Source organism: Pseudorca crassidens, chromosome 3, assembly GCF_039906515.1.
Source record: "Pseudorca crassidens isolate mPseCra1 chromosome 3, mPseCra1.hap1, whole genome shotgun sequence".
In the NCBI taxonomy this organism is placed as follows: Eukaryota; Metazoa; Chordata; class Mammalia; order Artiodactyla; family Delphinidae; genus Pseudorca; species Pseudorca crassidens.
The window spans coordinates 164,152,770-164,221,550 of record NC_090298.1 but is presented as its reverse complement, the minus strand read 5'-3'; the positions used below and the strand labels follow the sequence as shown (position 1 = coordinate 164,221,550).

The 68,781-nt window shown below is 51.9% G+C and overlaps 4 protein-coding genes and 1 long non-coding RNA gene across 6 annotated transcripts in view; 3 read left to right on the top strand and 2 right to left on the bottom strand.

Annotated features, from left to right (window-relative positions):
- CLEC17A (C-type lectin domain containing 17A) overlaps positions 1-10,048 on the bottom strand; it is a 13,192-nt gene extending 3,144 nt beyond the window's left edge. Inside the window, exons 1-10 of the mRNA XM_067730182.1 lie at positions 9,850-10,048; positions 7,845-7,877; positions 7,712-7,762; positions 7,587-7,628; positions 7,371-7,412; positions 6,601-6,741; positions 6,453-6,515; positions 4,320-4,415; positions 3,958-4,109; positions 562-671 (exon numbers count right to left, since the gene is read on the bottom strand). Coding sequence (XP_067586283.1) covers positions 562-671; positions 3,958-4,109; positions 4,320-4,415; positions 6,453-6,515; positions 6,601-6,741; positions 7,371-7,412; positions 7,587-7,628; positions 7,712-7,762; positions 7,845-7,877; positions 9,850-10,048 — 929 coding nt within the window. The remainder of the gene's footprint in view (positions 1-561; positions 672-3,957; positions 4,110-4,319; positions 4,416-6,452; positions 6,516-6,600; positions 6,742-7,370; positions 7,413-7,586; positions 7,629-7,711; positions 7,763-7,844; positions 7,878-9,849) is intronic.
- A 12,011-nt stretch (positions 10,049-22,059) lies between these two features.
- On the top strand, positions 22,060-26,313 carry NDUFB7 (NADH:ubiquinone oxidoreductase subunit B7). Its single transcript, XM_067733605.1, has 3 exons — positions 22,060-22,247; positions 25,663-25,831; positions 26,126-26,313. The coding sequence occupies exons 1-3, from the start codon at positions 22,136-22,138 to the stop codon at positions 26,247-26,249; spliced, it is 405 nt and encodes a 134-aa protein (XP_067589706.1). The 5' UTR covers positions 22,060-22,135; the 3' UTR covers positions 26,250-26,313.
- Positions 26,314-26,381: 68 nt separating this feature from the next.
- On the bottom strand, positions 26,382-54,674 carry TECR (trans-2,3-enoyl-CoA reductase). The gene is made up of 13 exons (XM_067733604.1): positions 54,536-54,674; positions 29,365-29,415; positions 28,692-28,743; positions 28,309-28,353; positions 28,110-28,213; positions 27,918-28,033; positions 27,726-27,831; positions 27,535-27,607; positions 27,401-27,444; positions 27,267-27,324; positions 27,096-27,184; positions 26,723-26,768; positions 26,382-26,634 (listed from the first exon to the last, which is right to left on the bottom strand). Exons 1-13 carry the CDS (start codon positions 54,548-54,550, stop codon positions 26,507-26,509), a joined length of 927 nt encoding a protein of 308 aa, XP_067589705.1. The 5' UTR covers positions 54,551-54,674; the 3' UTR covers positions 26,382-26,506.
- LOC137222416 (uncharacterized) lies at positions 31,600-57,713 on the top strand. The gene is made up of 5 exons (XR_010942442.1): positions 31,600-31,976; positions 39,231-39,361; positions 53,613-53,750; positions 54,013-55,046; positions 55,818-57,713. It is a non-coding gene; the product is annotated as an uncharacterized lncRNA (long non-coding RNA).
- A 3,417-nt stretch (positions 57,714-61,130) lies between these two features.
- DNAJB1 (DnaJ heat shock protein family (Hsp40) member B1) lies at positions 61,131-64,903 on the top strand. Of its 2 annotated transcripts, none has more exons than XM_067733602.1 (3): positions 61,131-61,439; positions 62,618-63,198; positions 63,501-64,903. In XM_067733602.1, exons 1-3 carry the CDS (start codon positions 61,229-61,231, stop codon positions 63,729-63,731), a joined length of 1,023 nt encoding a protein of 340 aa, XP_067589703.1. In that variant the 5' UTR covers positions 61,131-61,228; the 3' UTR covers positions 63,732-64,903. The 2 variants fall into 2 exon arrangements, with proteins under 2 accessions (XP_067589703.1, XP_067589704.1); XM_067733603.1 differs by lacking the exon at positions 61,131-61,439 and adding an exon at positions 61,466-61,917.
- The last annotated feature ends 3,878 nt before the right edge of the window (positions 64,904-68,781 follow it).

The window sequence follows — 68,781 nt, the reverse complement described above, 5'->3', positions numbered from 1 at the left end:
GACAATTTGTTAATATTTATTTAAAATACAAATACATACACTCCTTGAGAAAGTAAAGCATAATGGCTAAGAGCATAGAGTTTTAAGCCAGGTTGGGTGGCACTGCCACCTGCTAGCTGTCTGACCTTGGGAAGGTTGCTTAACCTCTCTGTGCCTCATTTTCTATACCTTCAAAATGGAGATAATGGTACTCACTTTACAGAATTATTAAGAAGATTAAATAAATGAGCTAATATAAAGAGTGCCCAAAAAATGAGATCCTGTTCATCCTTTTAGCAAATCAAAATCTTCCTCTCCCTCTTGCCCTATAGCCATGCCTCCTTTTCCTTTTTCTCCCCCCAACCATTGGTCTGGGGACTTGATATGTTTGAGCAGTTGTGCTAAAGGTTGAGATGTTTCAATGGAGGAAAAATTAAAGTACAGGCACCAGAAGTCCTATCAGAAAAAAAAGCACCCTTGTGCCTCCCAGTCCAGCTCAGCCTGGAATTCTAAAGAATCTGCTGGTTTGGACTTCACAAGGACTTACAAGGAAGAGAGATCCCAAGAGCCCTGGATACTTGCCTGAAAGTGATGGGTGACCCATCCAGCCACCTCCAGTCCCCTTCACGGTTTTTGTCGTTCAGCCCTAACCAGTATACCCGAGGAGAGCCATGAGCCTTGGCCACAAAGTTCTGCAAGTACAAACTTCATTCAGCCATCAGTTCTTCTACACACCCTCTGCTCTGTCCCACACACTTTTAGGGCTTGTGAGTGCCACCCCAATACCCTTCCCAGTCCCCATGGCCTGCAGAACAAGATCAACGCATTCCTCCCACTTGAGCATGTTCAGTGGTAAGAGTCATGCCACCTTCTTGCAAAACCTATGAACCACTCTGTGCCTCAGTTTCCACCTCTGTAAAATGGGATAATAGTAGCTACCTCCTCATAGAGTTATTGAGAGGGTTGACTGAATTAGTATGCATAAAGAGCTTGAAAGAGTGTCTGACATGCAGTAAGTACTATGACATCTTAACATTTAACATTATACAATTTAAGGAACATTTTAATAATAATAAGTGATATCTTGATTTCCCTGGTACTTTCACGCCACCCTGCAGTCCTCATCTGCATCCAGGCAGAAGAACTTGGGTGGCGGGGGAAGGAAAGGAATGGGGATTCCTGGCTTTTATATTTCCAAAGCCCAGGCCTTTGGGAGAAAAGAAAGGACTTGGGCAAGATACAAAAGATTAGGAAGAAAATGAAAATATCATGATTTAAAGCAACTCCTCTCCAGGCAAACTGATCTATGGTAAGGGAAACCAGATAAGTAGTTCCCTAGGGTGGGGGTGGCGTGACTGGGAAAGGGGCATGAAAGAACTCCCTGGGTGGTAGAAACATTGTAAATCTTGACTGGGTTGACAGTTACACAGGTGTATACATATGCCAAAACTCAGTGAATGTACACTTAAGATCTGTGCATTTTACTGTATGCAAATCATATCTCATTCACTCAACCTTATTCAAGACCAAGATTCCCTAAAAGGTAGAGAGGAAAGATTGCAATATGAAGGAAATTATGGAGATGTAGACATGGTGGGTGCCAGAAAGAGGGCTCTGCATTTCATTCCCTGGTAGAGTCCGAGGTGATGGCCAAAACCTCAGATGGGTATGAAAACTCTAAAAAGTAGAGTGTACCTCGACCCTGTTGCCTGGGTAAAGCCCCAGAGAAGTATCAGGAAACCAGAAAGAGAAAAGAGCTGCTTGGTCCATCAAATTAGAATAGTGCCTAGCACATAGTAGGTGCTCAAAAATTGTTCGTTGAATTAATAAGTTAATAAGTGATCTACACACTTTGCACAGATATCTCATTTGAACTTCATTATGACCTACTGAAGCAAGGATTGTTAACCCCATTTTATAGATGAGAAAATTGAGGCAGAGAGAAGTTAAGTAATTTGTCCAGGATCATTCATCCAGTGGATGCCCCAGTGGATACCAGCTTGGAGTAAAGACCTTGAGGACCAGACATGTACTACCCTCTGCCTTGACCCCATATAAGCTGTTCCTACTTAGAAGAAAGATAGAAGATCTCAACTGACAGATAAAATTTCCACCCTCCTGGTATAATGGGAGCTCAAAAGAGGCAGGAAATGAGTTATTTAAAAAAAACAAAGTTATATTTGTTATGCACCTGAGTTTAGGGAGTATGACTTATACCTCCCCATCATCTTATTACATCTAATTAAATTACATCATCTAATTTAATCTCAAAAAAACCCCCTCTGTACTACCTACTCATACAAATGATGCTATGAAACAGAAAGATTTTTTTAAAATAGAGGGAAAAAAATAGGATGGTAGGCCTAAATCTAACCAAATCAATAATTACATTAAATGTAAATGGTCTTAAAACACCAATTAAAAGCCAGAGATTGTCAGATTGAATTTAAAATATATATGTAAGACCCCACTATATGCTATCTACAAGAAAACTACTTTTTTTTTTTTTTTTTTTTTTTTGCAGTACACGGGCCTCTCACTGCTGTGGCCTCTCCCATTGCAGAACACAGGCTCCAGATGCACAGGCCCAGTGGCCATGGCTCACGGGCCCAGCCACTCCGTGGCATGTGGGATCCTCCCGGACCAGGGCATGAACCTGCGTCCCCTGCATCAGCAGGCGGATCCCCAACCACTGCACCACCAGGGAAGCCAGAAATCTACTTTTAAAATAATGACATAGACAGGTTAAAAATAAAAGGATGGGAAAAGATAAACCATGCAAACACTAATCAAATAGTGCTATGAAGCTTATGGCCAAGAACATGGACTTTGAAACCAGCTTCCTGGGCTCAGATCCTAGCTCTGACACTTACTAGTTGTAATAAGCAAGTTGCTTAAGTGAAATATGCCTCAGTTTCCTCATCTGTGAAGTACTGATATGTAATGATATATACTGTGTACAAATGGTCTTACCACCTAGCTTTGGTAGTGTTAAGTCATTAAAGTTATTTACACATATTCCAATTCTCCTTCTACATAAACATTGATGAAACCATCTTTCCCTGCATCTTAAAGCATAGCAGTGCCCATGGGACTTTCTTTGTGAGTGCACATAGGTAGAAGTTTTAAAAGTCAGTGTATGACTTGCCTCATACACTTCCATCATTGAGCTATAGGGACTGTCTGTTACTTCAGCATAACATAACGTCTCCTGACTCACACACTAATTTATAGAGCTGTTGTTAGAATTATGTGAATGCATGTAAGATGTTTAGAATACAGCCTAGAGAATAGAAAGTGCTACCTAAGAGATAGCCATTATATTATATCTCCATGTTAGAGGGAAAACTGAGACTCAGAGAGGATAAGTAAACACAATCAGGATTTGAACTCAAGCAAAGCATACCCCCTTAACCTTCATATTAAAAGTTTTAGTGGGGACTTCCATGGTGGCGCAGTGGTTAAGAATCTGCCTGCCAATGCAGGGGACACAGGTTAGATCCCTGGTCCGGGAAGATCCCACATGCCATGGAGCAGCTAAGCCCGTGCACCACAACTACTAAGCCTGCGCTCTAGAGCCCATGAGCCACAACTACTGAAGCCCACATATTCTAGGGTCCGTGTGCTGCAACTACTGAGCCTGTGTGCTGCAACTACTGAAGCCCGCATGCCTAGAGCCCATGCTCTGCAAGGGAAGCCACTGCAATGAGAAGCCTGCACACCACAACGAAGAGTAGCCCCTGCTTGCCGCAACTACAGAAACCCCATGTGCAGCAATGAGGACCCAACATAGCCAAAAATATTTTTTAATTAAAAATAAATTTAAAAAATAAAACATATTATTAAAAAAGAAAAAGTTTTAGTGACTCAAAAGCAATTCCAATTTCTCTACATCCAGGCCTGGGAAGGATATTTAAATCCTAGAAGAGAGGCAGGCTGGCCCTGCTGGTTCTCAAGGGCTTGGTAGGGACAGCTCACCTGCTCAGCAAAGTTACTGATGATGACCAAGTGAGAGTAATTCTCCTGGCAGAACTTCCTGGCTTCATCCCATGACTTGGTGCTTGGAGAGAAGTAGTAACACTTACCCTGAAAAGGGAGCCAGCCCTCAGGGCAGGTGACCCTGGTACAGTCTGGGGACAGGATAGGATTCTGTCAGAGTGGGCCCAGAACCAGAGTAATGTACATAGTATGCCATGTACAGTTGTGCAGGCTATGCACTGCTCCACTCCAGGTGGGCACCACTCACATAGATTACACTGAGAATCACTTCCATGGATTTATGCAGTGTAGCAGCTCTGCCATGTCCCCCATCTCAGGGAAGTTCCCCAAGTCCCACTCACCTAATAAGCCCCGAAGTTCCAGCAGGGACTGGTTGGTGTCAGCTCTTACTCGTTCAATGTCCTTCTTCAGGCCGGCTAGCCCCGCCATGCCAGTCACTGTCAGCAGGGATGGGCTGTAGGGTTAGAGACCCAAACCCCCACCTACCCACCTACCCATCACTGACTGCAGACACACCAGAGAACAGCAAGAGCTGTGTTCCCCCACTGCACCCATGTTCTACTGGGTGGTGGTAAAACTCAAAAACACATGCTCAGTGCCCAAGAAGAGCCCTAATGTGACTCCAAGGAGAGATTAATCCCTGAGGCATGGGGAAGAGTAAAGATGGTGGGCTTCTTGCTGGAGGTGGGTTTTAAAGGAAAATGGTGATTCCGTATCTCTAAGGGGATGGGGAGGCTCAGTAGGCAGGAGACACCTTGGAAGCAAAGGTCCAGAGACAAGCATGTTGGGAAAGACTGGTGCAGTAGAGGTCAAGCAGAACCTCACAGGAGCTTGAGCTCAAAGTGGGAAGAGGTCTGGTGTCTGGGTCCTTAAATGCAAAGCTAAAGGTTTTGTGTTGGACTCCGGGCAGTGAGAAGCCATTGATGGGTTTTGACTGGAAGAGTGGCTTGGTCTGAAGTGTGGGGTGAAGGATTGTGGAATGGAGCAATTTTCAGACTTCAGGAATCATACTGAAAGCCTCTTCTACAACTAATGTATGTGTTCCCACTACTTTCACACAGATTTGCCCTCTCCCAATACTCCCCAGGGCCACCACTAGATGGCCCTTCAGTTGGACAAGACAGAAATCTTAGATAGAGAGATGATAGACAGACAGATAGATAACATATATGTTATCCTTGACACTCTTCCCTCTCACTCACCACCATTCCCACTCACTCATCCCCAGTCTGGTCAATTTTACCTCCTAAATCTTTCCACTCCACCTACTACTCTTCATCCCCACAACCACAACTCTTATCCAAGCATCCATCATCTCTCAATTACCCAATTTCACCATTCTCCTCCCTTGTACTTATGTCGCCTCCTACCACAGGGCCTTTGCACATGCCTAAGACCCTGAACTCCTTACCAAGTTAACTCCTCTCCCTTCACACAGCTATAGTACCATTTCCCTAGCGAAACTCTATATGACACTCTCAAAGATAAGGTCAAGACCCCTTGTTAGATTTTTTCATAGAATTGCCTTCCTCTTCCTTTGGACTATTCATCAAAACTTGGAATTTTACCCTCATTTGGATGATAATTTGGTAAATGGCTGTCTATGCTTGTACTGTCCAACAGAAACAAGATGTGAACCACATAGGTAATTTTAAATTTTCTAGTGTTTTAAAAGTCAAAAGAAAGTAAAATTAATTTGAATGCCATTTTTGTTTATCTCAATATATCCAAAATATTAGCATTTCAGTGTATAATCAATATTAAAGATTATCATTATTATTGATATATTTGACATTATTTTGTAGCAAATCTTTGACATATGTATCTTTTGGTTGGGTTTTTTGGTTTGTTTTGTGGTTTTGGTTTTTTTGTTTTGGCCGTGCCACGTGGCTTGTAGGATCTTAGTTCCCCAAGCAGGATCAAACCCGGGCCCAAGGCAGTGAAAGCGCTGAGTCCTAACCACTGGACCTCCAGGGAATTCCCATGAAATCTGTATGTATTTTTTTTTAAGATTTTTTTCGATGTGGACCATTTTCAAAGTATTGAATTTGTTACACTATTGCTTCTGTTTTACATTTTTGTTTTTTTGGCTGCGAGGCATGTGGAATCTTAGTTTCCCGACCAGGGATGGAACCCGCACTCCCTGCACTAGAAGGCGAAGTCTTAACCACGGGACTGCCAGGGAAGCCCCCCGTATGTATTTTAGGCTTACAGTATATCTCAATCCAAAATGACCACATTTCAAGTGCTCAACAACCACAGTGACTCATGGTCGCCATATTGGACAGTGGAGGTCTAGACACACACACACACACACACTCCACAGGGACAGGGACTATGTCTGATGTGTTCACCATCTTACCCACCCACCCCCCACCCTGCTACCTAGCACAGTGCCTAGCAAAGATGGCATTGGGGTTGGTCATGTTCGTGCTCAATACGCATGGTTTGAAGGGATGATTGAAAGCACTCACCATTTGCTCGCCATGCCATCTGCTGAAAGGTTAACATCCTCAGCTCTTCCACCACCTCCCGGTCTATGAGAAGGAGTCCAGCTTGAGCCCAAGTCCTCCCATACCCCTTCCCCAATTTCTCTGCATGCCCCATCCTCACCTTACTCACATTTAATCAGGGTAACAGCCAGACCAGTGCAGCCCATGAGCAGTGACACCACCACCAGCAGACACACGTACACCATCAGTCTCTCCTCCTGGTAACACCTAAGACCTCCGGCCTTCTGACTGATCCAGGGCACTGGAGTGGCTGGGGGGAAGAGATGGGGACAGAGAGACTGATGCTGGTGCTTCAGATAGTGAGGAATGGACCCTTGAGCTTTCCTCCAAGAGCAGGGGGGGCAAATGACTATGGTCATGACTATATCACCAGGTGGGGTCAGCAAGAGAATATCAGGGAGAGAAAATGCTAAAGAAGCCCAGAGCATTTGTGGAATATACAATACGCCACACATTCTGTCACACCCTTATTATTTTACTGGCTCCTCCCCCTTATGACGTAGATATAAATAGTATTCCCATTTTGCAAATAAGTGAACTGAGGGCTTGGAGAGGTCATGCATAACTTGGACCCAGCTCTTCTCTTAACATTTAGGATGCACTCCAGCAGCCCCTGCCCAAGCTGCTCCCCGGTGGCCCAAGCTGTGGACCCTTGCATGTGGGGCAGAGAACATTTCCCATAACTTATAGGCAAGCGGGAGGTAGGGCTTGAAGAGTACCTGGTGGATATCCTGGGTCCCTGGGGGTCTGGTTTAGACTCAGAAAGGAGGAGCTTCTGAAAGGAAATGTTTCTCTACGAGGGTCTCACTCCAGAGCTATAGGTCTCAAATACACTGGCCACCATGAGAGGGGAGATAGAGGTAAACCTAAAGGACTTACTGGCTATAGGCAGCTGGGATGGAGGATGTACAAGATCAGTGCCTGGGAGAAAGGCAAGAGAGGTTTATTCAGAAGTCACTGAAACACTTCGTCTTCCAAGATCAACAACCTCCCCCCAAGCCCTCTGATTTGTTCTTTGGTCAGAATTGGGGGACTGGAGGGAGGACTTCCAAGTGTCCGCTCTCAGGCTTCGTAATGGGTATTCCCACTGCTCACCCAGTTGAGGAGTTGTGCAGGTGACAGGGGTGAGGTTCAGGCCTGGAAGGGGTCAGAAAGACAACAGTCATGCAGAGCAGGGCTTCAGCCAAGTGAACAGGAAGGTCCCAGCCCTAGATGCTCACCTGTGTTCTTCAGGAGCTTGCAGGGAAGTGGGGGGTTCTCTGTTTTCTTTCCTGAGGAGGAAGGAATGGTTGCTCAGGCCCAGATCAGGATAAAGCCAGCACTGGGTCTCCTGTACCCCCAGCCCCAGCTCACCTGCCCTTGGAGGCCTTGGTGGAGCCGTCCAACCTGGCGAAGAGAAGCTCAGCATTACAGCCGGTCCAAGGATGGGAATGAGGTGGAAAGGCAGTGATGGAAACAGGATTGACATGTACGCACTGTTATATTTCAAATAGATGACTGGGACTTCCCTGGTGGTGCAGTGGTTAAGAATCCACCTTCCAATGCAGGGGGCGCTGGTTTGATCCCTGGTTGGGGAACTAAGATCCCACATGCCGTGGGGCAACTAAGCCTGCGTACTGCAACTACTGAGCCCGCACCCTCTGGAGCCCATGCGCCACAAATAGAGAGGCCACGCACTGCAACTACTGAACCCACGTTCTCTAGAGCCTGCATGCCACAACTAGAGAGAGGCCTGTACGCTGCAATGAAGAGCCCGCACACCACAAGGAAGATCCCGCAGGCCACAACTAAGACCCAGTGCAGTCAAATAAATAAATAAATATTTTCAAATAAATAAATAAAAATAAAATAGATGACCAGCAAGGACCTATTGTAAAATTAATTAATTTATTATTTTTTTTTAAAAAAGAGGGACTTCCCAAGCGGTCCAGTGGTTAGGACTCTGCACTTCCACTGCTGGGGGCACAGGTTCAATCCCTGGTCAGGGAACTAAGATCCCGCATGCCGCATAGTGTGGCCAAAAAAAAGAAAAAAGAAACAGGATTGAGATTGCAATGGAGGGTTAGGGATGGGGTTGTGCATGAGAATGGAATTGGGCTTAGGGATAGGGACAGGATTAAGAAACAGTGACCAACCATCCTGAATGACCCAGGACTTTCCTAATTTTAAAACAGGAAGTCCCACATTCCAAGAAATCTTTCATCTCTGCACAAACTGGGACAGTTGATCCCCCTAAGTTAAAGACACAAGTGAGTTTGGGTATGGGAATAGAGTCAAGGTTAAGGTTGGGATGAGGGTTTGGATTGAGATGATGGGGTTGAAGAAGGGTCAGGGATAGTGATGGACATGGGAGTAGGTTTGTGATTCAGAGTGTAGTTGGGGTGAAGAATGGGGCTGTAGCTGCATTGGGGAATGGGGGAAAAGTTGAGGTTGGGTTGTAGTTGTGTTGGGGCTTGGTGATAGTTTTGATTTGGACAGGAGATGGGTTGGAGATGGGGCTGCATTTGGAGATGGGGGTGGGACCTAAATTTGGGGAAGGGGTGGCCTTGAAGACAGCGATGGGGTGGGTCTTCGGGTTGGGCTTGGGGACCATGCTGGGACCAAGATGGATTTGGAGACGGACAGGCAAAAAGCAGAGCCCAGAGGCTTCCCCTGGTGGGAGTTTACTCAGGGAAACCTCAAAGCCTCCACTGTTTTTTTTTCGTTTGGCCCTGCCACGCAGCTTGCGAGATCTCAGTTCCCCAACCAGGGGTGAAACCCAAGCCATGGCAGTAAAAGCACCCAGTCCCAACCACTGGACCCAAAGCCTCCACTTTTATATACACTTATTGGACTCTTGTTGAGTCCCTGGCCAGGCATGGCCCACCCAAGTCTAAAGGCAAATTTGGGCCCTGGGTGTGAATGCGAAGAGGTTGGAGAGACAACAGTCCACTCACAGCTTCTGAAATACTGGCTTTCATGTCTCGGGGCCTTTGCATCCACCTGTTCTTTTCTGGGCTTCTCTTCTTAACAAACTCCTGTTCATCCCTCAAGTCTCACTCCAATGTCCCCTCATCTGACCCCGAATCCTCCCACTAGTGCAGGCAGACCCCTCAATTACCCTCAGGATTTCCCCAATTTCATAATCCCTCCCCTCTCAGACCTGCTCACCCAAGACTATGCCCAAAACTGCCTCCCCCATCAGACTGAGAGACCCTCAGGTGGACGCATGGATACTCCCACCATCATGGTGCCCAGTATGGGCAGGCTGACCATGTATGTCTGCAGTGCCCAGCTAGTTCCCCCTGGGGAGTCTGTTCCCCAACCTCATCCCTCAAATCACACATCTCTTCACCTGGCCTCTGAGAGGTCCTCTTACCTGGCTTGGGAGGAAGGTCCTTGTACGGTGGTGCCGTGTTCTCATAATCATCATCATCATCCTCTTCTCTGGGCCCTTCCAGAGGAAAGGCAAGTGAGAGCCCAGCCCATTCCCTCCTCTGTCCCTCACACCCTGGTCTCTGGCCCCAAGGTGGGAATACTGTAACCTGGGTCCTGACCACCCCTGGTCCCCAGCCCATGCCTGGCCAGGGCCATACCTGGCAGGTCCCTGCACCCAGAGTTAGTATACAGGGTGCACATGACTGCAGCTAACACAGGAGCCTGAGAAGAAGCAGGCAGAGCTCGACAGCTTCTTCTCCTTGTGTCCTCAACTCAGGTGACTAGGTTTTTTCTCAGTTCCTTTTTTCTTTAAAAGTCAAGAACATGCAAATCTATCTTGAGGGGAACACCACAGACCGCACACACACACACACACACACACACACACTTATTCTTCTCCCCAGTTTGGATTCATGCATAGAAATAACAATGACAACAGCCCCTGCATTTGAGTTCCTACACAGCACCAAGCCCTGGGTGAAAAATAGATAAGCTCCTTCCTTCATGAAACTTCAATCGAGACAGGAGAGACAATAAACCTATAAAGAAATATAGAAATAAGCAATATGGTTTGGTTTTTAATTTTATTTCCAATAGTAACTAAGTATTACCTTAAAATAAAATAAAACAGGGTAAAGGGATAGGATGGGGGCTAATGTAGAGAGGTGGTCAGGGGAGGCCTCCCAGAGGGGTTGACATTTACAACAAGACGTTAAAGTAATCGGTGCTAAGTACTCCCACATTCCCACAGTGAAGTTTTAGGCTCACTGTGGCTACATAACAAATTACCCCAAAACTTCATGACTTAAAAAAACAGTAGGGGGCTTCCCTGGTGGCTCAGTGGTTGAAAGTCCGCCTGCCGATGCAGGGGACACAGGTTCGTGCCCCGGTCCGGGAAGATCCCACATGCTGTGGAGCGGCTGGGCCTGTGAGCCATGGCCACTGAGCCTGCGCGTCCAGAGCCTGTGCTCCACAACGGGAGAGGCCACAATAGTGAGAGGCCCGCGTAGCGCAAAAAAAAAAAAAAAAAAAAAAAAACAGTAGGCATGTATTATCTCACAGTCTCTGAGGCTCAGGGATTCAAGAGCAGCTGTGTGGTTCTGGCTCGGGATCTCTCATAAGGTTTCAGTCAAGATGTTGCCCAGGGTTGCGGTCATCAGAAAGCTGGGCTGGGGCTAGAGGATCTCCTCCACGACGGTACACTCCCATGGCTGTTGGCAGGAGGCCTCAGTTCCTCGCCATGTGAGCCTCTCCCAAGGGCTGATTGAGTATCCTCACAACATGGCATAGGCCAAAATGGAAGCCACAAAGCCTTGTATGATCTAGCCTCACAAATCACAAACTATGATCTCCACTATATCTATCACATGGACCAGCTTTGAGTCACTGTGGGGGGAAACCACACGAGGACATAAATACCAACAGGTAGGCATCATTTGGAGGCCATCTTGAAGGCTGCCTACCACAGTCATATACACAGAACTTGCAAAGGAGTGTTTTTCATCCTGAACTTGACATCGACTGGGGGTATTTAAAAAGTGAAAGTTAAAGAGAGAGAGAGGGAGGTCTGTCTACCCTATGGGGAAACCAAGGGATGAGGTTTTGATTCACACCCAAAACAGCATGAAGTGAAATGACGGACATAGGGGAAAGGGCTGCAATAGGAGTGGCTGCGTCTTTTGGTACATCAAGGATGTGGGAGTTTCCTGTGAGCCTCGTGAAAGAGGGAATAACCAAACTGAGGCCCAAGAAAGCAGCCTGCCTATGTTTCTCAAAACGACCACCATCAGCCTTTGGGGCCAACAGCTCTAGAATCATCCATGACGCCTCCCTTCTCTCTCATTCCACGGCTGTGGCACATTACGTTTTCAAAAGATGGCTGCAACAATACCTCATGTCCTACACGTTCTGATGCAAGGTGACCATGCCACTCCATCAAGAAGTAGAGTCTAATTATCCTCCCTTTAAATCTGGGCTTGCCTTAGTGACTCTCTTATAACCAACAAAATGTGGCACAAGGGACAGCTGCCACGCAGCTTCCACCTGGCTCTGTCAGAACATGTGCTCCCAGCTGACATTTTGTGAGGAAGCCCAAGCCACATGGAGGTGCTTGGCTCAACAATCCCAGTTGAGGCCAGATTTCGAGTCATCCCAGCCCAGGTGCCAGACATATACGTGAAGGCACCTCCCAATGATTCCAGCCCCCAGGAGAGTTAGAGTCACCTCCAGCCCTTTGGGTCTTCCCATCCAAGGCCCCAGACGTCATAGAGCAGAAACAAGCTGTCCCTACCATGCTCTGTCCCACAGAATCCATGAGCAGATGAAGTGGTTATTTTATGCCACCACATTTGGGGTGGTTTCTTGACACCCTAGATAACTGGAAATGTGACCAATCTGTTAGTAATTCTGGTTGGCTCCACCTTCACAGTATATCCAGCATCTGAGTCCTTTTCACCTCCTGGTCTTAGCCATCATCCTCTTTCACCTGGATTGCAGTAATAGCCTCCACCTAGGTCTACCCACTTCTGCCCTTGCCCCCTTTATGGGGGCAAACTCATAGAAGCAGGGAGATGGTTGCCCATGGCTGGAGGGAGGGAAAAAATGGGTAGATGTTGGTCAATGGGTACAAAGTTTCAGTTGTGCAAGATGAATATGTTCTAGAAAACTACAATGTGACTATAGTTGACAACATTGTATTGTGTACTGGAAACCTGCTAAGAGGGTAGATCTTGGGTGTTCTTAACACAAAAAAAGAATAAATAAAAGGAAAATGTTAACTCTGAAGTGATGGATATGTTGACTGGCTTGGTTGTGGTGAATATTTCACAATATACATGTATATTGGGTTATCAGGTTGTACACCTTAAATACATACAATTTTGACTGTCAAGAATATCTCAGGACTTCCCTGGTGGTGCAGTGGTTAAGAATCCTCCTGCCAAGGCAGGGGACACAGGTTCGAGCCCTGGTCCGGGAAGATCCCACATGCCGCAGAGCAAATAAGCCCGTGTGCCACAACTATTGAGCCTGTGCTCTAGAGCCCACAAGCCACAACTACCGAGCCCGCGTGCCACAACTACTGAAGCCCACGCACCTAGAGCCCGTGATCCGCAACAAGAGAAGCCACTGCAATGAGAAGCCCACGCACCGCAATGAAGAGTAGCCCCCCACTCGCCGCAACTAGAGAGAAAAGCCCGTGCGCAGCAACAAAGACCCAACGCGGCAAATTAATTAATTAATTTAATTTGAAAAAAACAATACCTCAGTAAAGCTGGAAGAAAAACAACCATAACTGTTTTTATTTAAACTTTTGATAATTTCTTTACCACAATTTTCTTTCACTTTTTTTTTAAACATTGCATTAATATATAATTTTTCTTGGGAAAAAAATAGAGTCTGAAATCAAGGTGTGGGCAGGGCCATGCTCCCTCCAAAGGCACTAGGGGAGGATCCTTTTTGCCTCTCCAGCTTCTAGGGTTTCCTGGCAGTCTTTGGCTTGTGGCCACATCGCTCCAATCTCCGCCTCAGTCTTCACATGCCTTTTTCTCTGTGCATCTCTGTGTCTCAACTCTAGATGCTATGCTGGTGGTTTTGAAGATGCAGGAAGGGGCCATGAGCCAAGGAAGGCAGCTCTAGAAGCTGGAAAAGGCTAGAAAACAGATTCGCCCATTCTCAAAGCCTCTGAGGGAGAGTGGTCCTGCTGATAACTTGGTTTCAGCCACATGAAACAACTTTGAACTTCTGACCTCCAGAACTATAAAAGAATTCATTTCCGTTGTTTTAAACCACTAAATTTGTGGTAATTTGTTACAGCAAGCATAGCATATTACATACCCCAAAGGGCAAGACCCCAATTACTCTTTTGAGGGGTTTTCCATTAAAGTAAAAGGAAATGCAACTCAGATTGGCTTAAACAACAAGGAAATCCCGTCAGGCCCGTCCATGTACAAGTTAGAAAATTGGGCGGGGTCGCTGTAACGGAGATTCAGAACAAGAGTGGCTTAAATGAGATGGAATTTATTTCTCACCTCACAGTCTCAATATAAGCAATCCACAGTCTCCGCCAGCGGAAACTCTTCCCCAGCACATGCGGAGGGGGGTGGCCCCAGCCCTACTTGAGGTGGGAGGGCAGCAGCAGACCAGCCTCCCTCTCCAGGAAAAGCTCACCCCAGGGGCTGGGCTTCCCCCCGCTCCGTTCCCATGATGTAACATCCTGAACCTCTCCCACCTGCATGAGGTGTGGGTGTGCTGTTCCCATTCTACAGATGGGGAAATGGAGACTTGTCTGAGAAGGAAGAGTCTGTCTGCCCAGCAAATACTCACTGAGCATACACAACAAGTATCAGATTCCAGATGGATATGGGGGGGTCAGGGTGGACGGATAGGGAAGGGATGGGGGGATACACCAACCAAGAGGACTGATAGCATCTCTGGCCATCAAGGGCATCCTTTAAGGTGGGTGGGCCTGGGCAAGGTAAGTGTGGTGAAGGTTGGATGGTCTCACTATGTGAGGGTGACGGCCACATGGCCAAGGCCATGTCTCGAGACTTGGCACACAGTAGGTGTGCAGGAACTGGTAGTGAAATCCAGTCCTGTCAACTGGGTATAATAACATAAAGCCATGGGCCCAGGCTGACCCGGCTCTGCCGCATTCTTGCTACGTGACCTCAGGGAAGTAGAACAACATCTCTGAGCAGAGGTCTCCTGATATGTCCAATGGAGATTGGGGATTCAGTTGTTCATTCATCTATTCAACAGATATGTACTGACCACCTACTATGTGTTAGGCTCTGTTCTAGGTACTAGGGAGACATCGGTGAATAACAACAAAAATCCCTACCCTTGGGCTTAGAAACAGGGAGAGATATAATGAATAAAATAAACAAATACCTTATATAGAGAACAAACTAGTGGTTACCAGTGGGGAGAGGGAAAGAGGGGAGGGGCAAAATAGGGGTAGAGGATTAAGAGATACAAACTACTATGAATAAAATAAATAAGAAACAGGATATATTGTACAGCACAGGGAAATTAGCAATTATTTTGTAATAACTTTAAATGGAGTATAATCTATAAAAATATTGAATCACTATGTTGTACACTTGAAACTAATATAATATTGTAAATCAACTATACTTCAATAAAAAAACATACCTTAGAAATGTTGTTAGATGGGCATAAGCAGAAAAAAGAAGAAAAATAAAGCAGACAAGAGGAATCAGGTGTGCATGGGGCGGGACTGTTGCAATAGTAAAGATCACAGAATGGAAATGATACAAAGCATGGTCTTGGACCAGAACCAAAGTATACTAGAAATCACAGAATGATATCTGGAAAATCCATACGTATTTGGAAATTAAATCATGGGTCAGACAGGAAGTCAAAACTAAAAATAGTTTTGACTGAATGAAAGTGAAAACGTACCCTATCAAAATATGTGGGGTGCGGCTAAAGCAGTGCTAAGAGGGAACTGTAGGGCATTAAACACTTATGTTTAAGGAGGTGATGGGGGAGTTCCCTGGCGGTCCAGCGGTTAGGACTCAGCACTCTCACTGCTGTGGCTCTGGTGGGGGAACTAAGATCCCACAAGCCGCAAAGCACTAGGCGTGACCAAAAATAAATAAATACATAAATAAGGTGATTGGGTCTATTTGAACGTTGCAAATAGAGTCTTTTTCTTTCTTTCTTTTTCAAGTAACAGTTTTGGGAACATCTTTCTTATCTGTGTTTCTAGGCACTTCTCTACATGCATTACAGAACTGTCTGCACATCCATTCACTAAAATAATACTGTTCACAACTGGATGACCAAGGAACACTCAAAAAAAAAAACGTTTTTATACATGAGCTGTTAAATACACTTCTACATGCAATGAAAAATGGTCAGCACGTTATTTACTGATGTAAGACTCATCTAATCTTGCTGAGCAATTAGCACTCTTAGAACCACCTTGTGTGTCTACAAACACTTCCTTATATGCATTACAGAACATACACCTGATCCATGCCCTGAAATAACACTGCTTTCACAGAGTATCTCTTGAAAGTTCTCATTACAAGAAAAAAAAAAAAAAAGGGTAACGGTGCCGTAATGGATGGATGTTAATAAGACTTAATTTTAATTTAATAAGACCATTTCACAATATATACAAATATTGCATCATGTTGTACACCTGAAACTAATATAATGTTATATGTGAATTATATATCAATTTTAAAAGAAGGAGGGGGGAGGAAGGGGGGGGAGGAGAAGGAGGTGATCAGGAAAGACCTGACAGTTGAAATCAACTGAAGAAGGTGGGGTAAAGCCCTGTACCTATCTGGAAGAAAAGCATTCTAGTCTGTGCAAAGGCCCTGAGGACAGCAAGCTCCTGGTGTCTTCGAGAAACAGGGAGTCTGAGATCCAATGTCCCCTTCTCAGTGAAACTTTCTAAAACTGAAGTTCCAAGCCCACCCTTCTCCATACACTCCATTCATTACGTTTGTCCTTAACAGTTATCACCATCTTATCACACACATTGTGTCCAATAGGATGTTTGTTGAATGAATGAGTGACGGTCCTGCCCACCAAACCCTAAGGCCAGGCCACTCCAGGCTCGCTGGTCCTCCACCACCAGCCAGCAGCCCGACACGCAGGCAGCAGAATCCCGGGGCAGCTCCTGGATTACAGGCGCGCCTCTGGTCACTACCACGGCCCGAGGCCAGGTCTTCCCCAGGGACTGTCTAGGCCAAGCTAATTTATTTTTCCTCCTCTCCGGAACTAAAGTACCCAGAGCTTCCGACCTCCCATGCAGCGGACCGAGGCGAGGCGCAAACTCCGCCCAGAATGTTCTTCTCCATCCCCGGCCCCACCTGGGGCCTCCGAGGCTGTTCCACCCACAAAATGCTAATGCAGCCCCTGCCCGGGGCAGAGCAGAAGCCTCTGCGCAGATGGCAGTGGCCCGGGAAAGAGGAAGGAGGGGCGGGGAAGCTGTGGGCAGTGATGCAGGGCACCTGGGGATGCGGGCGGGGAACACAGTAAGGTCTCATCAGATGGTTGGTAGAAGAAGAAAAACAGGAAGACTGTGGGGCACGGGTGACTGAGGCCCGGCCCCTCCCTCACCCCTGAATACCACCCTCACTCTAATATTATCCCCCCTCAGATCTCCAACTCTGAGTATGGACAGACCAAGCTGAAGCATCTGCGTCCAGGGACCTCAGGACAGATGTAGGTCCACATCCCCACCCACCCAGAGTCATCCCTGGCTTGGACCTCTTCATCCTCTAGTGAAACGACTGGTCGTGGGAGTCCCCTCTGGTGGGCCTTCTAGTTAGAGAGCGCCACCCAGATGAAAGTGATAATAGCGCATGCGCGTACTGGATACCTCCTAGGTGCCCGGCAGGAAGCGCTTTTCAGGCAACCCTCAACTGGTTGACCGACTGGTTCTTCCAAACCACCCTGTTCATTTATTCATTTGTTGATTTTTGACAAGTATTTACTAAACCCCCGCTGTGTGCCAGTACCCTTCTAGGTGCAGAAATACAGCGGTGAACAAGACAGGTAAAATTCCCTGCTCTGCAGAGCTGACCTTCAAGAGGAGAGACCAACAGTTAACAAGTTAAATACTAAGTCAAATATATAGATCTCAGGTTAGAGGGCGGTAAGTGCTAATGAGGAAAATAAAACCATGAAGGGGGTGGGAGCTGTTTAGTAGGGACCCATTTTACAGATGAGTAAACTGCATCTCTGAAAGGGAAGTCACTTCCCAAGATCACGCAGGGAGAGTGAGCTGGCACCGTGATTTGCCACTCTGGGTCTCCTCCCAGCTCTGGCCTCTAGGTGAGCAGCTGACACACAGAAAAAGAGAGGCAGAGGGGAGACACACAGAACAGGGTAGGGCTGCCTGGTATAGCCGTGCAGGTTGGGCACTGCACAACTCCAGGAGTGCCATTCACAAAGACAAGAACGTGCATGTTGTCCCCTGGAGTCAGGAAGTGCGCAAGGATCACAAATCTATACCACGTTCTGGGGACAGAACTTCCTGGAAAGGAAGTCTCAATCACCATCGGTCTATCCTCCATGGCTTGCGTTACTGAACCAGGTGTGTTTGCCAGATGCCCAGCAAGCCAAACCTGAGACACCAATTTTGCAGCAGAGAAAGGGTTCACTCACAAGGCAGCCAAGCAAGATGGGAGAACATATCTCAACTCCACCTCCCTGAAGGTGAGGGGCTCGGGATATTTATGGAATAAAGTTGAGGCTTGGGGAGCATGGGGAAAGGTGATTAGAGATCTTTTCTTTTAAGTGAGGTAATCATCATTCTACTCAGGCCAATGTAAGCTACATGCTTCTCCACGGGATGCAAGTCCAGAAAATGGCAGGGTTATCCTGCTCTGAGCGTGGAGTTTTGAGTCCTCTGACGTCAAAAGGACACTGATTGGACACCTGTGCAGACCCAGTTGGAGGGTGGGTGGTCCCAACCAGTCTTAACTGGCTTGAGCTCAGACTGGACACAGCTGACTCCAAGTTCCTGAAAAACAAGCCTGGTAGACATCTTATTGTTTAGGCTACGTGACACTTGGAGGACATGCAAGTTTTTATAAAAACAATGAAAGCAAGCTTGATCCGTGAAGGGACGTTACAGTTCACTACTTATTAAGCAAGTTACAGTTTAATGGATCTAACTGATGACTTTCTGTTTCACTTGCCTTTTTGAGTTACCAATATATCATGGCTACGTCCCTGTGTCAGCACATGAAAATCTAGCTCAGTAGTTCTCCCAAGGTTGGTCCCCAGACCAGCAATATCTCTGTCACCTGGGAACTTGTTAGAAATGCAGATTCTGGGGCTCCAGACCTCCTGAGTCAAATGCTTTCAGGCTGGGTGTGGCTTTTGCTCCACATAAATGGGGAGCCACGGGAGGGTTTCAGCAGAGGAAGGACATGATCCAATTTCTGTTTTGACAGGTGCAACCCGAGGGTGAGAGATTAAGGAAGGTGGGGGCCAGGAGAAGCCTACTGCAGTTGTACTGGAGATATGGCCATGACCTGGATGGGGCTGGTGGCCATTGGAGGGGGTAGGAATGGGTTGTGTTCTTTATCGGTTTCTACAGTGCAACCAAAGAAATTTGCCACTGATTTGGATGGCTGGAGTGAGAGGACTAGAGTTGAGTATGACCAAAGGGTTTGGGGCCTGACACCCGGAAAAAACGGAGCAGACATTGCCCAAGACAGGAAGACAGAGGGAGGAACAGATTTAGGAGAGAGCAGAGAGAAATCAGGAGTGTCGTTTGAGGGTGTGTTATAGACTGTTTGTATCTCCCCACCACCACCACCAAAAAAAAAAAAAAAAAAAAATTCATATGTTGAAATCTAATCCCCAATGTGATAGTATTAGGAGGTGAGGCCTTTGGGAAGTGATTAAGTCATGGGGGTGGAGCCTCACAAATGGGATTAGTGCCCTTAGAAGAAGAGACATGGGAGCAAGCTCACCCCCTTTCCACCATGTGAGGACACAATGAAAAGCTGGCCGTCTGCAACCCAGAAGAGGACCCTCGCTGGAACCCAACCATGCTGGCACCCTGATCTTGGATTTCCCACATCCAGAACTGTGAGAAATAAATTTCTATTGTTTATAAGCCTTTATTATAGCAGCTCAAACAGAATAAGCATGTGAAGGTGCCCAGTCGGTGGCTGGATATATTCATGTGTCGGCATTTCAGGGGAGAAGACATATCTAGAGACAGATTTGGGGGTTATCCATCTATAAGGTGGTGTATTCATTTCCTAAGGCTGCTCGACAAATGACCACAAACTGGGTGGCTTAACGCAACAGAAATTTGTTCTCTCACAGTTCTGGAGGCCCGAAGTCTGAAATCATGTTGTCGGCAGAGCTGTGCTCCCTCCAAAGGCTCTAGGGGAGATTCTGCTCCTTGCCTCCTTCAGCCTCTGGTGTCTCCAGGTGTTCCTTGGCTTGTGGCCGCATCACTCCAATTTCTGCCTCTGTCTTCACACGACCTTCTCTCTTTCTCTGTCTCCTCTTCTGTTGATGTCAAATCTCCCTCCATCTTTCTCTTATAAGAACACTTATTGCATTGGAGGCCTACTTGGCCTACGATCTCATCTCAATACCCTTCATTACATTTGCAAAGGCACGTTTTCCAAATAAGGTCACATTCACAGGTTCCCAGGATTAGGGTATGGACATACCTTTTTAAGGGGGCAGCACTGTTTAACCCACTACAGATTGTATTTAAAGCCCTTCGTAGGACGCGTGTGAGTGGAGAGAGATACCCTCCACCCCCACTCTTTTCTTCTTGTTCACCTCTGTGTCCTCAAGTTCTGACACAGCCATTCATAACAGAGGGTTGTAGTAGTAATAATAAGTAACACTTATCTAATGCTATGTGCTAAGCACTGCTATAAGTACTTCATATAATTAACACATTTAATGCTTAAAACATTAAAATTGAGATCTCGATTTTACAAAGAGCTAAAGGCACTCACCCAGACCACACAAATAGGGTTCTAATCCAGGACATCTGTTCTCTCAAATAGCAGGAAACCCCCTTGGCCCAAGTAGAGGAATCTGGCTTGCTTTAGAGAATCTCACATATTACAAACACAAAATAAATTTACTGAAGAACACCGGATGCTGCTGTCACCTGATATCCTGTGATTGGAGCTGGCATAGAACAACCGTAACTCTAAACATGACATCTCTCGGTATCAATGACACTCAGGCCTCCAGGGAGCACTTCCCCGCCACTCTGGCTGATGCCCTCCTGTGTCTGAGTGTGATTCTGGTTGTGCCGCTGCCAGTGCTGGAAACAGATGCTGCTTTGGGGTGTGTAGGGGACTTGAGCACCAGACAAGTTTAGATAGGAGAAAAGACAAATTATCTTGTGTATTTGTTTCCTAGGGCTGCCATAACAAGGTACCACAAACTAGGTGGCTTAGAACAAGAAAAATTTATAGTCTCACGGTTCTGGAGGCTGCAAGTCCAAAATAAGGTGTGAGCAGGGCCATGCTTACTCCCAAGTCTCTGGGGGAGGATCCTTCCTGGCCTGGGATCCTTGGTGTTCATATGCTTGTAGATGCATCACTCCAGTCTCTGCCTCCAGCGTCATGTGATGCTCTGTGTGCATGTCTGTGTCCAAATTTCCCTCTTATAAGGACATCAGTCATTGGATTAGGACCCACCCGAGTCCATCATGACCTCATCTTAACTTGATTACATCTGCAAAGACCCTACTTTCAAATAAGATCACATTCACAGGTTCCCAGGGGTTAGGATTTCAACTTATTTGGGGGAGGGGGGGTGGACACAATTCAACCCACAACACCTTGTCAAATGAAATCTAATCATGTAGCATCCAAGTATCATTTCCCAGCACGGCCAAGCACCCAGTGAAAGGCTTCTCTTTTGTGTTCCAATGTGCAGGATTCCAGAGAGAGTAACAAATTAACACAGCATTTGTTACAGCTGCACATTGGGCCAAGAAGTATTTGGCAGTATTACCAATGTATTATACTTTTAAATATACATGTGTAGAAGCTTTAATGTAACAGGGGTGAAATGTAATACCCATTCTTTACAGGGGCAACTACAGGGATACTACAATCACAGCTCGTTTTATTTTTACAAAGTACTAAATTGGATTTATTTAAAATCTCAGCTTATAAATAGTTTATAAATAACTTTTATTTGCTTATTTAAATTAAACTTAATTAAAATGCTTATTTTAAATAATTTTATTTAAACTTTTGATATTTGCTAATTATGTCAGCTCTGTGCAGGGTTTTTTATGACAAATTCGAAAGTTTTAGAATAAAGACTTTTTTGAAATACGACATAAGAATAATTTTCATTTGCGCTCTAGCTTCGGGAGAAGCTAGAAATACGACATAAGAATAATTTTCATTTGTGCTCTAGCTTCAGGAGACCAGAGGCGCCCAGGGAGGGTGGGAGGAAGCCCCAGGCTCACATCGTCCACCCTCTCCTGCCCAGATGGATTTCCAGAAGCAGGGAGGCCCCCTCTGGCGATCACCAGAGTAGGAGGCGCGCACCTTACTATCTCAGCCCAACCGCAAGGTGGCGCCAGAGATACCTGAAGTCCTCCGGAGTCGTTCATCTCTATGATCCCCGCTGCGGCCTGAGCAACCCGGAAGCCGTCGCTGGCCAAGGAGTGCTTCCGGGTAGGAGCTGGGTGACCCTGTCTGCTGCAGGAACCTGCGGCGACAGCAACCATGGGGGCGCACCTAGGTCGGCGTTACCTGGGCGATGCATCGGTGGAGCCCGACCCCCTGCGGATGCCCACCTTCCCGCCAGACTACGGCTTCCCCGGGCGCAAAGAACGCGGTGAATCCCAGTGCGCAGGCGCGGCCGGCGGGAGTTTGGGGTGGGCGCCGGAACCCCTGAACCCCGGGGTCGGCTGGGCTCGAGCGTCATGCACTGTGTCTGGGTTCAGCCCTGACCTCGGCCCGGAGGAGTCCAGGGGGCGCGCGTGACCCTGCCTGAGTGTGGAGGCATTCCAGGCAGAAAGCACTGTTTGAACAAAAAGCCTGGGGGCAAAAGAGAGTGGCGACACAGGACCTAATGAGGCGGTAGCAGTTGGATTTAGTCCTGGAGTGAGTGGGGAACTATGGGAGGGTTTATCGCGGAAGGGATGTGCTTATTGTACCTCTGTCCAGATGTCGCTGATATTTTTAGGTATGCTAGAGAAAACACGAGGGGGGCTCACGCCGCACATACTGTTCTGCACGTTGCTTTTTTTATTCGTTAATATCACAAGCATATCGAGCGCCAGTCCTGGACCAAGTCCCGAGTTGGGCACCGAGGATGCAGCAGGCACTGACTAAGGGGGAACTGACAGCCCTGTAGGGAAGACAAAGGAACCTGGCGGATCTTGATGATGGCCCCTGGGAGTATCAAGGCGGGCTTTCAGGAGACTGACTGGAAGCGAGGCCTGCGGGAGATGCGGAGGAGTTGGCCACACCGAGACCAAGGAGAGGGGAGAGCTAGTGCTTCAAAGCAGAGGAGGGACACGATCAGATTTGCTTTATCAAAAGGTCACGTTGGCTGCCAGGTGGGCGACGACTTGGAGACAGGGAGACCCCTAAGGGAATGGGGTGGTGCAGAGAGGTGTGGATTTAGGAGAATGTTGGGAGGTACGGTCCTATGATGTCTCGAGTCCTTGTAGTCCATCAGTACCCCCACCTCCTTATCATGTCAGTCCTTCCCACTGCCCCTCACACCCTGCTTTCCCATTAATGTTTTGCAAACACGCAGAGCCGCCCCACCCCATCCCCTCCTCTGTCTTGCTTAACCAGAACCCTGGTTAAAGCCGTGGCTCCTGTCCCTGTGCAGCTGAACATCGTGGGAGAAAAACACCCATCCTCCCTGACTGGTCTCCCAATTGCTCCCCCAGTTGACTCTTCATGCTGCTGTTTTCCTGTCACATTCCCTGGCCCTTCGCTCTCTCGGGCTCCTTCCTAGACCATGGTCTCACGCCTTCTCTCTCAGACCCCAGCACCTCCTTTCAGCTAGTCACTTTGTATCCTCTTAAGAAAATAGAAGCAGCCAAAAGAGCTCTTGTGGGCTCCCTTCATCCCTGCTTCCTACACACCCTGGACTCCACCTTCTCTCCTGTTAGCCCAGATGATCTGCCCCGGCTTTAGCTAAGCCTCTGCTCCAGGTGAGCCCTCTGATGCCCTCCATCCCATCCTCTCACCTACCCAAGGACTGCTCCAACCACTCTCCCTCTCTTGCAAGGTTGGTTTTCCCATCAACATGCAAATACACTGTTATTTCTGCTGTTGTAATATCCTCTCCTGGGGCTTCCATAGCTACTGAGCCCGCGCTCTAGAGCCCGCGAACCACAACTGCTGAAGCCCGCGCGCCTAGAGCCCGTGCTCCGCAACAAGAGAAGCCCCCGCAATGAGAAGCCCGCACACCGCGACGAAGCCCGCGTGCAGCAACGAAGACCTGACACAGCCAATAAATAAATAAATAAAATAAGTTTAAAAAAAAATTTTTTTTTTTGGCTGTGTCGGGTCTTCGTTCCTGTGCGAGGGCTTTCTCTAGTTTTGGCAAGCGGGGGCCACTCTTCATCGCGGGCCTCTCACTATCGTGGCCTCTCTTGTTGTGGAGCACAGGCTCCAGACGTGCAGGCTCAGTAGTTGTGGCCCAGATTCTCAGGTCTAACTCCACTATGGCAGCAGCAGGCATGGCCTGTCGCTGCCACCTCCTGGGAGCCCCTCTTCACGTGGTTCCAAGACCCCACAGCTCCCGCCCACCTCCCTGCCTTGTAAATGCCAAGGCGCCCCACTGCGTGGGTCTCTCCTGTCTCCACCCACTCCCACCACTCGCTGGGGGTCTTTGCTAGTCCTCTGGTTTCAGATGGCTGCTGTGCACCAGTGCTGGAGTTTTTATCTCCAGCTGGGCCTTGACCCTGAACCCCAGACTCATGGACCTCACTGCCTGCTTGGCATCTCCACTCCACATTTAACGGGCATCTTGCACTCAGCAGGCCTGAAACAGAGCTCCTGACCTCCCCTACCAACCCTGTGCCTCCCTCCAGCGCTGACCACCACATGCTCAGGCCGAAACCCCTGAGGCATCCCGCCTGTCCTCCCACTTCAGGGCCTTTGCACCTGCTGTGCCGCTCTTGGGGATGCCTTCCCCGGGTGTCTATGTGACCCACTCCCTCACCTTCGTATGCCACCTTTTGACGGACCCCTCCATCTAAAGTTGTGACCCACCTCCCCACACTGCCTCTCTCTCTCCCTTATTTTCCTCCCTAATACTTAGCATTGTCAGGCATCCTACAACATCTAGCTCTACCTGTTTGTTCTGTGTCTCCCTCCAAGAGCAGGGAGGGATCCTTGCCTGGCATGTTCCCTTGTATATCCCCAGCACCTAACACACAGTAGGTACGCCATAAATCCTGGCTACTGACTGACTCATCAGGCTGGAGCATCAGGTGTGAAGTGCCACCTTGACATGGAAACTATCAGGGGCTGCAGGTGGACACAAGGCCTGGGACTCAACGATATACGGGGTGGAGACGGAAGCCATGAATTAGAATGAGTGGACGGCTCTTAGCAAGAACCACCAGAAGCCAAGGCTTAATGTTTGGGCAGCTTAATGTTTGGACAGCCATAGAGATGGGAGGAAACCTGGGGAGGGTGTGGCAGAGAGGGGGGGCACAGGAAGAGAATGTTCGAGAAAGGAGGAGCATCTAGGACCAAGAAAGATGGGGTAAGATGGGGGGGCAGGGGTTCCCTTGAGGATGCAGGAAGGCTAGGTCCTGTGTGCCCCGTGCTAGGTGGGGACAGAGCTCAGGATCACCAGCACAGCGGGCGCGGGCTGGGGTGTGTGCCCACGATTACTGACGGCCCCCAGATGGGCCCCAGTTGAAGTGAAGGTTGATTTCATCCCCATGGGGTTTACCAGGTGGGTGGGGCAACAGGACAAGGATTATTAGTTCAGCTTTCTATGAGGCGGGGAGAAGCTATGCCTCCACTGAGAGGACAGAGCTGGGATCCAGGTACCCCAGGCAGACACACAGATGCACACACACCTCTGCAGGGTGGGGCTGTCTGGGGAGTGACCCCAGGGGGAGGGGAGGCAAGAATCTAGCGTGGATTTTGAGGTGCTTGGTGATGGCGGGAGAGGGACCCTGCCCATCTGGGCCTCAGTGTTGGGGGTTGCTTTCGTGCAAATTAGAAAGCTATTCCTGGCCCTGGCTGAGCCCCACCCGTCCCCCCCGCAGAGATGGTGGCCACTCAGCAGGAGATGAATGACGCACAGCTGGTGCTCCAGCAGCGGGACTACTGCGCCCACTACCTCATCCGGTTCCTCAAGTGCAAGCGCGACAGCTTCCCCAACCTCCTGGCCTGCAAGCACGAGCAGCACGACTGGGACTACTGCGAGCACCTCGAGTGAGCCCCACGCCCGCCCCGAGCCCTCACCCGGCCAGGCCCCACCTCAGTAGAAAGGGGAATCCCAAAGGGGCTGTGGGGTGGGGCGGGCTGCTTTGAGGTGCCTACAGGAGTGGCCACGCCTAGTTCAGGTGGGAGGCCCAGCTCTTGCTCTGGGCTCACTGGTGTCCACCCCAGGGGAGGGGGCAGACCCCAGAGTTACATCACAGGCACGCAGGTCTTCCCTACCTGCGACCCCCTCAGAGTCCCATCAGCTCCCCAGGCTACCCCTCCCTCCTTGTACTCTGCCTGCAGCTACGTGAAGCGCATGAAGGAGTTTGAGCGGGAGCGGCGGCTGCTCCAGCGGAAGAAGAGGCGGGAGCAGAGGGAGGCCAGAGGCCAGGGGTCCGGTGACGTGGGCCCCGAGGTGGCCCTGTAGCGGCCCCGCCTACCACCCTGTAGACCAGTCAAAAAAATAAAAGCCTCCAGGGCCCTCAGCCCAAGCTCCGCCTCTTTCTTTGGTGTGCTGAGCCCCGAACCGACCCCCAAAAGAAACACCGCTGAGTCTGAGTCCAGCTGGGCAGGCAGGTTTTATTCCAGACGCTGGAGAGCAGTGGTTCCCACTCCTCGCCCAGAATGACACTGGGGCGGGGGGACACGAGCCTGGCTGGCTGAGCCTGGGTGAGGGGATGCCATTCAGAGCAGGAAGGGGATGATGGGCATGCGCAGGGGCGGGTAGTCTCGGAACTCCTTCAGGTAGCTGCGGTGCTTGCCCTTGGCCCAGATGGTCATCTGGGTGAAGCCCACCAGGGAGAAGAGGGCCACTGTGGGGTGGAGCAGGGGAGTCAGGGAGGGAGGGCTGCACCCAGCAGGGACGGGCGGGGCCCCCTGGGGAAGGGGCGGCGGGCTCACCTGGGAGGCACTGTGTCATGATGGCAAAGCCAATCCAGGACCCCACCTGTGGGCAGAGCAGGCAGGGTGAAGGCGGGCAGGGCTGGGCAGCCCCAGCTGTTCTAGTAAGGGGATGGGAACCACACACCAGTGCTCGAGGGGCCTGGAGTAAGGGGGCACTACACGATGAAGCTGCCCGTCAGTCCCCAACAGCCACAAGCCCAGCTGGACACCTCCCAGGCCCCACAGAGGCCACAGTCTCTCCATTTCCAAATGTTCCAAGTTCAAACTGCAGAAGCAGCTGCGGAGCCAGGCACCGCCCCCTCCTAGAAGCTAGCCCTCCACATGGGACCCCAAGCCCCAGGAGGGAGAGGAGAGGAGGGCAGACCCTCACCTCGTAGGTGTAATTGGGACAAGACACCAGCAGGAAGAGCCATGTGAAGGGGTTCTTGGTGGGGTATGGGATCTTCCTGGTCTTAGACCCTGGGAGGACAGGACAGGAATGAGACCCGCTGGCTCAGCCTGCCCAGGTGGCCATCCCCCCTGCCCAGAGCAGGCCACTCACCAGCTGGCCGCAGGTCCCGCAGGGCCATGTGGATGGAGAAGTTGCCGAGCTGGCAGATCTGTTAGAGAAGCAGGGTCAGCTCAGAGCCGCCCCCCAAACTCCCCGCACCCTGTCATCCGTCCCAGCCTGCTTACCACAAAGATGGCGAGCGCCAGTTTAACCTGCTGAGCTCCGTAGGCTGAAGAGGAAGCAGAGGAGGGAAGCCCGTGAGGGGAAAGCCTGGGTGAAGGGGTGTTCACAAGGGAGAGCAGGGCCCGAGGCCACTTACTTGGCGGTGTGTAGAGAGGGTGGTTGATGTAATAGGCCATCCACGCGGCGAAGCCCCAGTAGTAGGTGCAGTTCTGAAAGGGAGCAGGGCCGGGATGGAGCCTGGCCCAGTGGAGGGCAGGACCCAGGTGAGGGGGACCAGGGAGGGTAGGGCCGGGGGTGAAGGGCCTGGACAGGCAGCTGGGGGCTCACCTTGAAGATGTTGCGCAACGGCATGGTGCCGTGGGAGAAGCGGTGCACGAAGAGCGTCTCCAGCAGGCGCTTGATGTAATGGAATGAGTGGCAGATGCAGGCAAGGCTGGGGGCGGGGGAGCCAGTTCAGCGGGGGCAGGTCCGCAGGCCTTCCCCTCCCCCTGCCACCTCCTCCCACCCGGCCCCACTCACTGTACCACCGTGTGCCGACTGGACGTGAAGTCATATTTGTGGCCATAGATGAAGGGCACCCGAAAGTAGAAGAGCAGATAGATGAAAAGGGGCCCGGCGTACTCTGTCAGGAAGACCTGGGGAGGGGAGAGGTGAGTCACCCCAACGCGGCAGATGGGAGACGAGGCTGCTGGGAGAGGGGTCTGCACGCACCGTTACCCAGCTGATCTGGGCCCCCAGGTCCCGGAAGTAGAGGGTGGCCGTGGTGCCCACGGGCAGCTTCTGCAGAACATCCTCATCCTTCAGGGACTTGCCCTCTGCGGAGAGTCGGGCCAGGGCTCAGGGCCTGCCTGGGCCTTCGCCCAGGGCCACCCAGGAGCCCGGGGACAGCCAAGCAGACAGCTGTACTCACTGGGGTCCAGGCGGAGGGACTGGCGGGCGGGGTACCACTGTGGATCTGTAGGGAGAGTAGGGTGTCACAGCACACAGCCTGATGGGGCCCAGGGTCCCTACAGCTCCTCCGGCCCCCGGGCAAGATCTCTGAAGTTTGTGTGGCTCCAGGACACAGACCGGAAGAGCAGGCAAAGCGGGATGTTGTCCTTCCCAAAGCCCAGCAAGGGCGTTCCTGTTGATGGCCACACGGGGGCGGGTGCCCCAGGCAAGCCCAGAGAAGCCTGGGCCACACTGGGGTTATCTCTGCAGGCCCTTGCGGGAGAGGCATGTAGGACAGGGTCCTACCTAGAGGCCCCTGCCCAGAGGGGTCGCGGGGGCAGTGTGGCTGGGCCCTGGACTTACGGCTCTTGGTGAAAAGGTTCTTGATCTCAGCAATGGTGGCTTGGGGCTCCACCTGGGGGAAACACAGGCCAGGCACCAGTAAGCCGTGGGCGGGGAGCCCGGGACCCAGAATCCCTCTTGGTGAAGTGGGATGGACTGGGGTCCCAGGCAACTGCTATGGGAGGGGGGAGCCGACAAGGCAGCCATGGGCCTGAGGGCCATTTTAACCAGGCAGCCAGGTCACCCCTGGACTGGCTGGGAGATGGTGTGAGCATGGGAAGCCAGGCCCACCTCGCCTCTCCTCTCCACCCCCAGCCGCAACTCCCCCCAGAGAAAAGGCCCTCAACCTGTTCCAGACCTCCCTGGGATGGGACGAACCCCTTCCCCTGGCCTGGCCTCGGAGTGGGGCCGGTCTCAGGACTCCACCTCCTTCCCAGGCCCCAGAGCCATGCAGGGTCCACTGAGGCTGCTTCACCTCCTCTCACACTGGGAGGCCAGCTCCCGGCCACACCCAGGGGCCAGGGTGCTCTACCCTGAGCGGCAAGCCGGTTGGGGCAGGCCCAGGGACAGTACGCCTCCTGCACACCCTGAAGGGCAGGGGCTGGGTGTCAGGACCCAGGTGGAGGGGCACTCCCATCTCCCTGGTCGCAGGCCCAGCACCCTCGGGCCAGCGCAGTCTGCACTGCGGTCCTACCTTGTCCAGGAAGCACAGCTTCTCCCGGGTCTTTGCGTCCAGAATCTCCACCTCAAAGAAGAGAACGGCCTTTTTAGGTTTCTTGGTCGTCTTGGGGGGCATGGGCCGGGGGAGGCCATTGAGGCCAAAGACGGGGCCAAGGCCCTGGCTGGTCTCCCGGGCCACCACGCTCACGCTCAGGTCCATGCCTGCCCCGCTCTGCCCGCTGCGGCCAGAGGCCCCAGCTGCCGGCCGTCAGCCCCCACCACAGACCTCCCCACGCGAAGTGCTCTGGGCTGGGCCGGCGAGATCAAATTCTGCCGCGGTGCTGGAAGGCAGCCCGGGCCTGCCTTGGCTCCGCCAGCTTCTGTGCAGATGTAACCCGAGTGGCCCAACAGCCACGGCCCAACTAAATATATAACTGCCCCACACTGAGCCCCCCAGGAGCCATGCCACAGACCTCCTGGGAGGGGGCACCTGGGGGCAGCCCTCCAAGGGCTGAGTTGCCCTGACTGTAAGGCTTTCGAGGGGACACGGACCCCCAACAGCACGGGGGGGAAGGGAGATCCCCAGAAGAGGCATGGAGGTGCCTCCTGGCCTCCCTGCCCAGTGCAGAGCAAGGGCCTGTCACCAGGAGCAGGGTGAGAGGCCAACGGGCCGCCCAGGCCCCAGCTCAGGCGCACAGAGTTCACTGGGCTTGGAGAAATCCCAGCTATTTTGAGAATCCGCGAGATAGATCATCCATTTCCCCTTCTGAGCTGTAAGACACACTCCGGATTATTGCCTTGTGCATCTGTGTTCCCAGGGAGGTGACAGATTCCGGCGTTATTGGTGCAGAGAGCCTCTCTCTAAGTGTGGAACGGGTCAGGAAACCAGGAAGTTTCCAGCAAGCGCCCCCAGCCTAGGCCAAGACCTTGGCTCACACCTCCCCGGCCTCCCTCTCCACCCAGTTCTCACTAGGTCCACCCAGGCCTTGTTCAAGGCCACCTCCAGGGCAGTCTTCCCACCATGTCAGCCCAACATAGCACCCTCGTCCAGGCCCTGAGCCCCCCAAAGCCCAGGGCAGACAGCCTGGGCACCCCCACCCCACTCCACTCTCCCTGAGCCCCAGGCAGTGGTGGGACCAGTGGTGCAAAGGGGCAGTGCTGGGAGGGAGGAAGCCCCCAGGGGGACGTGACCTACCCATCCTAAGTGGGTCCGAGAAGCCACCTGGGCCAGCTGAGAATGGTGTGAACTGCTGGTGGAGCTGGAGTGAGGCCCAGTAGGGCCCGAGCCCACCACGCAGGCCTGAGGGCCCCAGTGTAGGGCTTGACGCAGATCTTATTAGACATGGGGACGTGGCAGGCAGGGCTGGGTCTGACCCCAAGTCGGCCACTGGGCAGCAGGTGCTGAGGACCCTTCCCGCCTGGCAGGCCCTCAGTCAGAGACAGCATGGAGAAAAGGAGCAGATCTTAGAGCCCCAGGGCAGGGCCCCAGACAGGGCTCTCTGAGGGCACGCCCACCCACCTAGGGCCACGCCCCCCCAGGAGGAAAGGGCTCCCCTCACACACACTCCACCACCAGTGGGAGAGGCAGGGGGCGTGGTGGGCAGCACACAGGACTGAATCCGGCCCTGCCACGCTGTCACTGGGTGACTCTGGCGCTGTCACTTCTCTCTGAGCCTCAGGCCGGAGGCAGGTAGGAAAGTGTGTACCTCGAGGGGCTGGCGTGGTACCTGACAGATGGGAAGTGCTCCCCAAACCTCAGGCTGTGAGGACAGGCTTGACGGGACCCTGGGCGCCTGCGATGAAGGGAAGGGGATGGGCCTGGGTTCAGATCCCGGCTCCCCTACTGGCCAGGGGGTCGCTGCAGCACACTGGCCTGTTTGCCCACCTATGCTCTACCCACCCCACGTCATGGACGGAGGGCAGGAGAGAGCCCAGAGCCCAAGAATTCCTGGCCGATGCTACTGTTACCACGCTAGAGAGTGCGCCTGCTGTCAATTGGGGGCTCTGCATGGCCACGTGGCCTTGGGGGGCAGGTTACTGAACCCCTCTGAGTCATGGGGATAACAAGGCCAGACAGAAGGGCCAGAAAGAGGGCGCTGCTCACACTACCCCGAGTGTCTGGCCCCACCAAGGGGACTCGGAAGAGGGAAGGGGTACAGGCAGAATGTGCCCAAAAAGGCGAGGATAGCACTGCCCCGAGCAGGCAAAGGGCCTGCTGCCCTGTGGCGGCAGGTATATTAATAGTTCCTGGGTCCCAGGCGGGCAGTGCCCACATGCCTTCGGAGCTCGTGTGGTCCGCAGGAAGGCTGCACCACGTCTATTGGGAGAGCAGGCCTCCGAGTTCCTGCTGAACCACTCACAGCTTAAAATACAACCAGCCCCTCTCCCTGCCGGCCAGCTGCTGGGGGAGGGCTGAAACCCTACCCTCTCCCCCCAACCTGGGCACCAGACCAGAACCCAGGAGGAGAGTATGGGACGTCGGGGCCCCGACTGGCTGCTGGGAAAGGAAGCTGGGCAGCAGGAGGGGACGGCCGGGACAGGGGCCACCCTCCCAGCAGCCGCTGCTGCAGCTGCTACGGCTGCCACCGCCGCCAACACACCCAGGCCAGCCCGAGGCTGCAGAGGAGCAGCGGCGCCCTCACAGAGGTAAGCCCGGCCCGTGCGGCAGCACTCAAGGCCCCGGGGCCACTGGGGAGTGGGCTGCCCCAGCTCAAGGCCGCTGTGACAGGTTTGGTCCTCATTTCCCATTTCCTGTCCCCAAATCTCCACCACAGGAGAGGTCTGAAAGGCCCTGGGCAGGGCAAGGGGGTGGGGATGCAGTGCGGGGGGGAGCCACAGGGCCTCTCTACCATCGTACAACTGCCTGTGCCTCTCTAATTATTTCAGAAAAGAAAATTTTTAAATTTTAAAAGCCAAGTGGCAAGAAAAAAAATAAAAAATAAATAAAAATTATACATATATATATATATATATATATATATATATATATATATAGGTGAGAGAAGCCAGGTACAAAGGGGTCACATGTTTATGTGAAATGCCCCAAATAGGTAAATGGAAGGAGACAGAAAGCAGACTGGTGGCTGCCAAGGATGGGGTGAGGGGAGATGGGAGTGGCAACTAATGGGGACCGGGACTCCTTCTGGGGTGATGAAAAAGTTGTGGAACTAGACAGAGACGGGGGTTGCACAACACTGTGAATTAAATTCCCTTTTAAATGGCTAATTGTACGTCACGTGAATTTTACCTCAATAAATCTTTTTTTTTAAAGGGTGGGGCTAGCAAACCGGTCCCGATTACCCATAGAGAGAAAAGGTCGAGGGGCAGGGAGCAGCAGAGGCTAGCCACACCTCCACCCCACCCGATGAGGGCCTAAATATGGGGGAGCCCATCACGCACTTCCCAATCTTCAGTCCCTGAGCTTACCCCCTACTCCCCACCCCCTGCTCTGCGCCCCAGCACACTCCCGTCCCTACGCTTGTCACACACACTCACACACCCCTGAGCCTGCCCGAGCCTGAGGCCAGCCTGGGGTGGGGGCCCAGGATAGGCCCAGGACTGGGGTGAGGGGCACAGGTGGCTGCTGGGCAGAGCCCCAGGCAGGGGTCCTGAGCACAGAAGGGGAGGTAGCAGGCTCAGGCCCTACCCCAGAGAGAAGGCAGGCAAGGGGCAGGGGAGGAGTGAGTGGTGGGACTTTCTGAAGGAGCCGGGGACAGCTCTTCCTGTCCCCGTGGAGGGAAGGGGCTGGGGGGACAAGGGGGCGGTGATATGTTCGAAGGATGAATGAAGCAAAGCCCGTGAGGGTGTCACTGACTTGAAGTCCGGGCACTGGCCACAGGCAGGGGGTGTGGCCCCAAAGCCTCCGGCACAGTGGCCAGACAGAGGGCAAGGACAGGCAGGAGCCCTGGCCTGGGGCACAGGACGCTGGCTCTACGATGACAGTTCCCCAGCCTGGGAGGAATTCTCACCCAGAGGCCCCAGATTCCAGGGCCCAGCCAAGGGCAACTCATGGCACCATGAGGTCAGGGCTGGACAAGGGGCAGGGCACAGCCCACCCCGCAGGCTGCAGCCCTGCCCCACCCAGAGGGGAGTACCCAGAGCTACTGCCGGGCAGCAGGGCCCACACGCTTCACTGCCTTCATGGGAATAAATATGGTGCTGATCAAGGTAGCCATAGTAGAAAGGGGGGTGCCCACTTTCTGAGCACCTGTTTCAAGCTAGCATGGGTGCCCAGAGCCTCAAGGAGACAAGGCTCCTGGGATGGTCCCCACGTGGCAGATGAGAAAACCAGGGCTCAAGAGTAGGAGAGGTCTTCCCTGGTGGCGTAGTGGTTGAGGGTCCGCCTGCCGATGCAGGGGACACGGGTTCGTGCCCCGGTCCGGGAAGATCCCACGTGCCACGGAGCGGCTGGGCCCGTGAGCCATGGCTGCTGAGCCCGCGTGTCCGGAGGCTGTGCTCCGCAACGGGAGAGGCCACAACAGTGAGAGGCCCGCGTACCGCAAAAAAAAAAAAAGAGTAGGAGAGGCTAAGGGCCTTTGCACATGCTGTTCTCACTGCCTGAATCGCTCTCCCCCAGACCCCGCAGGGCTCCTCCCTAACCTCGTCAGTGAGGCCCTTCCTGACTGTCAACTTAAAATAGCAACCCAGACATTTACCGTCTGCCTCCCACTGGATGGTCAGCTCCAGAGGGCAGGGACTGTCCCGTCCTCAGTCACTTCCCAGCACCCAGGACAGAGCCTGGCGAGGAGCTGTTCTCCATAAGCACCTGCGGGAGGCACCTTGCCTCAAAGCCCCCACCCCACCACCCTCTGAGCCAAGGCCTTTCCCTCACTCCTCCTTCACCACACTTGGGGGGATGGGGGCCTGCCCACCACACCAGACCCCAGAGCAGAGGTGGGCGCCCCAGTGCAGGAGCTGCTGCAGGAGGGCTTTCCCTAGCCTGGGCCGGCGGCCTCGCTCCAGGGAAGCCTCTGTGAGGCCTGCAGACACACCCACCCAGCTCCGGTGACCCTGTGCAGCCCAGCATTCTGGCTGCCAGACCCTCCTCCAAGGAGCGGGGCACTGCTCACCAACGGAAAGGGTCTCTGGTAGGCCAGCTCTGGCTTCTAGGGAACCCTGTCTCTCTTCACCAGCATCCCCAACACAGAAGGGGCTCCACACTGACAGGCTCCACACACCCTGGGCCCTTGGAGGCGGCAGCAACACAGGCACAGCGGCCCCTCACAAGGAGGCTCTGAGGTCAAAAAGACTCACCTATTTCCTGGCTGTGTGGCCCTGGACGAGTAACCCAACCTCTCTGAGCCTCCATTTCCTTATCTACAAAGTGGGCTGCCCCCACCTTCTATCTCACAGGGTCACTGTAAGATTTACACGTAATAACCACCACCATTCTGGTCTGTGTGAGGTCCGGGACGGGGGGTGCTAGTGCCCGGGGGTGCCGTAACAGAACAGCGGCACGTTCTGCACCAAGAATTGTGGGGAAAAACAGAGAACGGGGGGCGGGGGGGTCAGGAGTTGGGAGGATGGCCATTTTAGACAGAGTGGTCAGGGAAGGCCTCCCTGAGAAAGTACACAAACATGTCCAGTCTAGGATAATTCTTATAAAGAATAAATGTTATCAGACCGATACTAGCGAAATAGAAGTGGCAGACGCACAGGGAGCCAGGCCCCTCCTCCTCCCCAAGTCCTCACCACGATCATGAAGGGGCCCAACCACACCAAGGTCAGAGAGGTGATGCAAGGAGTTGATGACAGTGAGCCTGAACCCTAACAATAGCAAGACACGTGCGGATGGCAGAGGCTGGGCTGTGGCGAGCGTCCCTACCGTAGTTCATCACCGCCACAGCCGGGGCGGCAGCCGCCGAGACTGCCCCGCTCTCCACTGCCCCCTTGTGGCCGCGGCCTCTGCTCCCACCAGCTGCAAGGGTGTGCACAGCAGCTGGAGCTCCAGGTGAATGAACCGGGCACATCTGGTGCAGGATGGGAGCAAGAGAGTGAACACTAACTCTGGCTCTGCCACTCACCAGCCAAGAGGCCTCGGGGAGCCACTGCCTCATGCTCCTTCCTTCATGCATTCATCCTTTCCTGCCTCCCCTCTTCCCCTGGGCACTGCAGTGAACAAACCCCTGCCTTCACAGAAGCTGCATTCCAGGCGTGGGCTGGGGGTGGGTAGGGACACACAATAAATAGTGGCATGTTTTGCACCAAGAGCTGTGGAGACAAAAAGAGAAAGGTGGCAGGGGTGGGGTGGGGGAGTATGGCCGTTTTAGACAGAGCGGTCAAGGAAGGCCTCCCTGAGGAAGGGGCATCTAAAAAGGCCAGTGGAACTGAGGGAACAAGTCGTGCATACATCCAGGGGAAATGTGTTCCAGGCAGAGGGAACAGCCACTGCAAAGGCCCTGAGACTGGACTGTGCCTGGCATGTTTAAGCAGCAGACCACTGTGGCAGGAGCAGAGTGTGGAGGGGGAGAGCAGGAAGACACAAACAGGGAAGTGATGGGGCAGATCTTGCAGGGGATTGTGGGCCACAGGGAGGACTCTGGCTTTTACGCTGAGTGAGGTGGGAGCCATGGAGGGTTCTTGAGCAGAGGAAGGATGTGACCTGACTCAGCTGTTCCTAGGCAGCCCCGTGGGAAATGGGAGACCAGGGCAGAAGCAATGATGAGGGCAGGAGTAGGGAGATGGCCATGGAGTGGGTGAGAAGTGGACAGACTATGAAGATGGAAGTGACAAGATGTGCTGATGGTTTGGATGTGGGGATGGGGGGCAGGGGTGGGTCTGAGGTTCTGACCTGAGCCTCAGAAGGGAGAAGCACCAAGTAGGAGGGCGGCAGGAAGGGTAGGCACCGCCTGAGCCCAGGCTGGAAGTTTGCAACTGCTGCTCTCCCCTGTGGGAGCTGCTGCACAGGCGGGGCACCCGGGGCCCAGGCACCAGTGCCCAGAAAGCCTCCCAAGCCAGGAGCCTGGGCCCCTCTCAAGCTTCAGTTTCCCCATTTTCATAAACACAGCCAGGCCCGGTGTTCCTCAGGCCCCTCCCACCTGTAAACGAGACGTAGTGGCCTCATGGCAGAGTCTACACCCCCGGGCCTGGGACAGGGGCGGGCACGGGCCTGAGAGTCAGCTTGGACTCCTGGTCACCCTCACCACCTCCCGCTTCCATGCGTCCTAAGATGGAACCTGCCCAATGGGTATGGGTTAGAACCGCAGCTGCTTCCCAAATGCCTCTCCTCACCCTCTCCTTTCAATCCCCACGGCAGCCGAGGGAGCTGGAGCCATTAACTCCATTTCACAGATGGGGAAGCTGAGTTCCAAGGGGTGAGGAGTGCACGCAGCTCACGCAGCAGTAAACTCCTGAGCCCACACCCCCACCACACGCCGGCCTCTGGGGCTGCACCCCCAGCCAGCGCGCCCCGCAGAGGCCCCCACGCAGTGAGGGTGCAGTACAGCGCACCCTGCCTAGAGCAGGCTTGCTGGGACCCCACGGGGTCCGCCTGCCAGAAAAGGGCTCTTCAACCGGGATGCCTTGTGCTGGGCAGCCTGGCACAACCCAGTGAGTGCCTGCAGGGGAGTGTGGGCTCCGGTGGGTGACATCTCCCGAGGTGGGGGCACAAGAGGCCTAGCTGAGGGTACAAGCCCTGCTCAGTGCAGCCTAGAACTCCAGGCAAAGATGCAGAGGGCCCAACAGGTCCGTCAGCCGGCCGACCCGGGCACTCTCGGCCCCCAGAGCGCCCACACGGGGCACGAGAGGACGGAGGCCCGGCCTTGAGCAGCACATGCCAGACTGGCTCAGCCGCTTCACAAATGCAGAGGCTTGAGCGTGTTCACCTACGCTCCGCGGCTCAGCACTTTCAGCTCCCTCTCCCTTCCACTTTCCAGAAATATCGAAGTCACACTACTCTTGCCAGGGCAGCTGAGAAGACCTGCCAGGACGCCAGCACAGGCCACACCTGCTCGGCCAGAAATACCTCCTTCCCCAGTGGCCTCACTCATGACCCCATTTCTCCTGGGGGGACTGCACAGCCTCCCTGAGGTGCCACAGTGGTTGGGGGGTGGGGGAATGTTGCCCAGGGGAGAAGGGGCAAGAGAGAGACTGACCACCCACTCCCAGGTCCTCAACCAGCCGGCTCCTGCCTCCCACCCCTGGTAGTCAGAGGAGAAGTGGCAGGGTCTGAATGCCAATGTCCCTAGGCTCTGGGATCCGGGGCCAGGAGAAGCTGGCAGAGCCCGAGGCAGCCCAGTAGCATCCAGCCTTGAAAGACATTCTTCGGGTGCTCGGGTGCCCCGGCTGGTTGCTGTGACCACAGGAGGCCCAAGATGAAGGAGATGCTGGGCCAACACAGCAGGACTCTGGGTCTTGGGCCTGAGAGGGCCATGCTCTTTGACCAGCTGTTTGCTGGTGCCCACAGCCCACACACCTCCCTGGGCAGTTACCGGCCTCTGGGGCCTCCAGGGGGCGCTGTCCTGGACAGAGCTGGGCTGCAAGGGCCTATTCCATTGGAAGTGCCGTCACTAGTATCGTCTATCAGATGCTTACTTTGGGCCAAGAACTGTGCTAAGACCTTTACCTGCACAACTCACCTAGCCTCACCTGCGCCTGTAAGCTAAGGACTGTGACCCCAGTTAGGTGGCTCGGAAACCAGGGGGCCCTTGCCCAAGGCACGTAGCCCAAGGAAGTACCAGAGCCAGCACCGACCCCGCCTACCTGGGCCCAAAGTCTCTCACTGCTCAGCGTCACAAAGCAATACCTCCTCCACTCTGGAGAACAGGGCCAAATGCTAACAGAAAACAAGCAGGAACAAACCCTGGACCCAGTTATCTGGAAGGCAGCCCCCTCCTCCCCGCTTCCCTGCTGACATTACGACTCCAGCACACCTAGTCTCCAGAGGTCTGGACAATGCAGAACATGTCACCTCCACAAGGAGCGCCCTTGAGAGGCTGAGCCTGCTTGCCCCCGGGCCCCAGCCTCCCTTGGCCCCAGCAGAGTCAGGCCATAACAAGGGCGAAAGGCCTGTCACCCCGATACCACCCAGAGGGGCTCAGGCAAGATTAGCAGCTCTCTCGACACTTCCTGCATGGTTTCCTGCCCCAGGCTAAAGCCACCAATGAGCCTGGAAAACCAGTGCCATAGGGGTGGGGGGGCTCCCCCAACACTGAGCGAGAGGCGGTGCTGCAGAGGCCAAAGTCAGACCAACCTCCCTGCCTGAGCCCTGTCTTCTCCATCTGGTAAATGGGAATGTTTGTAAGAGGACCTGACAGAGATGATTCCTGTGGCGGATGTGGCTAAGAACCCCGCCTAGTGGTCCTGAACCCTGCCTGCTTATGAAACCCACCGGAAGAGCCCTGGCCTGGACAACTCAGACAAGGAGATCGGGATCTCTGATGGAGGGCCAGGCATCCACAGCTTCAAAAGCTCCCAGGTGACAGATGGAGGCGGCCAACTCAACCCGGACTGCCTTCCTCAAACAGGGTCCTGCCCTTTCGATGATGCCCAAAACCCTTACCACAGCTGACGGACACTGACTGACGTGCCCTCCCAGACCCTTCCAGTGGAGCCTCAGCCAACCCCCTTGGTCGCTCTGTACCCCGTCCCTGCTCCCTTCCCCAGCACCAGCCAGCAGGGTGCCAGCAGCCAGCCTCCCCCAGCTCATGCTGGCCTGCTAGGTTTGCATTGTCACCCCACTTTACAGACGAGGCAGCCAAGGCTCAGGAGCCCCGAGGACACATGAGTTACAAGCTCCAGCGGCAGGGCCCTGCCTGCTTTTGCTCCTTAGAACTGAACGCTCTTCCTCCAGGGCTGCCCCCTAGCCCCAGACCCCCGGAAGATGGCCCAGATCTGCACCCCTGCACCCCTGGCCGGGTCAAGGTTGGTGACCACATCCGGTCTCTCTCCATCTCTGGGCAGGAAGGCACTGTCAAAGCTGGAAGAGGTGGTGAGGCTGAGCTCTGCGGACACAGGCTGACCGGAGCGGCAGAAGGCGCTCATCCAGGCCGACCTACGCGCCCAGCACGCCCAGCCCAGGTTGCAGCAGGCAGGTCAGTCTACACCGGGGGAGTGCCGCTTGCATGGGACCCAGGTGGCCAGCCTTCTACCCGCAGCAGCAGCTACCACCTCCTGCACGCTCACAACGTGCAGGCAGGGAGGCAAGTCCTCGACACAAATTATCTCCTTTCCTATGAATCCCCTTCTCCAGGTGAGGACACTGAGGCTCACTCATTCACTGCATAAACAGTGACTGAATACCTGCTACATGCCAGGCACTGGGAAGGACTCTGGGGGTTCGGCCCTGGAAGGAGAGAAAAAAAATCCTTGCCCATCACTTTCACAGGGAACAAAGACAATAAAATAGTCACACACGATATGTGCCATGGGAAAAACAAATCAGGAAAAGGGGACAGGGAGGGACAGGTGAAGGGAGCTGGCAGCTTCGTGTAAAGTGGTCAAGAAAGGCCTCCCTCGGGCTTCCCTGGTGGCGCAGTGGCTGGGAGTCCGCCTGCCGATGCAGGGGACACGGGTTCGTGCCCCGGTCCGGGAGGATCCCACATGCCGCGGAGCGGCTGGGCCCGTGAGCCATGGCCGCTGAGCCTGCGCGTCCGGAGCCTGTGCTCCGCAACGGGAGAGACCACAACAGTGAGAGGCCCGCGTACCGCAAAAAAAAAAAAAAAAAAAAGAAAGGCCTCCCTGAGGGGATGTTGAGCCAAGCCCTGAAGGCAGTTAATTAAGGAAAGGGCAGTTGAGAGATCTGAGAGCATGTAGGCAGAGGAATGGCCTGTGCAAAGGCCCTGAGGTGCAGCATGCTTGGTGTGCTCAAGCAACAGAGCCAAGGCCCCTGTGGCTGGGGGCAGGGTGGGTAGGAAGAAAGAAGGAGGTGAGGGCAGGGAGGTGATGGGTCATACAGGGTCTCCTGGGCCAGGTGAGGACTGTGGCTTCTACTCTGAGTGAGGTGGGAGCCACAGAGGGTTCTGGGCAGAGGAGGGATGTGACCTGGCTTGGGTTCTTAAAGGATCCCTCTGGACTATAGGGGAATAAGGATGGAAGCAGGAACACCAATAACAAGTTATCAAGATAGGGGCTTCCCTGGTGGCACAGTGGTTGAGAATCCACCTGTCAATGCAGAAGACACGGGTTCGAGCCCTGGTCTGGGACGATCCCACATGCCACGGAGCAACTAAGCCCGTGCGCCACAACTACTGAAGCCTGCGCTCCTAGAGCCCGTGCTCCGCAACAAGAGAAGCCACCACAATGAGAAGCCCGTGCACTGCAACGAAGAGTAGCCCCCACTCGCCGCAACTAGAGAAAAGCCCGCACACAGCAACGAAGACCCAACGCAGCCATAAATAAATAAATAAATTTATTTATTTATTTTAGAAAGAGACGTTATCAAGATAAAGGATGGCTTAGACCAAGGGGTCAGTAAACTGTGGCCTACAGGCCCAATCTGGGCCACCACCTGTTTTTGTACAAGCTAAGATGGTTTTTACATTTTTAAACAGTTGGAAAAAATCGGAAGCCTATTTTATGGCACATGGGAATCATACAGAATTCAAATTTCAGCACCCACAAACAAAGTTGCATTGGAACACGGTCACGCTCGCTGGTTGACGTATTGTCTAGGGCTGCTTTTGTGACAGCGGCAGAGTTGAGAAGCTGTCACAGAGATTGTATGGCCTGCAAAGCCTAAGATATTCATCATGTGGCCCTTCACGGGTAAAGCCTGCCAGTCCCTGGCCCGGGCCGGGTGATGGCAGCAGTACCGATAAGAAGTGGTTGTATGCCACATGTATTCTGAAGGCAGAGGTACAGGACTTGCTGACTGCTGGACATGAGGTGTGAGGGAAAGAGCTGAGTCAAACAGCCGGGGGCCTGGTGACGAGAAGACTGGAACTGCCATTCACCGGCAGGGGTTGGGGGGCAGCACAGGTTGGTGGTGGGGAATCCAGCCTCAGTTTTGGACAATGTTGAGTCTGAAATGCCCATTGAACATTCCCAAAGAGATCCAGCTCACTGAAAAACACCACCCCTCCTCCCTGGGGTCACATGAAAACATCTGTAAGCGAGCAAACTCAGCGCTCTTCGAACGCTTTTTGGTCATGTATCCCTAAAATAATTTTGCAAATTGCATGTCCCCCCCCCAAAAAAGATTCTTAAGTTGACACCTAATATTTTGTGGGGTTTTTTTGTTGTTGTTTTTTTTGCGGTACGCGGGCCTCTCACTGTTGTGGCCTCTCCCGTTGCGGAGCACAGGCTCCGGACGCGCAGTCTCAGCGGCCACGGCTCACGGGCCCAGCCGCTCCGCGGCACGTGGGATCCTCCCGGACCGGGGCACGAACCCGTGTCCCCTGCATCGGCAGGCGGACTCTCAACCACTGCGCCACCAGGGAAGCCCGACACCTAATATTTTTTACCTGAGCTTGAATAGTTGCAAAAGATGTCACTTCTGGCCAACTGCAGATATTGGAAATTTTATGCAAACATTTACGGGGCTCTGTTAAATCTCACCAGAGTCTAAATACTTGAGTAATATCATACCTACCGTCATTTCCTTTAAAAGGAAAGAGCTATACACAAGCTCTTTAATATTTGCTCCTTTTTTGCCTTGAAGTTGAATTCTGTTCCTGTTCCCCTCCCCCATGGAATTGCGTCCAAATACACGCTTGTGACTGAAGGTTATTACTCAGCATCCTACCTATTCCTCAAATTGAAATTAAATTTCTTAAAAACATTTTCAGGACCTAAGGCTCTACGTGTAAAGAGAACATCCTTCAGGATGAGTTATCATTACGATATCTGCTAAACATACATCATAAACATAAATCATAAATCAGCGACAACTGTGACTAAACATTAACCATAAACAGTAAGCTATTGGCACTGCCTCTCTCAGTGGGATGGAAGCGCCCTTTTTCGCAATTAGTTCATGTAGCCAAGGCGAATATTTCTTATTGCTAGAATGAGCTACAGCTTTTATTCTGACATTTCTTTATTTTCTTTTTTTTAAAGTAAACACTAAGAAACCCAGTTCACATAAATAAGCAGATGAGGATGGACAGAGTTTTGTTAAAGCAAAAAAAAAAAAAAAATCCCAATTCTGGGAACTCCTTCCCAGTTACTGGCCCAAAGTCTCACAGTGATCTAGTATCAAAAATATCTGTAAGGATCTTCCAGCTGACTAGCCCATTAGGCACCACTCCACTGTTTTTCTGAAAGCAGTGACTTGGGACCTGGTCCCCAAGGCCTGGTGTTGCTTACTTGCTCACCCCCATGCAGGTCCCCAAGAGCATACAGCGTGGCAGGCATTACCCAGTCAGGGTGGGAGACCCAGACCCCACCTCCCAGTCCAGTCTCAGGCCCAGGCGCCGCCCGTCTTCCAAGGCTCTACATGGCCCAGAGGAGCTCTGAGTAAGCCCATCAGACCTTCTAGTACATAAGCCAGAGGGCTCTACCCAAGGATGGCTGTGGCCACCTACTGCAGGGCAATCCTGTTCCCTGTGCTCCTCGGAGACGCCGGGCCCAGGCCCGGGAACTCACAGAGCCCTGGAAACAGTGTCCGGTGCCCAAGGAGAGCTAGGACGTGCTTGCTACACAGAGACCTGCAAAGGACTCAACCACATGTGGAGGTCATCTGGAACCCCCCCAAGAGCCTTTTCTGCTGACTGAGAAGTTCCTGTTCTTCATCTGCTGAGCAAACCGAGCCCTTGATATGCCAGGCCTGTGCTAGGGGGCTGGGCTCGATGATGAACAGAAAGACCTAGGTGTGACAGCAGCATGCTGGGCGGTGATCCAGGTGCTGGGATACAATAGCCAAGCCCCCCCTCCCCCGACTGGGCCTGCTCACGCTCAAGGGGAACATGGGCAAAGAATCTGTTATGTAACATGAGGTCAGGGTGTACCAGTTGCTGGAAGAAAAGAGCTGGGCAGGGAGCCCAGAGGGCCACAGGAGGTGGTCAGGAAAGGCCTCTCTAAGGAAATGCGATTTGAGCCAGCGTGAGGCTCCCTGAGGAAAGTGCAAAAGGCCTGAGGCAGCACAGAGCTCGGCAGGGCTCAGGAACATCAAAAGACTGGAGCACAGCGTACTTGAGGGCACGCAGCTGTGGAGGAAGCTGGAGTGGAGGCCAAGACAAGTACTTTGGGTTTGAGCGTCCAGGGATGGGAAGTTGCTGGAATGCCACAACCTGGTCTGGTTTGAGAAGGAGCCCTCTCGCTGCTGAGGACAAACATGGAAGCAGAGACGGCAGGCCTGAGACGCTGATGGCTTTGATTAGAGCATGAAGGTGGCAAGCAGTGAAAAAGACACCCTAATTCCTAGATCTAAAGTGCCACTGATTTAAAACAAGCTGCCATTTGTGGGTGGGGGGGGACGACACATATGTCAACATAAAATAAATAGGTAGAGGGACTTCCCTGGTGGTGCAGTGGTTAAGAATCTGCCCGCCAATGCAGGGGACACGGGTTCAATCCCTGGTCTGGGAAGATCCCACATGCCGCGGAGAAACTAAGCCCGTGCGCCACAACTACTGAGCCTGAGCTCTAGAGCTCGTGAGCCACAACTACTGAGCCCACGTGCCGCAACTACTGAAGCCCACGTGCCTAGAGCCCTTGTTCCGCAACAAGAGAAGCCACCACAATGAGAAGCCCGCACACTGCAACAAAGAGTAGCCCCCGCTCACGGCCACTAGAGAAAGCCCGCGCGCAGCAACGAAGACCCAATGCAGACAAAAATAAATAAATTTTAAATAAATAGGTAGACACAAATCGTAAGATGTATCCCAACTTAAGGAACATGAAAATGCCAAAGGGAAAAAAATGCATGCACGTCTTGGGACAAAGAGAGGAGAGTAGTAACAAGTGAAAGAGGATTTTGGCAGAGGAAGGCAGGGTTTCTGGAATATTTAACAGGCCTAGCCACGTCTATAAAGGGTAAGGTAGTTTAAGAGAAAATACTCCGCTGCAGCTGTTGAGAGAGGGGTGTAGGAGGCACCTTGGTTGTCTCCACAAGCCAAGGCCCTCCGAGCCTCTCCCAGCCCCACAGGTCTCAGCTCGCTCGGCTCTACTGGCTCTGGCAGAGACAGGGAAGTGAAGTAAGGGGAAATGAGTCCCGGCATCTTCACAAAGACACCCTTCCCCGTGCTTTCTTCACGGGGAAGAAAGGGAAAGCACCCTTCCCCGTGCTTTCTCCTGGTGCAGGTTTCCAGGCCCAGCTGGAGAGACTGGAAATGGTACCATCCAGGGGCCCCAGGTGAGCCAGGATGTGGTGTTCAGAATGTGCACAGTTCCCGGGCCTGCTTCTCAGATGGCGCCTGGATGAGCCTGGCGGGAGATATTACTGGGGCCTGTCGGTCGTGGTCGGCGCTTCCTGCAGGATCCCCATCTCATCCTTACATGAAAACTCAGAGTTCAAGTAACTCTGGGTCAAAAATGGGGGGGAAAAAGTGGCCAAATTCCAAAGTACCGAAAGATGAGCAGAAGCCCACACTAACGCACCAGAGCTACACATGCTCACGGCCAAACCCATGGGTTCCAGGGAACGGCCAGGCACCCCAAAAGCGTGAGGCACCCTCCTGGGACCCTCCTGCTCGTTGGGTTGCGGTGCCTTTTATGCGGGCACCGACGATGTGCCTAACCGACTGCGTGAGCCCGCCCTGCCTGTATGTGTAGGTCTCTTAACAGGCAAACACACAGTCACTAGATCCACGTCAGGGTGACAGAGGAGAACCTCACACAAACAGCTATCAGAAGGTGCTACGTGCTACGCGGAGAACCGAAACAGGAGGGCTGACAAGTGTGGCCTGGGTGGGTCAGAGGGAGCCCTTCAGAGGAGGTGACATTCGAGCTGAGACCTGAATGACAGGATTCGCTGACAGGACGAGGACAGCCACCTCTCCAGAAACTGTCCCAGCACTGGGATTTCCCCGGCCTCAACCCCAGCCCATCCTCTGTGGATCCCCCCTCCAGCCAGGAGATTCCGTGAGACTTGATTCTCTGCAGTGGAGAGGATTCAACAATACACTGTTTCAGACTCTACGTATCTCCCCAAGAATTCTGCTATTACCCTCACGCACAAAGAGACATGCTCCCTCAGCCCCACCTCCTGAGAAGCGTCAATTCGGCAACTCCCCCAACCCACCCTTCTCCTTCTGAGTTAGCTTCTTGAGGTGTCCTGGGAGACAGCTTCTCCTCACAAGACTGCGAGCTGCAGCTCTTGGACCCCCTCAAGTTCAGCCTGCTTCCTGCTGCTCTGTAAAGCCCCAAATGCTAGGGTTAAACTGCCCTCCCCGCCCACTTGAGAGATCCACTCCCACCCTGAGGACAGGCACCGTTCCCTCGGGCCCAGTTCCCTCACAACCGCCATTGTCCCCAGCCAGTGCTCCCTGGTCCTTTTAAAGAGGGAAAAAAAAGAATTCAGAAGGCCCTGGGAGATGGCACAAACCCTGCAGTCTCCCGGGCTGCCTGAATGGCCCATGACTTCTGCTTACATAAGAGCCTGGTTCGAGCAGGGACAGGACTGTGCCAGCCTGCCAATCCCCACGAGCTACTGAGAGGCCCTTTATCCCCCAGATGGCTGGGAGACGCTCGTGGCCCATCTCTAAGGAACCGTGGGACTGGGCGTGGGGGGTGGGGTGGGGGGGGTGAGCCCCAAACACCACCCACAGCGCCCTTGTCTGTAATGAGAACTCTCCCTCATGTTTACATAACACACACCATAGTGGGAGGGCCCCCCCCCCAAGGACTTAGCAATAAACTGCCCTCTGAAAGTTAAACTTTTAGGTAAAATCAACAGGAAAAAGAAACTTCCATCACCGTTGGGACAAAGTCCACAGGTGTCTGGGTGTCTACAAAGGCTTGCCTGGCCAGCCTCATCTCTAGACGTGGGACAACCACGGAGTCTGGCCTCCAGGCCTCTGCACAAGCTGTTCTCATCCCTTCCCAGAAGACCTCCTCTTTCAGGTCTCAGCTTAGATGAAGACACCCTGAGGGGAGAGGCTGTGGTTCGTTCAGCCCAGTATTCCTGGCGTATGACAGGTATACAGGAAAAAAAAAAAAAAAATATATATATATATATATATATGTTGGAAGGAATGAACTAATAAATAGACGATGGACCGGAAAAAGGTGAGCAGAGTCCACCACGGAGGAGTGTCCAGACCAGCAGAACCTGCCAGCGACCTGTGCAACAATGACGGGCAGGCCCACGTGCAGTCTTGGAGGCTCCCGTCTCAGCATGCCCAGGTTCCAGAAGGAGGTGGACAACAGGGAACAAGACACTTGTGGCCAGGGTGGACCCAGGGCTTACGACCACCCCGTAAAGCCAACTTCCCTAGGTTGGGACCACTAAGGACAGGTCGCACGGGGCCACCTGAGCCCAACACATGCAACACTGGACTCACCCAGGTCCCTGCAGCAGGCCCCCACTCACCCTTCTACTACTCCCTGTGAGCCTGACCGCAGGGAGAAGACGCATTCATCTACCCATTCGGAAGCTGCAGGAACAAGACACCAAGAGCCCCTGCCCTCAGGGAGCTCAGAATCTGTCAGGGTAGAAAGACCATCAAGTTCCCAAATGAAAACACAACCACAGCCCAAGGAGGGCCAGAGGAGAGGAACAAAGTGCAGGGGTCACACTCCAGACAGGATGGTCAGGGAAGGCCTCTCTGAAAGACGCTGAAGCTGGGCTCTCAATAACAAGAAGGGAGCAGGGACGTCCCTTGTGGTCCAGTGGTTGAGAATCCGCCTTTCAATGCAGGGGGCGCGGGTTCGATCCTTGGTCAGGGAACTAAGATCCCGCATGCCACGGGGCAACTAAGCCTGCATGCCGCAACTACTGAGCCCGCACACTCTGGAGCCCATGTGCCACAACTAGAGAGAAGCGCACTCACTGCAATGAAGAGCCCGCGCACCGCAATGGAAGATCCCACGTGCCACAAATAAGACCCAGTGCAGCCAAAAATAATAAATAAATATATTTTTTTAAAAAGACAAAAAAACAAGAAGGGAGCAGGCATGGGAAAAAACAGAGGGAAGATCATTTCTGGCTGAGGGAAGAGCCTATGCACAGGGCAGGGATGTGGATGTAGATGTTTGAGACAAAAGCAGTACACCAATGAGTGAGCAGAGCAGGGGGTAGAGGAGGACCAGAAGACTCTGAGGGGAGTGTTTTCAGGCGGGGAGTGCTAAGATCCTCCCCGCTACATGGGAGAGACCCTCTGGCTGCTGCTGGGTGGAGAACACAGCCAGGAGGGGCAAGAACAGAAGTGGTGCGCTTGTGAGTACGAAGGCTGTGACAGGCATCAGAAGACCAGGCCCACTGTGAGCACCTGCCTCTTGGAATGGTTCTTTGTCACCAAAGTTAAAAAGTGGGTTCTGGGGAGTTCCCTGGTGGCCTAGTGATTAGGATTCGGCACTCTCACTGCGGAGGCCCGGGTTCCATCTCTGGTTGAGGAACCATCCCGCACGCTGCGCAGCACAGCCAAAATACAGAAAAGAAAAAGGTGGGTTCTGACTGGGCTTTGACCTCACTGAGGGTCGTCCCATAGAGGAGGATGGAGCAGATCATCCCAAAATGTGACTTTAGTGTACGTGATGGTATATCAGAAAGGATCTTTGGCATCTGGGCTTCTTCCTCCATCTTCTGGGCATACTGTTTAGCAAGAATCCATCTCCATGGGCCTTGTTCACTGACAAGTCATGATGCGTTCAAAACAGGCCACATGCAGGGCTTCCCTTGTGGCTCAGGGGTTAAGAATCCACCTGCCAATGCACAGGACACAGGTCTGAGCCCTGGTCCAAGAAGATCCCACATGCCGCGGAGCAAATAAGCCCATGCACCACAACTACTGAGCCTGCGCTCTAGAGCCCGCGAGCCACAACTACTGAGCCTGTGCTCCACAACTACCGAAGCCCATGCGCCTAGAGCCCGTGTTCTGCAACAAGAGAAGCCACCACAATGAGAAGCCCACGCACCGCAACAAAGAGTAGCCCCAATTAGAGGAAGCCCGCACGCAGCAATGAAGACCCAACGCAGCCAAAAATAAAATAAATTAATTAATTTAAAAAATTTTTTAAAAAAAGGACACATGCAGAAAGCATTTCAGGTGGCATCACTATGCAGATCTGTCTTTATCCACCTAACCATTTATCCTTATCCGCCTAATGATTTATCCCTTGACTATGGGCCAGGAAGCGTGCTGGGCACTTCACTCTCCTCAGTGGCCCTCCGAGATAGGTGTCTTTATCCTGGCTTCATGGATGAGAAAACTGAACTGTCCCGAGACAGTTAAGAAACCGTCCCGAGAGCAGACCCAGTGGCTTGCAAAGGCCACGGCCACTCGGCCACACATCATTCCTTCCTCAGGGCATGAATGCCTGGGCCAACCCACAGTGAAGCCCACTTTGAATCTAGTAGAACCCAGGCTCTGCCGCTCACTAGCTGTGTGACCTGGGGTACATCTCTTCACTCCTCTGGGCCCTGGTTTCCCCATCTGTCAAATAGGGATAAGAGGACTTTCCCTGGTGGTGCAGTGGTTAAGAATCCGCCTGCCAATGCAGGGGACACCGGTTCGATCCCTGGTCTGGGAAGATCCCACATGCCAGGGAGCAACTAAGCCTGTGCACCACAACTACTGAAGCCTGCGCTCTAGAGCCTGCGAGCCACGACTACTGAGCCCGCGTGCCTAGAGCCTGTGCCCCGCAACAAGAGAAGCCACCGCAATGAGAAGCCTGCGCGCTGAAACGAAGAGCAGCCCCCGCTCGCCACAACTAGAGAAAGCCCACGTGCAGCAAGAAGACCCAATGCAGCCAAAAATAAATTTAAAATTAAAAAAAAAATAGGGATAAGAATAGTACCAACTTCATACGTTTACTGTGAGGGGTAAATGAGTTAGTTGATAAAAAGCACTTAGAGGGCTTCCCTGGTGGCGCAGTGGTTGAGAGTCCGCCTGCCGATGCAGGGGACAGGGGTTCGTGCCCCGGTTCGGGAAGGTCCCACATGCTGCGGAGCGGCTGGGCCTGTGAGCCGTGGCCACTGAGCCTGCACGTCCGGAGCCTGTGCTCCGCAACGGGAGAGACCACAGCAGTGAGAGGCCCGCGTACCGCAAAAAAAAAAAAAAAAAAAAAAAAAAAAAGCACTTAGAGTGAGCACTGTATCAGTAGTGACTTTCATCATGATGCTCTGGCTGTGCCCAGGTTATTAAAACATCCTCAGCTGCCACTGTCGATGTCAGCAAGAGGGTGTTAAGACCTCACCTGAACTTGACCAACCAGCCCAAGGTCTCGGGCTTTTATCATCCTCATCCAGCCAAGACTGTCAGTGAAAGTACAGGGTTTCCCAAACAAACTCAACTGCGTTAACAAGACAGGTAGTCTTTGGGGAGCACAGTCCCCACCCCACCACGCAGGGCTGTCAACCCTCCACCTTTTTCACTCCGCAGGAACCAGTTATTCAAGAGGCTCCGCTAGGCTCAGGGTTCCCCGTCCGCACCCCAGTGCCCCACCAGTGGGCTCTAACAGCTGCCCTGCCCTGCACCTGCCCAGCCACACCCAGCACTCAGCTTCTCCCGCCCACCTCCTCCACCCAGGCCCCGCCACTGGAGTCAGGCAAACCGGAGGCCAAGGTCCAGCTCCACTGCTTCCTGGCTCTGAGACCTTGAGCAACTTAACCGACTTCTCTGAGCCTCAGTTTCCTTACCTGTAAAGTAGAAGTTAACACTGGTGCCCACCGGATCAGGTGTTCACAGGACTCAATAAACTCTGGTCGCTGTTATTACCAGCACTGCCAGCATCACCAGCAATGCCGCGGCTCTGGCTCTTCTACGGATGAGGAATCAGACAGACCTGGGTCTGGATCCTGTCTCCACTATGCTGTAATCTTGGACAAGTTCCTTCACCATTCTGAGCCTCTGGTTCTTTATCCACAAAACGAAGAGACAAGGCGTACCCACCTCTCAGGGTTTTTGGAAGGACATGAGAAGTGTGCCCTGTCGCTGAAATTATTATCCAGCAACAAAAAGTAACCCAGAAAGAGGGGGATCATAACTGGGCTCCCATCCTGCCTGCAAACGCAAAATCAATCCCAAAAGCATTTTCTGAAGGACTGTTGGATGCAGCCTGCAGAAAGGTGTGAGTGAGAGATCAAGCAAGTCCCATCTCAGAGCACAACACTTTCCTACAAACAGGCACCAAATTTAAGTGCAAAAGTCAGAGACCAGCATATTAAAACAGCGCTTGATGGCCAAAAGAACCCACATTATCCCTCACCTTCTACTTCAGAAGGACACAAGAATTCAGAAGAAAAAAGTATAGGAAACAACAGACACTTAGGATGCCACCTCCCAGGTTAAACAGATATTTATATTTTACTCTATTTACATCAGATTCCCTTAAAAAAAAAAATAGCTCAAACCTTCCCTATGCCTTTTCCTCCCCCTCCATCTCTACCAAAGCAACGGTTCCTCTAACTACTGTGTAATTCCCATACATTTCTCATCTCATATTACAATTTATCCTTTAATTAGGTATATGTCCATAAACAACACACATAAGTCTCATTTGGCATGTTTTTTAAATTTATAAAATCTTTTGCTATTTGCTTTTCTTCCACTCTACAGGATGTTCGGAGATTTATTAAAGGACCAGGAAATCAAACTAGATTGTTTTTCATATAATGGAATCGTGCACAACAGTTAAAATAAATGAACCAGAGCTACATGTAGCACCTCTCCTTTTATGCATACCCCTTGAGGATGTATTTCCAGCAATTTCATAATGTTCTTTATTGCTGGCCTTTGCTGTCACAATTAAACAGATTTTGCTCCAAGGAGCTCAGAGAGATTAAGTAACCTGCGCTGGGTCACAATTATTTAGTGAGTGGCAGTGCCAGGCCTGTCCAAAGCCCATGCACCTATGGCGCCATTACACATGAGTCTACGTTCTCCTTAATCTTCACCGTCCACCCAGTTTTCCGGCTCTAAACAATTGCCTCTTGACCAGAACTCTTGCTTCCAGAACTTTCGCGTACTTACTCCTGTGGAGAAAACTGAAGCAAGAACCGTATTGGTCGAGGATTATTCACAAGATGAGAACCAATAGAGCTACCCTTTTTTTTGGGGGGAGGGGGTGGAAGATCCTAAATGGGGCAGTGGGGACCCCGCGAGGATGAGGCTGCCTTGCCTCCGGGAACCCAGCTGTGGGAACTGGGCAGTGACCTGGGCCCAAGAAGGCTGAGAGGGACTGATCATTCCAGGAATTAACAGACTCACAAGATATAGCAACTATTTTTGAGCTGCCACTGGGATCATCACTTTGACCTCTCATCTGCAATGGCAAAACAAAATTAAAAAAAAAAAAAAATCCTATAGCCTCGGATAAGCAGTTCCCTTATCGACGTTGCTCTGATCCCAAGACAATCCCAAGGCCTGCTCTGCCTTCCGAGGAACTGCTTCAGCCAAAGCCCGAGAGTCACCTGTTCTACCTGCTTTGTCTCAGTTAGGCCACTGAAGGGACACATCGTCCTCTCAAGACCATAGAAGGGAGAATGGCAGTGTCAGCAAACTGTCATCACAGCAGCAGCCCATCTCCCCGCCGGCTGGAACCCTACCTGCCAAAAACATCAGATATCAACCCTCACTAACTCACTGTGTCACTGAGCAAGTCCTGCACCTTTCTGAGCAGCATCTCTATCGCTTGTAAATTACACGTCATAATCTCCAAGGTCTCTCTCAGAGTCAAAAAGGTCTTTCTGGTGGGTGTTAATCACTCAGTGGATAGGGGGTCGCTTGGGGGTGGAAGGATGGACTTAGTCCCCAACAGAAATACATTCTTTGCTATGGATAATTGACACCTTTTTCTCAAACTGTTAAATGTGAGGGAAAGAATCTCTGCTATTTTTATTAGTCTGCAACAAACATCCAGCGCTGATCGGCCTTAACACAACACTGTAAAACAACTATACCCCAATAATAATTTTTAAAAGAAAAAGCTGATCGGCATGCCGTGCAAACTGGGCTGGGAGACCACTGCTCCTCCTGTACGGAAACTCTGTAGCTATGACCTCAGTGCTTACTGGGCAAATGTTAGCAGAGAATGATAACAGAGAACACAGCAAATTAACAATTTTATTTTCTTTCTCCAAGGTCACTTTGAACAGCGGGTTTGAAGCCCCTCCCTCCTTCTGGGAGGGAAAGGGTTTGAGTAAAGTAGAGCATGTCCTCCAGTCCAAGCCATGGGCCTCAGGCTGTGCCCAGCTTCCCGGAACAAAAGTGCCCACCCCAAGGGTCCTCTGGGGCCTACTTTATCTGCCTGCCAACTAGCAAAACTAACTCCATTTTGTAAAAGACCACACGTATCTTCCATCGTGCATCTTTCAAAGTGAATGTGGCTTTTTCTCCAGGGTTGCACAGAGGTTTTGAGAGGGAAAACTGTATTAGGAGAACTTTATTAGAAGAACTTCAATCTATAATCATAAAGTTGAATGAAGCATGAGATTATTGAATCCTACCTCCTCATTTCTGAGCCATGTCAAAAATGACTAAGGACTTCTGGGTTAAAGGTTTCAAAATATTCTGGGTAAATTACCGCCAAAAGTAATAATAGTAGTAGTAGTAGTAGTAGTAGTAGTAAAAGGGGTGGGCAGAAACAGTGGTATTCCACTGGTGAATAAAAACAAGAAATCTCTCCTTGTACTTACATGAGCCACCTAACATGATCAAATTCACAGAGGCAGAAAGTAGAATGACAGTTGCCAGAGGCTGGGCAGAGAAGAGAAAGGGGGTTAGTGTTTAACGAGTACAGAGTTTCAGTTATGCAAGATGAAAAGAACAGAGTTCTGGAGATGGATGGTGGTGATGGCTGCACAACAATGTGAATGTACTTAATGCCACTGAACTGTACTTTTAAAAATGGTTAAGGTAGGGCTTCCCTGGTAGCGCAGTGGTTGAGAGTCCGCCTGCTGATGCAGGGGACACGAGTTCGTGCCCTGGTCCGGGAAGATCCCACATGCCGCAGAGCGGCTGGGCCCGTGAGCCATGGCCGCTGAGCCTGCGCGTCCGAAGCCTGTGCTCCGCAATGGGAGAGGCCACAACAGTGAGAGGCCCGCGTACCGCAAAAAAAAAAAAAAAAATGGTTAAGGTAAATTTTATGTGTATTTTACCACAATTTCTTTAATTGGGGAAGGGAAAAAAAACAACCAAGAAACCTCTCAACCTGCTCATTTTCATTTGGGGACCAGCATGGCATAGTGGTTAGCAACTGAGACTCTGGAGTCCTGAGTTTCTCTCTCTGTTCTGCATTTACTAGCTCAGGACCTTTGAGCAAGTCATCTGACATCTCTGAGACTGTTTCTCCATCTACAAAAACAAGAATAATTAATAGTCTCCTACCTGACAGGGGTGTGAAGATAAGAAAACAACGTAACAGAATCTCACGAGCACAAAAGTAAGCACTCTTCAAATTATCCTTATTAATTTAATAATAAATTAGTTTATTATTTAATGTTACTTATAAAGCAGCAATAATTAATTAAATTATTAACATTATATTATCAGCTAGGTCGGTAAGTGCATCAGAACACTTCGTTTTAAGGGAAAGAGGCCCGAGTTAGGAGTCAGAAGACCTAGACTTCAAGACTGGTTATGGGTGTGAGATTTCTCCTCGGTGACACGCAGGGGTTGACTGAGATGATCTCTTATATTAACAGAAAACAAAGATCAGCTTTGCTGGTCGGCGGGAGCCAGCACTGGAGCTACACCTTCTCCGCCTAAGCCGCTCAGAGAGACGTCCCGGGCGAGGAAGGGATCCAAAGATCAAGCCTCTCTGGGCTGATTGCAAAGCCCCTTCCAAAACCCGAAGCAGAGGCAGGGTGCAAGGTTTGTGCAAGACACCCTCAGACTGCAAGCAAGGGTTTCACACCCTCGCTCCTCCCCTGCCAAAGTCTGCAACTCATCCCGCGGGGGGAGCTACAAGGAACCTGTAAGCTTCCCAGGTCCTGCAGAGACCCCAAGAAAAGGCAACCCCAAAACAGCCTGGGTTGCAGAATTAGAAGTACCTCCCCCGCATATGCGCACTGCGATTTACGAGTGGCCCCGGGGCACAACGCGCGCCTACTGCGCCTGCGCCTTCCGGCTCGGCACAGGGAGAGAAAGGGGGGGGGTTCCCGTTGTCTCACGAAGAAAAAAATGGGTCTGCGGCGGTCGCTCGGCCCCCGTTTCTTCGTTTCTTACCTCAGAGTGCTTCATGGCTCCCTCACACGGCGGCTACTGCTCCTGCTGCTGCAGCTACCTGCGCGCAACACTGCAAGGGATACCTCACACGCTCACGACCTCCCCGCGAGACTAACCGCGGCTCCGCGTCCGCCCCGCTCCTCCCTGCCGCGCGCGCCCCTCCAGCCAATCAGCGCACGGGGCGCCCTCTTCGCCCTCGCCCAGCAGGGCAGGTCCGAACGAGAAATAGCCGCTCTCGCCACGGGGCTAGCCAATCAGCTTGCAAGACCCACCGAGGGGGCGGAGCGCGGGCAAGAGGGAGGGGAGTCGGTAGAAAGAAGGGGCTTGGCTACCCACCAATCAAAGGGGGCCTCGGCGCCGCGAGCCCCCCCCAGCCCCGCCCCTTGGTGGCGTCGCTGTGGAAACCAAGGGAAGCGAAGGTTACTGCAAGGCGTGGGGGAGGGAGCTAGCAGTTGAGTGACGTAGAAGGCAGCGTTCGCGTCGTGGGCAGCTCGACTGGATGAATTCCGAGGTGGGCGGCCCCCGGGGGATACCGGGGAGCAACGGGAGAGGGATGGGGGTTGGAGGCATGGGCTGGGGCACCTGGTTGGAGAGGCCTTTCCGGCTAGGGGACCCGTATCTGTCATGAATGGGAGGAAAGGAAAGGGGAAATGGGTGGTGAAAAGCCTTCTGGAACCGCCCCCAACTTGTAACCATTCTGGGGCTGTCTTCACTCCCTTTTCAATGCAAGCCCCCGCCCCACCTTCCTCGACTCGAGGGGCACGGAGGCCACATTTGTCTCTACCTGCACGGGCCAGTATGGTCACCGCTGGCCACATGTGTCTAGTGAGCCCTTGAAATGTGGCTAGTCAAAACTGAGATGTGCTGTAAACATAAAACACAAACCGATTTCAAAGAGTACGAAAAGGAAAATGTAAAAAAAAAACAAAAAACCTCATTAATCACCTTTTATGTTGATTACACGTTGAAATGATGTTATTTTGGATATATTGGATTCAAATACATTATTAAAATTAAATTCCCCTGTTTCTTTTTACTTCTTTAATGTGCCTGTTGGAACATTTAAAATCAAACACAGCTGGCGGTTGTGCCTCTCACACTAGCTCTACTGGACAGTGCTGGTTTGGGGTCATGCCATGCTTTTGTTCCATTGATTGTCATTGGGAGGCTGGTTTCCACCACACACACACACACACACACACACACACACACACACACTCATGCACACTTAAGACAGGACCTGGCACACTCCCTCACCTTATCTACTTTCTCCTGATTCCAGACCCTGCCCCTGAGCCTTCATCAACTGTTGAACCCTTCAGAATTCAGAGGCCTGGCATCAGGGACATGGTGAGAAGTCCTCAACGATAGATCTCTGATTCACAGGAGAGCAGGGCAGGGAGAAGGTGAGTCAATGCTCGCACTTAGTCATCCAGGTTAGGCTCTAGAGACTTCTGAAGCTACAGCTTATGGGGACCCCTGTCTCCAAGTAAAGGAAGCTAAGGCTGTGGTCTTCAGAAATTCATTACCTTTTTCATCGGACCTATCTGGGCAAAACAGATGAAAACATAGTGTTTTATACTTGTACTTTCTCTTGTACAGATCTCTTCCTGTTAGCAGTTGTGGGGCTCACAGTATCTTCAGATCCTTTATGTACCGACAGGCCTCATTCCCTGGCCTCATGGAGGGGGATGGGGGACTACTCGCTCAGAGGCCACAAGTTTAAATCGTACGAAGTTGAGTTACTTGAGGTGTCTACTTCTGAGATGCTGAGGGGGCAGGGTTGAACCCCTAAAACCCAGCCATGTTTTGCTACTTTGCCAGTTCTGCCAATTTCCAGCTTCTCCAATGTGGTCTGAGTAAGCATGTCTTCCCTATCACTGGGTTCCAGCTAGGCAAGGCGTCTGGTGTCCAAATAGATGTCATTTTTGGAGATTCCACACACATTCCTACAGACTCAGAACATTCTGGAATTTCCCTTTCGAGGCTGCTTCCCTGAGCCCTGAACTCACTCAACAGGCACCAAATAATTTTGTGAACCTACTATGCTGTGTGCCAGCCGAGGCATAAAAATAATTTCCGTCCCTCTCCTCACCTACAAGAAATGCATAGAAAGGCATGATCCAGCCTGCAAAGAAGTCCTTTGTTTTTGATGGGTATTACAGGTGTGAGGACCCCTTGTTGGCCTCACCTGGCTTCCAGTAATCAGTCTGCCAGCAGAAACCAAATCTACCCTCAGAATGAAGACTGGCCACTTTGTTCAAGCCATTCATGACACTGTACCACAGCTCTGACTATACCTGTTGGTAGGGACAGCTAGATTGTCCAGCACAGTGGCTGATTCATAATGGTGACAAGTAAATACATTTGGTATTTGCTGAGTCAAATGTGATAAGTCCCTTAGAGCAGTTTCCAAAGGGGAAATTCTATTTCCCACATGCAAGTAAGATAAGATCTTGATTCTTCCAGGAACCTGGCTTGGCTTGTTTTTGGGTGTGTGATCAAGCTGATTCAGAGCTGTGTGAGGGAAGGTAAAGCCTATAGCAGACAAGCCAGGGCTGGTTAGCAACTTTCCACTGTGTCAGGAGCCCCAGAGAGAGGTTTCCCAAGTTCTATCTTGTCTGCCTTTTTAATTTTTATTTTTAAGTCCATGGGATTTATTTTCTTTCTTCTTATTGACGTATAATTTACATACAGTAAAATTCACCTTTTTTAGTGTACAGTTCTGAATAAATACAGACATGTAACCACCACCACAGTCAAGATACAGAACATTTCCATCATCCCCCCAAATTCCCCTGTATCCCTTTGCAGCAGATCCCAGCCCCTGGCAACCACTGATCCAATTTCTGCATCAATACTCTTGCCTTTTCCAGAGGTCCTTTAAAATGGAATCACACAGTAAATAGACTTTTGAATCTGGCTTCTTTCATTAACATAATGCATTTGAGGTTCCTCTGCATTGTTTCCTGTGTCAGTAGCTCAGTTTTTTTTATGGCCGAATAGTATTCCATCATGTTGCCAGATCACAGTTTATTCATTCACCCACTGAAGGATATTTAGGTTTTAATGGCTGTTGGTAATGACAAATAAAGCCTTGATAACCATTTGCTCATGGGTTTTTATGTGAACATAGGTTTTTATTTCACATGGGTATTCCACCAGGGGAAGATTGTTAGCTTGTATGGCTGTAATGCTTTTGAAGTTCTTTTTCGTGAAGAGAAGAGTTGAAAAAAATGGCGATGCTTTTTTAAAAAAAATTAAGTCTTTATCATCATCTGAATCACATCTTAACATAAGCTGAGTGCTTACCATAAATACTCAGTATGCTACACAGTTTACACGTCAGCATTTTATTCACTGGGTGACCTCAGGCAAGTCACATGACCTCTCAGAGCCTCAGTTTCCCTACCGGTAAAACAGAGGTAATGATAGTCCAAGCTCATAGGATTATTGTCAGGATTAAATGAGTTAATACAGATCAAGTGCTTGGAACCGGCTTGACACAGAGTAGGACCATGTCAGTGTTAGCTATTATTATGATGTTCATTTCCTGGCCCCTCTCAAATTCATCCACATAGCAACCCTGGGAGGTAAGATCTACCCTTATCCCATTTTATGGAGGACATACCTAGCAATTCGAGAGGTAGAGCAAGTTGTGCAAGATCACACAGGCAGTAAATAAGTAAATAGTGGGTCCAGGATTTCAACGGAGGCTGACCGACTCCAGACTCACCTGCTTAGTTCTTTTTATTTTTTAATTTATTTTTGGCTGTGTTGGGTCTTCGTTGCTGCGCGCGGGCTTTCTCTGGTTGCAGTGAGCGGGGGCTGCTTTTTGTTGCGGTGCGCGGGCTTCTCATTGCGGTGGCTTCTCTTGTTGCGGTGCGCGGGCTCTAGGGCATGCAGGCTTCAGTAGTTGTGACTCGTGGGCTCTAAGAGCGCAGGCTCAGTAGTAGTAGTTGCTCCGTGGCATGTGGGAGCTTCCTGGACCAGGGATCGAACCTGTGTCCCCTGCATTGGCAGGTGGATTCTCAACCATCGCGCCACCAGGGAAGTCCTGCTTAGTTCTTACATTAGGGTTCTATTGGATACCAAAGAAACAGAACCAGTAGGATATATGTGTTTGTGAGTGTGTCTGTGTATTAAGAGATTTATTTCAGGCATTGGCTCACACGATTGTGGGGGCTGGCAAGGCAAGTCTGAAATCTGTAGGGCAGACCAGCAGGCTGGAAACTCTTGGCCAGGAATTGATGCTTCATCCTCAGGGAAACCTCAGTATTTGCTTTTAAGGCCTTCGGCAGTGAGAGCGCAGAACCCTAACCACTGCACCGCCAGGGAATTCCCTCAGTTTGCTTTTGAAGCCTTTCAACTGATTGGATGAGGTCCACCCACAATACCAATGGTCATCTCCTGTACTTAGAGTCAACTGATTATAGATGTTAACCTAACCACATCTACAAAACACCTTCACAGCAGCACTTAGTGTTTAATTGAATAACTGGGTACAACTGCCTGGCCAAGTCGATGCATACAACTACCCATCACATCTTCTCTTCTTCTCTGAGTTGAGAGCTCAAACCTGTGCTGAGATTTCTGCAGAGGCCACTTTTCCAATAACATTCCAAAGTGCCCAGTGAGTGTCCAGGTCAAAGAATCATAGCCATAAGAAGAGATGTTGAGTTTTTGTTTTTTTCTTTTGTGGGGGGGTTGAACAATTAAAACTTCCTGAACATGACCCAGGCTCGCTCAAGGAAGGGAGAGTTCCCAGCTCTCAGGTTGCCCCTAAACACAAAGACACCCTTCACATGATGTTTTTGGCCCACTCAGGGCTATGTGAAGACCCTTGGAGGCTGCCACATCTGTTAACTCTTAAATTTATAAGTGTGAGGAAATCCACAAGCTCTGAGTTTTTCCCCATGGTGACTCTCCCGCTATCTGTTTATGTAGCTTTTAAAAAAATCAAACTCTCTCCCCTCCACGATTGGTTCAGGAACCCTGCAGTGCTGTGCCTCTGGGCACCCAGCCCAGACTCATCCTCCCAGGTCAGCTGGTGTGTGTCCTAGTCCAGAGTCCTTACTGACACGGTTACCCTGGGGTCGGGGTGGCCAGGGATGGCCGGAATCCCCCTGCTAGACAGCAGGGGAAGGCCATGGCATCTTTCTCAGGAGTTCCAGCCTGCACAAGGGCAGTAGCTACCAGAAGCTTTTTGCCAGGAAGCGGGTGGCTCAGCAGCCCACCATTCAACCAGATGGCTACTCACCCCTTTGACAGCACTTCCTCTAGGCCAGGCCTGTCCTGGGCACTTCACAAATGTTGAATCAACGTCAACTTCAAAGCCCTATGAGGCAGGTACAACTACTACCCCCATTGTACAGATAAGGAAGCTAAAGGCCCTGGAAGGCTCAGTAACCAGCCCAAGATCACACAGCCAGGAAGAGCTGGAACCAAGAATGAAACCGGGCTGTCTGGCTCCAGAGCCAGTGTCACACCGCCCAGACCTCCCAAGCAGTTCTTCCAGGAAACTCTCCCCTTCACAGGGCACCACCACCTACCCACCCCTCTTCCCTTCTCAGGTGGTACCCCTTTCTGAGCCTTCTTACCCCGTCAGCCCTGCCCTTGACCACAGACACCCGAGACTCTCAGAGCCGAAAGGGATCATGTTGCCCACAGATGAGGAAACAGAGGTCTTGAGAGGTGTATGACACGCCCATGTCTCCCCCAAATCATAAAGGTAGTGGGGAGGGGAAAAAGAAGGTGTATTAAAAACAGCCAGGAATATTTACGAAGCGTCGGTTCCAGACACGTTTCTGCCACTAGAGACCCAGCACTGACAAGACCCAGTCCCTGCCCTCGTGGTGGTCGCAGGCTGGGAGAAGGGTGACATTTAGCATGAAAACCAAGGAACAGGGTAATTTCAAATTTCAGTGGCAGGGGTTCTTGAGAATACGGTAAACTGAAAGACTTAAGGAGCTGGACTGAGAAGACCTCTCCAGGGAGATGAACTTTGGTCCCGGGTGCTCACCTCGCTTTACAGGGTACTGTATATAGGTGAGGACAGGGGCAGTACCGGGGCTCCCAAGTGCATTCTACCCACAGCCGGTAGAAGAAGGCGGGTGGATAATTTTAGTCCCAGAAGCAGGGTGGGTGTCTGGGGCAATGAAAGATTAGGTAACTCCCCCGCCCCGAGACTCCTGGCAGGAACTGATTCCCACGCCCTGTGAGATAAGAGCAGGCACGTTTGCTTCTGTTACGGAAGGGGCGGGGCCTTCTCCGACCCCGCCCCTTCCCGGAGCAGCGCGTCGTAACCTATTGACCCAGGCAGGGGGCGGGCTGCGCGGCCGGCCGGGTCGTCAGGAGCAGTAAAGCAAAATCTCTATTGGTTCCCGCGGGGGGTGGGCGGGGCCTCCGTCTCCCGGGGGCGTGCGCCACGGGGAGGCGTTGCCGAGGGCGGAGCGGGAAGGGGCGTGGCCGCGCGCAGGGGGCTGTTGGCGGCGCTGCCCCGCCCCGGATGTTGCGCGTCGCAGCCTGGGCGGCGGCGATTGGTCGAAACTGCGTAGGGGGCGGGGAGGAAGGTTCTGGAGTGGGCTGGCGGGCTCTGGAAGCTTCCGCCGGGCGGGTATATAGACTCCGGGAGCGGGGGGCGGCGGAGCCGGGGGACGGCTACAGCTGGGCGGCGAGCGGCAGGCGCAGGCAATGGGCAAGGACTATTACCAGACGCTGGGCCTGGCCCGCGGTGCGTCGGATGAGGAGATCAAGAGGGCCTACCGTCGCCAGGCGCTGCGTTACCACCCGGACAAGAACAAGGAGCCCGGCGCCGAGGAGAAGTTCAAGGAGATCGCCGAGGCCTACGACGTGCTCAGCGACCCGCGCAAGCGCGAGATCTTCGACCGCTATGGGGAGGAAGGTAGTGTGCGCGCTCGCGGCCGGGGGCGCGGCCCCGTATTTTGACAGGCGGAGAAACCGAGGCACAGCGGCCACGCTGCGGCGTCCCGGGGAGTGGGGGACGCCCCGGCCCCCGGGGGCGAGCAGCCCCCGCCCTCTGGCCACACGGGCCTTCGGTCTCGGATAGGCGGCCGCCCGATGGGAGGAGCAGCCCTGGCTGCGCTGCTCGCCCAGAAGCTTCTAGTATGTCTGGGACTGCCCCTCCCTGGACTCCCGCCTCCGCCCACGGCCCCGATCGGTCCGGGGTGCTGAAGGAGAGGGTTCGGAGGCCTAGCTTGAGTGGTGGCATTGTGGCCCCGCGGGCCCTAGGCTCACCTGGGCGAGGTGCAGGGCGGGGCCTCTGGCTGAGCGCCGGGCACAGCCTGCGTGTAGTGAGCCTGCAAACGAGAGTGACAGTTAATGCCGAGCGACCTCTCGGAGCTCTCCGAGGGTGGAGTGAGGTAATCCCTGTAAAGTGCTTACTTGGCTCCGTGCCGTGCCGGGCACGTAGTCGGCCGTCAAGGTGTATGGAGCAATGGGGCCTGTCTCTGCCCAGCCTCCCCGGGGTAGCTCTCTTCAGGGAAAAAGAAAGCGTTCTTGGTGTCCAGTTGTCCGTTGATGACTCAGGCTGGCTTCTGGGCTTGGTCTTAAGAAATAAGTGACTTTTTATATAAGAATGATGGTAGTAAGTGCCAGGGTGTGAGAATTTGAAAGTCTCCGTTTACAGTTTCACCTTCATCTCTACTCCCCCACACGTCTCTAGCCCTAAAGTATTTAAGAGTAAACATTTAGTGAAAATTGATCCTGGGTTGTGCTTTTTTCATCGGATCTGTTAGTGAATTCTTTGTACTCCTTGTAACATTGCAGGAAGGATGGGTTACTCAGGTGTGAGGATCTGGGTGACCCCAAGAGATATGGCCATCTCAGAGCTTGAGCCTTTCACTACTGTCATGCCACAATGAACTACCTACCTTGGGGAGTAAGGGTTCTGTTTTTGCCGCTGCAAGTGGGAGGTAAAAGCTTGGGGTTCTTCGTTATTCTTCCCAGACAGGCTAAAAAAATCCCTCCCGCAATGACTTCTAAGCTTTTTTCCTTAAGGAAAGCTCCTGGAGAGCTAAGCTCCTAGCCAGCCATCTGATTTCTTCTGCTTTTGCTTTTCAGGCCTAAAGGGCAGTGGCCCCAGTGGCGGGAGCAGCGGTGGTGCTAACGGTACCTCTTTCAGCTACACATTCCATGGAGACCCTCACGCCATGTTTGCTGAGTTCTTCGGTGGCCGAAATCCCTTTGACACCTTTTTTGGGCAGCGCAACGGGGAGGAAGGCATGGACATCGATGACCCATTCTCAGGCTTCCCCATGGGCATGGGTGGCTTCACCAACATGAACTTTGGCCGCTCCCGCCCTGCCCAAGAGCCCACCCGAAGGAAGCAAGATCCCCCTGTCACCCATGACCTCAGGGTATCACTTGAAGAGATCTATAGCGGCTGTACCAAGAAAATGAAAATCTCTCATAAGCGGCTGAACCCTGATGGAAAGAGCATTCGCAACGAAGACAAAATCTTGACCATTGAAGTGAAGCGGGGGTGGAAAGAAGGGACCAAAATCACCTTCCCCAAGGAAGGAGACCAGACCTCCAACAACATTCCAGCCGACATCGTCTTTGTTTTAAAGGACAAGCCACACAATATCTTTAAGAGAGATGGCTCTGATGTCATTTACCCAGCCAGGATCACCCTTCGGGAGGTAAGGCACTAGGCAGGGCAACGTCTGTGGAGGGAGAAAGCTGCTTTTTGACACAGTTCAGTATTTGCTTGACACATATTTCTGAGCTCTTGGTGTGTGCCAGGCTTGGGAGGTGCAGTAGCAACAAGACTTTCCAGGGCTCTGTTTTTCCAGAGCTTCTGTGCTGGTGACCTGGGTGGGTCTGGGGGCGGGGTCTTAGCTACAAAGGCCTCATGGTGCTTACCTTACATTAAACAGCCTCTGGGCAGGATGTGAGCTTCCGAAGCTACTCTCTATCTAACGTTGTCCATTTGTTTTCCAAGGCTCTGTGTGGCTGTACAGTGAATGTCCCAACTCTGGACGGCAGGACCATACCTGTTGTATTCAAAGATGTCATCAGGCCTGGCATGCGGCGAAAAGTTCCTGGAGAAGGACTTCCTCTCCCCAAAATGCCCGAGAAACGTGGAGACCTTATTATTGAGTTTGAAGTGATCTTCCCCGAGAGGATTCCCCAGACGTCAAGAACCGTTCTTGAGCAGGTTCTTCCGATATAGTCAACTGTGTTCCCCAAGGATTGACCAGGGACCTTTCCAGAGCTCAAGGATTTCCAGACTGTTCCACCAGCTGTGGACCCGCGAGAGGGCGGGAGGGCCCAGGGCGGGCTTTCGTACTGCTGAATGTTTTCCAGAGAATATATTACACAATCTTTTAAAGTCGTGCACTAGACTTAAGTGGTTTTTCGAGCGATAGGGTGGCAGGTGGTGGGGACAGCAGGAAAAGGCAGTCCAGTCTGCCCCGCTGGGTCCTGCCGCCCTCCGGGATGGGCCCACACCCTCCTCCCCCAGGCCCTGCCCAGGGGGAGAGGCAGACCCACAGCTGGACTTGATCCCTCTGTAGTCCCTTTGCTTGCAGATGTTAGACGTGGTATGGACCTGCCTTCTTGGTTACCAGGTCTTGTACACTCCTCAGTTTCTGTTGTGTAATCAGTTCATGTTTTATTCTGTATTTGTCTCCCACGTCTTACTCTTCCCCTGAAGAATCGCGTCTTTTCTCTTGCCATCTCAAATTGAGAACCTAGACTATTTTTGCCGAACTGCCTGGCTGGCTCCCACAAGCAATACCTCTCTCTCGTTCCAGCAAGACCAAGGGAGCCGGCCTCCAGTGAGCGAGCAACTTGAGCAGCTGCCTCTCCCTCGAGCGTCTGGGGCCCTGGCCGGAGCAGGGGGTCCTTTCAACCCCTGGCTCCAAGGCTGGGCGCGCTCACTTTCCTTTTCTGTAAGGCAATCTTTTGGCACACCTGGGATTTACCAGTGGCCCAGGTGATTTTTCATTTAACGGACTCTGGACTCTCAAAAGGATCTGATCCTTTTGCATTTTGCACAGCCCTAGGTATAATCCCTTTTGATAAAAGGGTCTTTGCTTCTGATTACAGGAGCACTGTGGAACGTCTGTAAATATGTTTTTATAATTCCGTGTAAAGTTGGTGTGCACTCAAATGAAACCAGTCCACAGCAGCTGCTGCTCTCTGTAAGGGGCCATGATGGAATTCGGAAGGAACCTGGTGGGGGCGGGGGGAGGCATGTAGGAACAAGTATCTGTTCCTTGCAGGCCAGTCTGGTGCTCAGACCTTTAGACTCATTGTAAGTTGCCACTGCCAACACAAGACCAAAGTGTGTGACTTGTCAGTGTGCAGTGTGACAGCATTAAAGACTGATGCTAAACCTCAGGGGAGCGGTCCTGTGACTCTGTTTGAGGGCTCTGCTGACGGGCTGGGGTGGGGTCTGGGCAGCCCTCCAAAGGCGGCCAGGGTGGGTGGGTGGGAGGGAGGGGTGAGCAGAAGGCAGGAGTCCTCTGCAAGGGAGAGAGAAGTCACCCTCCTTGAGCTGGATGTGGTGTGGATAACAGCAACCCACAGGGCTCGATCCAGGCATCCGGAGAGCCCAGTGGACTCAGAGCTTGCTTTCTGTGAAGGTTGGGGCCAAAGTTAAGCAGGTGCCCTCCCAATATTCCAAGGTCTGGTTGCTGGGGCCAAAGGGAGGTGTATGTATCTCCCCCCACTCCTTACTTGCTAGAACAGGCTGGTGTCAGGCAGACCCTGGCCAAACCAGACTAGGATTCCAACCCAGGGCTGGCCCTGCCCTGGTGAAGACCTGTTTCCTGCCCTCCCTTTATCTGCAGGCCACTGAAACTGCTTTTACTTTGCAACTTTTTTTAAGGAACTGGTTTTATTTTAAGGTAAGTAATTACACAGGCGGAAAACAATGTATTGCTATTTTGCTACGAAACGTCTTGATGTAAAAACTTAAATAACACCATGTTTAACGTCAACGTAGGAGTGGCTTTCCCTTCGCACTGAAAGAATTTAACCACTGAAAACAGTCTAAGAGCAGTGCTGTCCAAGAGAACTTTCTTCAGTGATGGGAATGTTTTGTCTTTTAAAACAGAAATTCTTTAAGATTCAATAGAAGTTGCTTGGTAGCTGCAGCCACACGTGGTTAGCGGTGACTTGGGTAAGACCTGGGTGTCTTAGAAGGGCAGCCATGTGGAGCCCAGAGAGGCCATCCTAGTTGGGAGGTGACCCCTGGAGTATCAGAGCCAAAAGGGACCTTATCACAAGATTTGTTCACTGAACCAGGGACCAAGATGACATTTACTGCAGAATTGGCCCTGGCCTTGGTTGGGGTCACAGACCCCCAGGGCTGCCAATCCCCCCGCCCCCGTCTCCCTCATTACATAGCAGGCGCCTGTGAACTTCATATCCAAGGGCCACCAGCACGAACGTGCACAAAGCCTTAATGTGTCACAGTTCTGGTAACTTATTTAGAGCAATAACCTAACCAGGGTGGTGGATGGGGCAGTGTGAGTCTAGGAAAATGTTCACAGTGAAAAAGACAGAAAGGACCCTAGTGGACAGAAAGCCTGCCCCTCAGATGTACAGCTTTTGCCCACGCTAGGCACGGTTGTGTGTGTCAAGTGTCTGCTTGTCTGCAAGTGGACCTCTCCTCCTCCTTAGCTTCCAGTTAATGGATCTTTTTTACTTTCCCATGCTGCCTATCTGACCACGTTTCAGAGTTCCTTCCATGTCGGTGCATGTGGAGCTGCCTCTTTTTCGGGCCCACTTCATCTTTATCCATCGCACCAGGAGTGTCGCATTGATGCAAACAGTAGAAAACTCAAAATTTACATTCGGCCTGTGGTGAAAAGTCGAGTCCCCTCCCTCCTCAGAACCACTGTAGACAAGCCATGGCATTAGAAAATTTTTCCTTTTTTAAAAATGTTTTTTGTGCGTCCTCCCAGAGAGAGTCTGCTTATATAAGCATAAGCATAATTTCTAAATGTTCAGTTTCAATTTTTGGCTATGTAATCGCAGTACCAAATTTACAAGGGCACATAGAGTTAAAAATTCTCCCTCCCACCCTGCTTTTGAGTCCACCCCCAGTGAATGTTCCCAGTGTCTCCTGTGCATTTCCTTCTGAGATGCTGCACGAATATATTTTTCTTTTTTTATACAAGTGGTACATACTGTATGCTATGTGTTTTTTTTTTTTCCTCACATGTCATGGAAATAGCTTCCTCACTTCTGTTTTTCTAAACATCGATTCTGCCAGGCCTGCTCAGGTGGGTGTGAAGATCTAGTTCAATGTTTGATGGCCCCTACCTCTCCTCTATCATTGCTCCTGCTTCTAGGTTTGAATCTCAGCTCGAGTACTTTCTAGCTGTGTGACCTTGAGCAAGTGACTTAACCTCTCTGTGCCTCAGTTTCTTCAAGTGTAAAATAGGCATAATAATAGTACTTCTAGGGTTGTAAGGATTTTCAGATATAGATATATAAGCACACAACGGGGCCTGGCACACAACAAGCACTGTGTCAGTTATCTTTGTATCCCAATGTGAAAGTTTCTCAGCCCACAACTGGTAACTCTAAAGACTGAGGTGAGTCCAGGGTCTTCTGGGTCAGTGCTCTCGGGTCAGGTCCAGGAACCAAATCCCCAGGCAAGCCCCTGAGACCCACAGCTCCACCCCAGCCCTCACCCAACTTGAGGAAACTACCTAAAGCAGGCTCACTCCCATGCTGTCTTGTCACCACCTGCTCACTCGGCAGCAGCAGTGGAGCATCAGGCTCTAGGACTGAGCAGCCCTGGGTTTGATTCCCAGCTCTGCCACTCTGCAGCTGTGTGTTCTTGGGCAAGTGACTTCACTTCTCTGAGTCTCAGTGGCCTCCTTTAAAAACAGGGCTAATGAAGGTACAGACTTCATAGAGGTGTGAAAACTGGGCAAGGTGGGGCATTGGGAAGGCAAAAGAACGTGGTATTAAGAACTTGGCTTCTGGAGTGTGACTGTGCTGAGTTCGAATTCTGCTCACTGCATTCCCCTGGACAAATAACAAACCTCTCAGAGCCTCAGTTTCCTCCCATGTGAAACAGGACTAATCATAGCCACTCCCAACTTTCTCACTCCCCCAGAGCCAGAACTCAGACAGCTAACCCCTGAGAAGAACTTCACACAGGCCTGGCATGGAGCAAGTGGGCAATTAACACAAACACATATTTCTAAGGCAGTTGGGGTAAACCTGCCCCAGGTCTCCTTAAATATTAATTATTCTCATTAGTTGTTAATCATTGAAGGACCCAGCATAGTGCCTGACACATAACAAGCATTGTCCATTCAGTAAATATTTATTGAATACCTACAGTGTGCCCAGTCCTCTTCCTGATGCTGGCGACACAGCAGTGAACAAAACTGGCAAAGACTCCTGCCTTTGCAGAGCTGACAGTCTAGTGAGTGGAGTGAGAAAGAAGAAAATTAAGAATAAATAAATCATCTAACATGCTAGACTGTGATGAGAGTGATGGAGAAATATAAAACAAGTGGGTAGGGAGTGTTGGGTGCAGTTTTAAGTAACATGGTCAGTGAATGCCTCACAGGGAAGGTGACATTTGAACAAAGTGTTGAAGGAGGTAAGGGGATATCCATGTGAATACTGAGGGAAGGACCTTCCAGGCAGAAGGAACAGCCTGTGAAAAGGCCCTGAAGCAGGAGCATGCCTGAGTTTAAGGTACAGCCAGGAGAGCAAGGGGTGAGTGGGAGGTGAAGGCAGGGCAGACGGTGCAGGGCCTGCTGGGCCACTGGAGAACTTTGGCTTTTCCTGAGTGAGGCAGGAGCTTGCAAAGGTTTTGGTTTTTGCTTTGTCTTAATTTTCCTTTGTTTAGGGGGTGGGTGGGGAAGGGGGGAGACTGTCATTTGATTGTATAACTTCAAGTCCCTGAGCTATATCATCAGTCTCTTGAAATTTCAACGCACCAACCTTCCATTTCCAAATAGCACAAAGCAAACAATAAGCATCTATTTTCTATTAAAATCTAGTCCTTAAAAGTACAGAAATTCACGCTCCCTCCCACGGACCTGAGAATGCTTTCACGGCCTGCTGATTCCATGCTTGGTGGCAGAGGGGGACGTGGTGGTGTCTGATTTCTTCTGAGTTCTCAAACTCTATGATTATTCAGTAAGACAACTTCCCTCTTTGTCATGAAGAGAGGAGCGATAGCCTTGGGAACACTCCAGAAGGTCCTCCTTCTGAGCAACCTGAGTTTCCTTGAGGTCACC

Coding starts and splice junctions, on each gene's coding strand:
- NDUFB7 (XM_067733605.1), top strand. CDS start 22,136: ATGGGGGCGCACCTAGGTCGGCGTTACCTGGGCGATGCATCGGTGGAG. Junction 22,248..25,662: donor CCCCGGGCGCAAAGAACGCG/GTGAATCCCAGT, acceptor TCCCCCCCGCAG/AGATGGTGGCCACTCAGCAG. Junction 25,832..26,125: donor GACTACTGCGAGCACCTCGA/GTGAGCCCCACG, acceptor CTCTGCCTGCAG/CTACGTGAAGCGCATGAAGG.
- TECR (XM_067733604.1), bottom strand. Junction 27,608..27,725: donor CGTTGCGCAACATCTTCAAG/GTGAGCCCCCAG, acceptor GCTCCCTTTCAG/AACTGCACCTACTACTGGGG. Junction 26,769..27,095: donor GTCCCAATTACACCTACGAG/GTGAGGGTCTGC, acceptor CTCTGCCCACAG/GTGGGGTCCTGGATTGGCTT.
- DNAJB1 (XM_067733602.1), top strand. CDS start 61,229: ATGGGCAAGGACTATTACCAGACGCTGGGCCTGGCCCGCGGTGCGTCG. Junction 61,440..62,617: donor CGACCGCTATGGGGAGGAAG/GTAGTGTGCGCG, acceptor TTTGCTTTTCAG/GCCTAAAGGGCAGTGGCCCC. Junction 63,199..63,500: donor CCAGGATCACCCTTCGGGAG/GTAAGGCACTAG, acceptor TTGTTTTCCAAG/GCTCTGTGTGGCTGTACAGT.